This window comes from Pyrus communis, chromosome 3 (assembly GCF_963583255.1).
Source record: "Pyrus communis chromosome 3, drPyrComm1.1, whole genome shotgun sequence".
NCBI lineage: Eukaryota > Viridiplantae > Streptophyta > Magnoliopsida > Rosales > Rosaceae > Pyrus > Pyrus communis.
Window position 1 is genome coordinate 7,396,780 of NC_084805.1, and position 72,089 is coordinate 7,468,868.

General features: G+C 36.7%; 3 protein-coding genes across 3 annotated transcripts; all 3 read left to right on the forward strand.

The window, feature by feature from the left end:
* The first annotated feature begins 11,012 nt into the window (after positions 1-11,012).
* Positions 11,013-14,947, forward strand: LOC137729175 (pseudouridine kinase). The gene is made up of 9 exons (XM_068468024.1): positions 11,013-11,146; positions 11,270-11,398; positions 11,929-12,031; positions 12,215-12,262; positions 12,533-12,630; positions 12,751-12,865; positions 13,057-13,139; positions 13,565-14,117; positions 14,539-14,947. The coding sequence occupies exons 1-9, from the start codon at positions 11,057-11,059 to the stop codon at positions 14,595-14,597; spliced, it is 1,278 nt and encodes a 425-aa protein (XP_068324125.1). The 5' UTR covers positions 11,013-11,056; the 3' UTR covers positions 14,598-14,947.
* Positions 14,948-35,361: 20,414 nt separating this feature from the next.
* Positions 35,362-38,524, forward strand: LOC137729174 (putative pentatricopeptide repeat-containing protein At3g18840). The gene is made up of 2 exons (XM_068468023.1): positions 35,362-37,544; positions 37,923-38,524. Exon 1 carries the CDS (start codon positions 35,401-35,403, stop codon positions 37,435-37,437), a length of 2,037 nt encoding a protein of 678 aa, XP_068324124.1. The 5' UTR covers positions 35,362-35,400; the 3' UTR covers positions 37,438-37,544; positions 37,923-38,524.
* Positions 38,525-46,561: 8,037 nt separating this feature from the next.
* On the forward strand, positions 46,562-49,603 carry LOC137729176 (HVA22-like protein k). Its single transcript, XM_068468026.1, has 8 exons — positions 46,562-46,608; positions 46,694-46,752; positions 46,865-46,962; positions 47,643-47,694; positions 48,245-48,308; positions 48,616-48,711; positions 48,976-49,048; positions 49,236-49,603. The coding sequence occupies exons 1-8, from the start codon at positions 46,591-46,593 to the stop codon at positions 49,328-49,330; spliced, it is 555 nt and encodes a 184-aa protein (XP_068324127.1). The 5' UTR covers positions 46,562-46,590; the 3' UTR covers positions 49,331-49,603.
* The last annotated feature ends 22,486 nt before the right edge of the window (positions 49,604-72,089 follow it).

Genomic DNA, 72,089 nt, shown 5'->3' on the forward strand with positions numbered 1-72,089 from the left:
TGGCACTTTTTAGTACAGATGTCTTCTTATGATGGTATAATCATTATCTAACCTTACTGTACTATACCTATGCTCTGTATCATGCGTGAAATGAGTCCAGACCCGCTCACCATGCACTCGTGTACTTAAGCGCTTTTAGATTTTAATTTATTCACATTTTATACATTATTACACTTTATGGCTTCGTCATCTTCCAGGTGTCGACTAGCACGGCTCTATTCGGGATCCTAGTAGACATTCCGGGTCGGAGTGTGTCAGTTTCCGTGTCGTGTAAGAAACTGCCGGGTCTAATATTATCCAACATAAAATAATGTTTGCTTAGACACAAAATTAACACTTTTGTTAACGCATTTTTCAATACTACTCGGTTAGTGTCACATCCCAGCCTGGGCCCCAACCACACTCCGAGCTCGACTCCACCGTAGCACGATATTATCCTCTTTGGGCCTCTACCACACCCTCACGGTTTTGTTTCTGGGAACTCACACGAGAACTTCTCAGTGGGTCACCCATCATGGGATTGTTCTCGCGCGAACTCACTTAACTTCAAAGTTCTGATGAACTCCGAAGCTATTGAACTCCCAAAATGTCTCGTGCTAAGTAGAGATGGGAATATACACATAACGCTTACATGATCCTCACCTCTGGACGATGTGAGATCTTACGGTTAGAAAGTTTCCTAAAATTATATAATTTTGTGTTTTAAAATAGGATTAATTTGACAAGTAAAACTATTTTCCTCTTTGAAGTTAATTAAGAGGGCAGATTGCAAACGATTGCATATGATTATTTTTTTTTTATATGATTTATTCTAATCGGAAAAAAGTTCACATTTGATCGTCTCCATATTCAAACCCATTTTTACCAACTGGTTCCAAGGCGAATACAGAGGCGGCTTTTGGGGGGCGAAGGGTTCAATTGCACGTGATCTCAAATTTGAAGGTATTCCAAAAAAAAATTTGTCATCTAATATTTATATTTAAAAATACTATATGTTAAAAAATTTATTTTTATTAGCACTTTAAAATTTGATTGTGCACTCCTTATTAATGTAATTTTTTTTTCTAAATATAAAAATTTGAAATGCATAATAAGATATTTGAAGTGTTAATAATAATTCCCTAAAAACGATTGTTTTATTTTATTTTATTATATAACATTATTATTCAAGTGAAACTTTAATGTTTGAGTTTTTTGAAGCTTTTTTTATATTTGGTTGTTTAAGATTGAATTGCTTTTGATTATTTAATGAAGGTTATGTTAATAGTTTTTTTTACAATTATTTAATAACATTTGTTAACTTACAATCAACGAGTCTCAAAATTAGTTTTGATTTAAATTGGGGGTGCACTTTGCTCACCACACTTAAGTGGTGGTGATGCTCACCAGCGTACTTATTACTATTGGATAAGTTTAAATTTTAAAATGTATCTATCCACTCTACAGATCTCGAAATTTAAACTCATCAATAGTGATAAATACGGTAATGAGCATCACCCTCATTTGAAAGTGGTGATTAAAAAAAATCTGTTAAATTATTGCTTTCTAGCATCAATATATATATATATATATATATATATTTTTTTTTTTTTTTTTTTTTTGGAAAAACTATGTGATCCTTTATAAATTTCAGCACCCGAAATCTCTAACCACTTTATTTGAAGGGAAAAATATTCCGAATACCAATATTGGGGAGCTCTTTTCAGCTAATTGTAACATCGCAATAACAAATAAAAACGTTGGCAGGTAGTTGCAGTTAAAGTAACATACCATCATAACATGCATATTAAACTAAAGCTATATAGGACTCTAAGTAGAAAGTTTGCAGTTAAAGTTGGAAATGAAATCATTAAAGTAGGTACGTAAAATATCTGGTTGTATAATTTTTTTCCCCAATTATATTTGTATTTTATGAATCTTTTTTTATTTTAATTTACTGGGGTTTTCACTTTTCATTTTAGCTTTCTTAGCATTTGAATACAGTAACTTTCATTATATAAATATGTATGAGTGATAGATTTTAATTAATTAATAGAGAAAAAAAATAAAAAACTTACACCTTCATTGTTTTTTGGGAATTTTAATGAAACATTCGGGTTTAGGATACTATTTACTACACTTTTATTTGTCATTTTTCAATAAAATCAAAAAAAATTTGAACTTTTCATTTGTTTTATTTTTTTGTTTTTTTTCCCTCTCTTTCACCAAACAAGAATGAAACCGTTTTCATCATCCATCAATATAACAATAACGTTAAGAGTAAACAACATAAGAGCTGATAATATATAACAACAAAACTATAAAACTCAGCTGTCAGAAATGCAGCCCATATGATATTTCTCTTCAAACAAGAGTTATTAACTAGGGCATCTCTTTCCTTCTTAAACAGTAACATACACACACACACACACACACACATATATAAACAACATAAATAACTGATGACATAACAACAACCAGCATAAGAAAACTTAAACTTAGCTGTCAGAGATAGATAAATCAATGTTTACAAAATTCAAGGCCAAATCTCCTTCAGCTTTATTTCTTAAGCAACCTTCTCCGAAAGCAACTTCTTAGTCGAATTGAATGAGCAAAATAAATAAAACATATCAATTCTGGCAGGTTTTGGCAGTTAAGCGTACCACTCATCTAAATCCAAGGGTATTATATTGTCTATAGGGAATTTGGAAAGGCATCGATCGAAGACATGAACGTACAGTAAAAAAAAATTTGTGATTGAAGGCATGAAATTGAAGAAATTTTTGGTCTGACACTTAGATTACGTTATTTAGATCATTAAGATGTGCAGAAATAGACTGCACCAACATGGAGTCTTCTTTGTGTGTTTGAAAATGAACGGATAACATGATTTAACTATCGAACCAAAACAAATTCTCGTAAAACTAGCTACTCCAGATGGTTCTTAGTACTGGTTTGGTACTGAGTTGATTTTATAAAAAATGGGTATAAAACAAAACTGAACTAAAAAAGGTGTTTGATAAACACTTGAAAACATCTTATTTTCATAATTTTGGATTAAAAAATACAAAAAACATAAAACAGCAAAAATGAGTTTATTCTCACAGCACAGCAAAAGTAGTTTTTTTTTAAAACATAGCAATATCAAACCAGCCCTTAAACTAATGTTTGAGAAAGAGTCGAGTTTATTTTCAAAAGATGGGTCCACGTGGTTTTCTTTTCTCTTTAATTTTCTTCGTGTAGAAATTTTCAGTCCGACACTTAGATTACGTTATTCAGTTCATTAAGATGTGCAGAAATAGACTGCATTTGAATCCACCAACATGGAGTCTTCTTTGTGTGAACAGATAACATGATTTAACTCTCGAACCAAAAAAAATTCTCATAAAATTAGCTACTCCAAATAGTTCTTAGTATTGGTTTGGTACTGATGTGATTTTATAGAAAATGGGTATAAAAAATAAAATAAAATAAATAAAAAAAAAACTAAGATCAAAAAGGTGTTTGGTAAACATTTAAAAACAGCTTATTTTCACAGTTTTGGATGAAAAAAAAAATAAATAAATAAAAATAAAAATGTGAAGCAGCAAAAATGAGTTTATTCTCACAATATAGTAGAAGCAGGTTTTTTTTTTTTTTTTTTTTTTTTAAATACAGCAACACTAAACCAGTCTTTAAACTAATGTTGGAGAAATAATCGAGTTTATTTTCAAAAGATGGGTCCACGTGGTTTTCTTTTCTCTTTAATTTTCTTCGTGTTGGGGTCCACGTACATGTTGGTCCAATACACGTGAATTGAATTCACTCTCAAGCGCATTAAACTTTTGCTTTGGGGCTTTAAGGAAGAGAAAGCAATAACCACTTGCTTTGATAACTGCCGACTTGCCTTGCCTGCACTCCGGGATCATTTGATTTGGACTGCCTTAAAATTCAAAGAGAGAAATGCTATTCTCCTTCCTAATAATTAATCTCTTGGAAGGGCCTTATCAATACTCCAAAATGAATGACATCGCGTGAAAGAGATGGCAAAAAAGCAACAACAGAAAAAACAACCTAACCTTATTACGTAGGTCAAGAAAAATATTAAAATTATTAAATAAGGATGCTACAGGTACACGTTTACTTATTTCATTACAAAAGAGATATCTTCAAATGTTTACTAATTTTTTGGGTCCAATTATTCTACAAGGTACGATACAAACCCTAGCTACTTAGTGTAATGTACGAGTTAATTTTTTATAAGAGATCGTTTAAGTCTCTTTCAATTTTTTTTTTAATTATTATTATCACAATCATGTCAACATTTTTCATTGAAAAATAACGTGCTAGCCTGACTAATATATAGTTAACTAGATGCATGCCTGCAACTGATCAGATTTCCCGAGACAATATGCAATATTGATACCTGACATGAGACGTTAGGCCATCTCCAACCAATTCGGTCAAAGGGTTATAAGGTTAAAAATAGTTCGAAATGGCACAAAAATCTTCTCCAATCGAGGGTTAGGCCACAGGGTTTGTGGGCCCCACCGGCCAAAACCACCAAATCAGGCCAGCTGGCTGGCCATTTCCTTCCAGCCAGCCCAATGAGCCTAGCCCACTTTTTTTTTTGGACGAAATTTTTTTTTAAACACCATTTCTCACATATTTTTCATCATTTCATACTATCTTCATTTTATTTCAATTCTTCACATTATATTCTCTTCCAATAATATTTCCTTTAATTTTTTCAATAATTTTCAAATGGCCACTTTTTTCAATAATCTTCCAATATGTTCGAAAATCTTATTTTAATATGGTAGTTTAATTAAATTAACTATATTAATTCAATTAAAATAATAAATTATGTTTGGCCCATGGCCGCCCCTTCGGTTGGAGATGATTTTTTGTCAAAGGGTTATATTTGGCCTTTGGCCCTTTGGCCCCCTGAGTTAGAGATGGTATAAAATATGGTCTGATATTGTTCATTAAAATATAATTTCTTACAGAACTATATGACTAAACATAACCCTTTGACCCCTTTTTGGTTGGAGATGACCTTAGAATTTTGGACTTAACTGTCAATAAAGTTGAAAAACCAGCTCGTTTCATATCCATGCTTAGAATTTTGGCGTATATTTTTCAGTTAAAATTAAATCATGGAAAGGCTGAACTCGTTGGCGACCACAGAGGACAAATCATCTTCCACTGGCTGAACATAAGTGGCATACAAGAGTCTCATAATATGCTTGAAAAAGGTCCCTTGTTTGTGAACCTGATAAAAACATGTGGCGCCTGCTAATTAACAATGTCACCCATTTTCAGTATCTATCATTTCAATCCCTTATGTAATATATTTTCATTGGCATATACGTTCGTTAGGTGTTGCCAACAAATTCTATGCACCCATAGCTTTCATGGAGCTCATGCCATACAAGCCGCATTGATTTTATAATATATATATATATAAGAATCACACATATCATTGGCCTAGAATACGTGCTGCGTAAGGTAATGCTGGCTACAGATATATACATACATACATATATATATATATATATATATATAAATAATTTAGGATTTGAAGACACTCATTTTGTAAGCACTAATTCATAATATATTTTAACGATCCAAACTATCTATATTTTGTAGGCATTCATCTTGCAAAACATTAAAAATATTCATTTGTAGTGAAAAAATAGACGAACACGGTTCTATATAAAGAAAACACCAAATTTAATGTAATTGTGATATAGTTTTGAATTCGAATGAGTTTTGACAGATATGATCTCTAAGATAAGATATAAAAAATATACGTGGTTGAAATACTAATACATTACATAGTAAGTCCAAGAACGATAACCGATGTATGTGCAGCCCAAGAACCAACTCACTGTAGGAACTAGGAATTTTAAGAAATTAACTGAACAAGACATTTGTTTGAAACTGATTGCTGCAACTCTCCACCTCATGTTCTCTCTTGCAATAATTCTTTCCCTGCTTTTCAGAAAATTATATTGCTATGCCGGCTTTTCAAACTAAATTCCAAATTAACCGGGGACAGTGCATCAATCCATGCTTTTATAGATTTTTCAACTCCTCGTGGTTATCAATTGAACTTGGACTCTCCCACGGTATTTTAATTACTCTTTTGGGACCATTACGCCAAGATGCATGTGATGGATCATTTTGACTTATTGGCATCATGGAAGGACTTTTCCTCGGCTAGCTTCTTTTCTTTCTCATATGTTCAAGTGTTTGGAATCTTATAAAATTAGTTTGCAGAGTCCCATGCTCCCATAGGTGTCTGAGGAGAAAACTACAGCAAAGAACTGAGTACCATTTGACCCGTGCGTGTCATATACGGGCATATTAGTAATTTTACAGTGTAGATTAAAAAAAATAAACAGGATAGAACAGTAAAACAGAGGCAAAAGCGTCAGTTCACGGTTAATAAACGGTGACTTTCTACTGAGTTTTAGTCAGAAGTGTGTATATGTGCCTAAATGAGTAGGTGTGGAAATCATGGGTTTTGGGTTGGTTTGGATGAGAATTGGTTTTGGAGTTAATTATTTCAATCTGACTCACCACTGGCAGTGTTTGTGTATGAATTTGGTCAAGTTTAGAACTTGATTAGTCATAAAATTAAACCTCTTAAAAATCAAGTTAAGCCAACTAACAAACTACATAGAAAATTTAAATTGTGTTAGTTGGCTACATCAGTGTATATACTCTCTTACACTCAAACTTGAATTATTCTTAACATAGATTAGAATAGTTTACGTATCATATTGGAAAAGAAAAAACCTAACAAAATGGTATAAATTAATTTTTGTGAGGATGTGCTTTGTTTGGCTTACCTTGGTTTATACGAAACTTTTGTATGAGCTTAGAAAAGTTGAATGACTGTTCTTGAATTTTCAATTGATTTTTAGGTGGAACAAAAGTTGTTTGCGTGGTATCACATTACATTAGTGCACGTATAAAGCTTATTGATCACATATACTATGCATCATCATGTATGTGTTGTTCGTATGTTTGACTAGAGTTTTACTATACATAAGGGGACGTGTGTGAATGTTAAACATTGTCCCATATTGAATAATTAAGAAACTTTACATGCATTTATAAGTAATCGATCTCCTATCATTGCCAATTAATTTTATGACGTGGCTTCAACTTCCTCAAATGTCTAAGTAAATTTGGACGACTTGACAAGATTACACACTTATGTGTACAGATTGGCAAAACAATAGTGAGATTGATTGCAGACTTTTCTTTAAGAATTTTCAGCCCCAAAAACTCTAGTTCTTAATCCAATTGATTTTTTTGTTGACTATAAGATGAGTTTATTTCAAAGATTGTACGTCACCACCATTCTCGTGTTGTCAATTTAATTGCCTAGTGTTGTCAATTTAATTGCCAAGTGTTGTCAATTTAATTGCCAAGTGTACGACGTTGATGCAATGTGTGACCAAATTGAAAGAAGAAGGGAACGGGATCCCCTCCTGAGCGTGAGGACTAGAGCCTGCTAAGCAGCTCATATAGACCTTTAAAATTGGATTCAACAGCTGTAATTATTATAACTTTTAGAAAAATCTTCTGTTTGTAGTCGTTTGATCAAATTTCAAGAGTTCAGATGGGTTGCTTAGCAGACTCTGATCCCCATGCTCAAGAGGGGATCCAGTTCCAAAGAACAAGGACAGGTTTTCATAATAACCAGATTCATGCTTGGGTCTACCTTCCAACCTCTTTAATTCCATGTTGTAAATTTGTAATTTAATTAATAACTGAAAATATTACATTATTTCTCAGTCGGGATTTTTCTAGTTGACAACTTTTTTTCCAAAGTATAAAGTGCACTAAATGGGTAATATGCATGTAATGTCTAGAAGGCAGCCTGGTGGGGGTTTGTATAAGCACTTAGCATCAAATTTTTGTGGATATTTGTAAATGTACTTAATTGATAACTGCTAGTATTATTTACTTTTTATATTATTTTGTTACAAATTAAAAAAAATTGTGAAAAATGAAGGAGGAGTGCCGTTTAGATGTATTTGGACACAGAGAAACAAACAGTTTTTTCTTTTTGTTTGTTTTTTATTTAAAATAAATCCCATTGAACAGCATGTGCCTAATGTTATGACTCTCTTCTTCTTTGCCTAATCTTGATCTTAATATTTTGGTAGGTTTTCATTTGATTTTTCAAATACGACTTGTAGTTCACAACTGTTCAACTTGTGAAGAGAGTTATCCTTTCGTTTAAGCTCCAATGTTGGACTCTCCCTTCCCTCAATGTCATTTGCATAACCAATATTAAAAATAAAAATAAAAATAAAAATAAACACGAGAGTCTTTTAATGACATTCTAACTTGTTCACATTGCCTTTTACTATTTTGATCTCCCTTTTTTTGAATAATCATTTGCTTAAAGTAAAAAAAAAAAACAATGCTTTGCTATTAGTATGATTTAGTGATACTCGGCTCCATTACAAGTAAAAGATCTCAAGTTCCAACTGCATGATTGACGAGTTTGATACTCGTCTCCACTACAAGGAGAAGATCTCAAGTTTCAACTGCATGGTTGACGAGTTTGATACTCAATTATGGTCACTTATGTGGTTTAACATACTCCAAATTGGAAAGATGATATAACCTTAAACGATGTAGGTGGAGCGATTGAATTTGGGGGTGAAAAATGTGAAAGTATAAGCACTCAAGAGTGTGGAGCAACACCAAACTTAGCCTGGACACACGGGTCCAAGCCTGCCAAGCTTGTGGGCTTGAACTAAGAATCCCCCTCAGTGGATTACTGAATCATGCACCTCTGAAAGATCCATGCATATCCCCTCATGAATACAAGTTTGTGAATTTCCAAATAGTTTCGTGGATGCTTAATTGATAATACCAAGTAATGCTTTGGTGACTCGGATACTCTAATGACATACTTGCTTGATTAATCATCCAGTTATATGAGTTGTAACATGAATTAACATACTCCATAGTCCAAGACAGGTTTTAAGATTGATAATAATATATCTGCCCTCAATTCATTGGAATATTAACACATGAATTTATGCGGGTTTCAATTGCAAATATTTTTTGACATTGACGCAACTCCTCACTATGATCCTTAAGTTTCAATTGATCAATATTAACCTTCTTTTTTATCTTACTATTTCTCCAATTGATTTGTTATTTTTGTGAGTTTTCACCATAATCACAATTTTTAGCTTAGCACATGACTTGTGAAACTCACAAAGTGACAACTATTTGCTCTATTAAGAGGATCACTAATTAATATTTAGTGTGTGACTAATTTCATAGAACTAGGACATCTTCACTGCAGCCCGTATGCTTTGGTCGACAACCAAAACAAAATCAGTGCTACTTTTCATTTGCTTAATCATATCTGGTAAACAGGCCACCACGCATTTTTCTTTTTCAACCCTTAATTTTCCTTGTAATAATGCTTGTCAGTGTATATATCGCCATCCTATTGGGATCACCATCAGCTAAATGGAAAGTCAAAATAACTTTAGGTTCTTAATCCCAAATCCAATTGATAATAAGGAGCACCTAAAGACGTGGATATCGGGTGACGATATATGCATGTAATGTTTACAAAGCGGCCGGGTTGGCCGTTGGATAAGAACTTATTTTGGTCGGTTTGGATAAGCACTTAATTGGAAGCAGATTTATGTGTATATTTGTGAATCTCCTTGAATGATAAGTGATAAGTGTTAGAAGTAATAAGATAATACTGACCAAAAACGAAATGTCAAAAAGGAGGAGTGCCGTTTGTTGATGTATTTGGACATATTTCGAAAAGGAGTTCACAAGCAACTTTCTCCTCTTGTTTATTTGTTCTCTAGATGAATCTACAAAACACGTGCCTAACAAATTAATTTAATTACGTTTTACTAACCATTATTTGTTTTAGTAATATTTCTTTTTCGTAATATTAATTGAGATTTCGTTTTTAAATCTTATTAGATGATAAATTATCATAATAACTGGGGCCTTCCACTTTACTCGAATTCAAATCCTCACTCTCCCCTCAATTGAAGTAAAATTGCTTATACTAAAAATATTACTTGGACATTTAGGTCTCCAATCTGTTTGTGGCCTTTTCTTTAGGCTTGATCTAATTGAGCCTGACCCAAATTTACCCTTCGTTATTGTCTAAAGCCCAAATTTGCCAATTACATATTTTCTTTGGTTAATTACCCACTACACTAATCATCAAATCTTTCCATAACTTCTCAAATATGGCACCTTTATTTTCAAGGATAATACTTGCATTGTGGGGATGCACATATTCAATTTGCAAATAACATATAATGATGGAATAAAATTAAAGATCTGAACCGTTCTACTAATTAATCTTAATTTGAAGACCATCTCTACACCGTCAATTTTTTTTATACATTTAAATGACTAAATCACTCCAATTGAAATGATTTTTTTAGGGTGATCTTCAAATGAAGAATAAAAAAAAAATTAAACGGTTCTGGATTATAAAATTTGTACAGTCAAAATATGTTATTCGCAAGAGAAGAATGTCAGTATTATCCTATTTTTAATACAACAAAATAAATTGCACTAAGCAATGAAAGACTAAGGTTAAGCCACAAAATTAGTTGATCATAACAATTAGATACCGAAACTTATCACATTGTAAAACTAAAACTACATCTTTAAAGTTGCGACGAGGGCATCGATTGCCCCTAGCTTAGTGGGCCAACCGTGGTAGAAGAGGGCATCGATTGCCTTTGGCGAGAATCGAACCTAATATCTCTTACTCATAAGTAAAGAAGAATACCACTAGATCGTAGTATTAAGTGGCAGAGTCAAAAACTTAAAAGGGCAAAAAGAACAAATTTTGGGTACTTGGTGTAGCGACTAAATTCTATGGGTTCATAGCAACTCTCGAAAAGAGTCGGGACAACAGAAAACATAGCCCATGCACAAAGCTGGGCCCAAATTGTTTGGGCTTTTAACTAAACTTGAGCTTCTTAAAATGTCAGCCGAAAGAATTGTTATCAGTGGAAGTCCCACTACGGAGTCGCCTGGAGATAACACCTACACAGCAACAATGGAGGAAAGCAGTGCAGTGAGGCGACTGGATTCAATTTCTCGTCACCTTCTATTGCAACCTCCTCAACCTAACCATGGCCTTCAACAGGTAGGATTGAATTCCTTTTTTATTTACTTTTAGTTTTTGGGTTGTATTTTGCTGAATTTGCTGAAAAACTGAAAAAAAAAAACCCCCAAAAGAATGCTGTATTTGATGAATTATAATTGGTAGGCGGTGTTATTAAGTAATGGGAAATCGGAAAGTGAAGGGTCAGAGGCTGTGGTGATAGGAGGCATGGTGTTGGACATTCATGCCACACCTTCCATCCCTTCAAATCCCAGAACCACCACTCCTGGCAAGGTATTTGTTAGTTTAACTTTACTTCCCACAAATTTTTATTTGAATTTATTTTTCATATTAAGTGTTTTCGTTTGTGTGAATTTGAATCGGGTATTGAACATTGTCTTCTTATTTGTGTCTGGTAAACTACATTGGTTGGTATTTGAGATTCCACTTTTATTAAAGAACTTGAAGTAATGAAAAGGATTTTGTGCTGCAAGTCCCTTCCTTTTGAATGTAAAATGACCAGTAGACATGAGTTATGTCGGTTAGCTAGGGCACTGTGGTGAAAATATGGCCTTGTGCTTATAAAATGATCAATGCTCAAGGGGGAAGGGAAGTTTTCATTTGTGTTTGATTGAGTATTTTAACCCTTCGAAATTCTATACCCGAATTCCTAGTTTTCCCAATTGTAGCTTTAAAGGATCAAGTAATTTTTTTCCCCTGCTAACATAGAGACGGTTTCTGGCATGTCTAGAATTTGGAAAGATTAGTGCTTTTACTAGATATACTTATTTGCCAATGCTTACCTGTGGGAATTATCTGTTCAGGTCAGCTATGTAGTAGGAGGGGTAGCAAGGAATGTTGCCGAGTGCATGTCAAAGCTAGGAGCTAAGCCCTTCATGATAAGCGCCTTGGGCCTTGACATGGCAGGTGATCTTCTAACCTTTTTTTTATTTGACATTACAATCATGGTTTTCCAATCTCAGTACAAGACATGTAGGTCTCGTCCTGAACCAGAGGCTGTGACCGTTTCTCTGAACTTTATATTTGCACCATAATCAAGATTTTTGTTCAGCACGTGACTTGTGAAACTGACAGCTTCTATGTTACTAGGAAACTTATTGTTGGAGCACTGGAAGTCTTCTGGGCTATCTATGGAAGGTCATCTATTATGTTTGAAATTTTATCTTTCACCTACACTGACTTTTGATATAGTAATAACTCTAGGTTGCAAAGATTTTTTTTTTTTTTTTTTTTAATATTTTATATAGCCAGTTTGACTTATCTTCCGGTGTGTGTGCGTGTGTGCATGTCTCATAGGGATAAACTACAATCAAGTTTTTGTGCCTTTTTTTCTTCATCTTGAAGTGATAAAAAATATGTTTACAGTTCCTAGTAGTATGTTAATTTGTAATGATGGTTTTGGAGTAGGCATTTTGAGGCACCAAAATGTTGAGACTCCTGTTGTGTGCAACGTACTTGATGTTAATGGGGAGGTGGCCGCTGGTGTTGCGAGTGTAGAAGCTCTCGTAAGTACAATTTCAATTAAATAAGTTGCTTATTTATGACAACGGTCAAATTGGAAAAGTAGAGAAAAGTTTATAAATTCTACAAGAAGCTGTTTTGCTTACATGATGACCATGGCACAGGAAAAGTTTCTGACGCCCGAGTGGATCCAACAGTTTAAATACAGTATACGCTCTGCTCCAGTGTTGATGATTGATGCAAACCTGAATCTTTCTGCTCTAAAAGCTTCTTGCCAATGTAATTCTACCATCTTGTACACACAAAACACACACCCACACATACATACTCATTTGATATACAATATACATACATGTATATATATGTATGCTGTTATCATTGGTTCATTTCTTGGCTCAAAAGTAATTACAAATTTTTTTGTTCTTTTATTCCAAATGTTTATCTTCTCTCTTAATTTGGGTTTCTTTCAGTGGCAGCAGAATCTAAAATTCCAGTGTGGTTTGAGCCTGTATCGGTAACAAAATCTAGAAGAATCAATTCAATTTCCAAGTATGTGAGTGTTATGCTTTTGCACTTACATTCACATTTAGCAATTAATGTTCTTAAATGTTATATCCAGCTCATTTTGGGATTGGTTACTCCCTTTTTCTAGTCCGCAGTGTTATACCGTTTTAGTCTATTTTTCTTGCTGGGAGGTGCGGTATGGAAGAAAGGGTCCTGATCCGCATTTCCCCCTCTCTTCATTTGTACAGGATTTAATCTCAACAAAATTTCAGAGAGATGATCTCATTGTATAAACATGCTGTTTGTAGGGTAATTGGATCCAACCCCCTTGGCATCTTTTATCAAAACATGCATACAGTTATTTAAGGTTAAATAATAAAAACAGATTTTATGCTTGGTCCAAGTGTAATCTTTATATTTCCAGAGTTGCTTTTTTTCCTCATCAACGGCTAACATGCTGATCATTTGGTACAGGTAAGTTTTGCTTCACCCAACGAGGATGAACTTGTTGCCATGGCAAATGCTTTATCCGGTGGAAATGTGTTTTCTCCAATTGAAAGGGATCAATGCTCAACCGAAACTTTGTTCCATATGCTAAAACCCGCGGTCTGGGTTTTGCTAGAGAAAGGTATCAAAATAGTTTTTGTGACCGTTGGTTCAGATGGAGTGTTCTTATGCTCTAAAGGAGGGCCAAGCTTCATGAGAACTGTTTGCAAGGGAAACAAACCAAATGCTTCCAATGCGGAATTGTTTAACACTGTGACTGCAAGTTGTCCATCAAATGCGTTCTCAAATCCTTTAGATTCTGACAAAAGCTCGTTTCTCTTTGCTGTGCAATTTCCTGCACTTCCTGCATCGGTGGTAAGGCTTACAGGAGCTGGCGATTGCTTGGTTGGGGGGACTGTTGCTTCCATTTGTGCAGGTTTAGATGTCATGCAAAGTCTAGCAGTTGGTATTGCAGCTTCCAAAGCTGCAGTTGAGGCAGAGACCAATGTGCCTCGTGTACTTAATCTGGCTGCAATAGCAGGTACGAGTTTGAAGCTGTATTTTGCATACAGAGTAAATAATGTGTGTTTCAAAATGGATTGGCGTTCATATTTTTTCCCATCGCATTCAGTTTACATGTTTGCTGGGAAGCTTAAGACAATAAGGTGGCCTAATTTCAGAATTTCGAGCTACCATGAAATCACCGCAGTTATCCATGTGATGCTTGAGATCTTAGCTACCACATTCACATGACAGACAGATGATATATCTCGTTATAAATAAGTTGGAAAACAAATTTGTGAACCCGTTTCTGAGATTCATCCAAATGATGTCGTGTAATGGGATTTCAGAAAAGAAAAAAAACACATTTAACTTTTGGCAGTTTTGCATGACTGAAAGAGGTTCAATTATTTGATGCGAGGCTGTATATACTGATTGTTATACAATTTGTTTGGATGCAGATGATGCAAAGTTGGTATACTCGGCTGCAAAAGTTGTGTTCCATCAATCAGTGCTTTAAAACCGTGGAATTGTGAATCAAGAGTTGAATTGGTTGAATTTTGCATATCAGATGGAAAATTTCGGTTGAGAACAATGTCAGATGGAAATTTCCACTTGAGAAACAAACGTGAGTCTTTGTTGTCTTGTAATGTCATGCATTTGAGTTTATGAGCTACTGGAGTTGTTTACTGATGAAAAATAATTAATGAAGAAGCAATGCTTATGGTTTGTGTGAGTAATTGGAAATTTCTCTGAACTCAACGTGAAACCAGCCACTTGGTACTACGGTCTAGTAGTATTCCTCTTCACTTGTAAGTGAGAGGTCTTAGGTTCGATTCTCGCCAAAAGCGAAGTTCAACCATATTATTGCTAGCCCATTATATTATTGCTGGTCCATTGTGAGGCTAAGCCTACCCTCTCTCTCTTAGTGTAAAAAATATTGTTCAGTTGTACACTAATAAGACGGTCAGGAGGCGTATAATCTTGTACGATGGGATGTTAGCTGGCTTTCACGTTCCAATGTGGCGCTCAAGAAATTGAGATTTTAGTGTTGCATTTAATTTATAACACCTCAATGATTTTTTCGTTTTATTTTTGTGCAATGCGATACTCTATTTTATAATTTATGAGGAGGGAATTTCAAATCCGACCAAAAAGAGACAAATTGAAGTGGCCTAACTTCTGCATCAAATGTACTCCTAGCCCTTAGCCCTAGGAATGGGTAGCGTCTATGCCAGAAATCATCAAATTTTAGATCAGAAACGATAAGACCACAGAACATAAACAATGCTCAGTGTGCTCATACAAGTCAGTTCTAAATCTTCAGAGAACCACAAAACCAAAGCTGAAATATTAAGAATTCTCTGAGAGAAGACTGAAAAAAAAATATAAAGGAATGGTGCCGTACTAGAATAATATGGGAAACTCACCCCCAGAAAGCAGAAAACTAATAGGACGGAAAAATCATTCTTTGAATTAACATGATAAAAAACAGAACACGATTTAGGTGTTTAAATCACTGAAATTGAGAAAAACAAAGTACAAAACAATTTGAGAAAAACACTGAAATTGAAATGTGTGACGTCTAGAATTATTGTTCGGCTTTCATTGTCAAATCTTGTAAATTGTACCACACATGCTCTAGATAGATTTAAAGTTCAAATGTCACTTTTGGGATCTTTGCTGCTGGAAATTATTGAGAAAATATCTTTTCAATGATTTAAAGAATAATAAGTTTACATGGGCTTGACTCACACACTTGTGCTACCAACTCAGCCGAACTACCATAACAAACTTAGCCTAACTAATCACAGCAACTAACAACATATTACAACAGAATTAACCAAAGCTAAGTTCTATCTTTTACAAGAGAGTTACCCAAGAATACATAAACCCATCACGTTGATTTCCTATCAAGTGAACAACTTGCCCATTCAGCATCTGAAAAGGCATTTATGCTCAGTGGTGTTGAACTTTTAGAAAGCCAAAAACTAGGGGTGGGCGCGGTGCGGTTCGGTGCGGTTTTGAGTGAAACCGCAACCGAAATCGAAACTTTTTGCGGTGCGGTTTTGAAGCCAAAACCGAAATGAAACCAAACCGTTTGGTTTGGTTCAGTGCAGTTTCAAATGGTTTCAGTTTGGTTTTTGAGAAAAAAATGTACAATTTAAAATATACACATATTTATGCATAAGACGGTCTTATTTTCCTTGTATATTAATTAATGAATATGCAGCAAAATTGCACCAAAAACAGCAACAACAATGCAGCAAAAAACAGCGGCAAAACTGCCAAAAAAATGCAGCCAAACTGCATAAAAAACGCAGAAAAACTGCAGCAAAACAACACGAAAAACTGCACCAAAAATGCAGCAAAAAACTGCATTGAAACTGCAGCAAAAAACTGCACAAAAAACAGCAGCTAAACTGCACCAAAACTGCACCAAAAAACTGCACCAAAACTGCACCAAAACTGAACCAAAAAACTGCACAAAACTGCACCAAAAAAACTGCACAAAACTGCACAAAAACGCATCACATCTACTAACATTCAACTTGATCACCAATCACAATACTTTACTACAACCCAATTGAAAAGTTAAGTTTGCCATAATACAACTAAAGTTCAAACTTCAAAGTTTCAAACAAAGTTCAATGTCAAATGCCTTATGGCATTAGTACAACCAAAAAAATAAATGGTTCATGGAATTCAACAAAGTCTTGGTTTTCAACTTACTTTGCATCGTTTCAAGTTTCAAACCTTTGTCTTTCCTTTTCCTTTTGGACACTTATTCTTTGAAGGTTTAGGAGGCCTTTGAGCTTGTGAAGACCTTGCACCTTGTAAACGCATAAGGGGAGACTCTTGTGAATTAGAACCTTGAGATTGCTTTGGAGCTTGTTGTGGTTGTTGATCAAGAGTAAGAGAGGCAATGCTTGAAGTCAATTTGGCCAACTCTACACAATACAAAACAAAAAAAATATAATTGATGTTTAGTTGAAAAAAAAAAAAAACGAAGAAAGTTCTTTTACTTCAAATGATATACTTACCCGATTCAATACTTTCATAGAACTCAATGTGGTCAATTGAAGGTGCATCATCGTCCAAAGTAATAATATTATCACCCATCAACCAATTTTGCATGCATATCAAGGCATCCACCGATTTAGGAGTTAAAGAACTCCTAAAATCCGAAATCACTCGACCACCGATGCTAAAAGCACTCTCCGATGCCACGGTCGAAACTTGAATTGCAAGAATATCTTTTGCAATTACGGCCAAGATAGGATACTTGTTAGCATTTACCTTCTACCATAGGAGAATGTTAAAATACTTTGTAGACTCCTCTTTTGTAATTTGTACCAAGGGATCAAACAAATAAGAATCCACCTCATCTCCCACCACTTTCTCATCACTATCTTCAACAAAATGCATCCATTCATCAATTAGATCATCTTCTGTCATAGCCACATTAGATGAGGTAGAAGAAGGTTGTGATTGTAAATTTTCCGATTTCTTCATGTATTTTCCACCTTCAACATTAGGAACATATTCATATAAAGGGCAAGCAATATATTTTTTATTTCTTCAGTTTTCAATTGTGCCTCAATGTCTGAAAGTTTCTTTCTAAAGAGTTGTGTGACATGCCTCAACTTGAACCTCGGATCTAAAACATGTCCAATCACAATAAGACGGTTCAATTCATGGTATGTGTCAAAATATTTTTCATATTTTGATCTCATACTGGATGTCATTGCCTTCAATAATTGCTCCGATAGTAAACCCACTTGCATGTTGGCTCGGGATTCCAAGTTATTGATGGCGGTCTCCACTTTTATGACATCATGGAGGCGGGTATGAACCGTGGAATGTGTAGAAGCACTCTCCCTAAAAGTCACATCAAAAAACATCCATAAAAACTTGACAAAAACCTCTGCCTTAGACCAATCTTTTTCCGTTGGTGGTCCAACCCTTTTCCTCCCCTTGGTTTAGCAAACAATAATCACACCATCTTCATCTTTTTCATCTTCAACTTCCTTAAAGTAAGCCAATAAGGAACTTGCTTCATCCTCCGCCATTGTAGCAAAGGCCTTCTTAAATTTCAAGGCTACATCCAACATAACAAATATAGAATTTCACCGAGTAGGGCAATCAAGGCAAACCGTTGTTTTGCACGTCAATTTCACCCTATTCACGGCTTACCTAAAAAGCTCCAATCTTTGTGGAGAGCTCCTCACGAACCTCACACAATTTCTTATAGCTAATAAACCATTATTTAGCCTTTTTATCCCATGACTCACAGTTATGTTGGTTATGTGAGCGATGCATCTCACATGTAAATACTTGCCACTTAGAATAGCTTGTGAATTTTCCCACCTATTCATTTTCGTCATAAGTTGATCCAAAGCAACTTTATTTGCGGAAGCATTGTCCACTGTGATTGTCATAACTTTGTTTATCCCCCATTCCAACAAGCAACTTTCAATTAACTTTGCAATTGTGGTTCCATAATGGTTAGGAATAACACAAAAGTTTATGATCCTCTTATGCATATTCCATTCATGATCAATCAAATGTGCAGTAAGAACCATATAATTGGTGTTTGGTGTGCTTGTCCAAGTGTTGGTAGTGAGACAAATTCTATGGGCACTTAGGCATCGTTTGGTATGCAGACGGGACGGGACGGAACGAAATGGGATGGGACGGGACGGGACAGGACGGAAAGGAACGGAGCGAGAGCAAAGATGCCCTTGGATGGAAACAAGGAGGAAGAAGAAGGAGACGAAGAGGTTATAATTTTGCGTTCCACGGATGTGGAACGAGTCGTTCCAGGGCGGTGAGGTGGAACGAAAATTCACCCAAAACTCGTCCCGTGGAACAGCTCGTTCCACCCGTTTTAGGCGCACCAAACGTGGGACGGAACGCCTTGTCCCACTCTATTCCATCCCGTCCCACGTACCAAACGGTACCTAAGGTTTTCTTCAAATAAGCTTTCGATTCATTAGACATGTTGAGAAAAGTTCTGACAAGAGTTCTTCTAGAAGGCACTTTAAACAATGGAATACCAACAACACAAAAAAGCTGAAACCTCATTTTATCAACTGTACTAAATGGCATCTCATCTATGACTACCATCTTGACACATGCTTCTAACACACTCTCTTGTGAAAATCCAACAGCAACCAGATTGTTACCTTTACTTTTATCCCCAACCAAAACTTTTTGCTTTTTACTTCTATCCCCTTGGTAAAATTTACAATATCTTTCAATGTGGTGTCTCATGCTTGTGGTGCCATTAACTCTCGGTTCAGCTGCATAGTCACCTACACTGCTCTGTTTTAGGCAATAATTACATTTTGCTCTCCTAAGTTTTACTTCGGCCAAATATTTCTCCCCCTTTTCATTGATTTTCGACTATTTTTTCATCACATAATATGTTGTAAAATGATCCCAAACCCAGCTACGTTATCTTGAATCAAAGTTACTTACTTTTTCATCTTCGCCCTTAGATTCTTCGCCATCATTTTCAGGGCTTCAATCCGAGTCAATTTATATTGCCTTGTCCTCCGGCTTCTCAAGGGAGTCCCCTATACAAGAGTAACCAATCCCACTATGCTTGCTGGATTCTTCATATCTTGACTGAAATAAAATATGAAATGCTCATTATCTTATATGAATGGAATGCACAGAATCTACAACACACTACACAAGCATTTAGGGTCTAAGGCTTATATCTTTGGCTTTTGGCCTACCACTGGACATGGTCTTAAAGCCACTGTCATTCACATGAGAAGCTTGACCGAAGCAGACCATGGGCTTTCTATAATCCTAAAGTAAAAAGTCACAAATTGACACCGAACCAATAAAACAAAAGAAACAAGATAAAAGACCAACCAAGAAGAATCATACAACAAAAATCCCCAAATGGGAATTTGAGATAAGTATCAGCTCTCTCACTTCAAAGAAGAAAAAAAAAAATCATACATCCTCAGCAAATCAGTTATCATTATCAGACCGTTTAAAAAACTAAGTGTTCCCTCCTCAGATGTTCTATAAGCAGCCAAATCAAGCAAGCTCGAGCAAATAAAAACATAACCAGAAACAATAAGATGTTCACAGAAGACAAAGAACACATCCATGACAAACCAAATAAAAGGACTACATGGTTTCTCATTAATTTTCTTTTGAGTTAAGAAATAATTACTATTCCCCAGCAAACCAAAACATTATAACCTTAATGGAAATTGAAACAAAAACTCGAGGTATCACTGTATTAAAGAACGACAAAGAAAAAAAAGCCTAAATCTGATCCAAATTATAATGTCTAACCAGCACTCTGAATTGAAGATTTTATTTGGAAAATGGAAGCATAAATTCAAAAATTATCTTTCAAGACCCAAACTTCTTTTTGAGACAAATAACTAAGAAATAAATGGGGATATGATATAGATATATTTGATTTAACAAATTTGGCTTATACGAATTGAAAGGGGTTTCAGTTTCTAACTACTCGAATACTCCCAGAACAAATTCAAACACATCAAACCCGAAATAACCTGGTTCGACAAGTAACTCAGATCATAAAATTGACACAAAGCATATTCTATTTCATTTTAAAACACAAAAAGAAATATTGTCTTTCACAACCGACCATGTTTGCAAACGAAAACATTAACAGAGATCTAAAGAACATTACATCAAAATTTTAGCATAATATGCATATGAAAATCCACAAAAAATAATCCATGAGAAAGGAATCACCTGAAAACAAATTAAAAGGTCCAAAACTAATAAAATAGATTGAAACAAAACAAAAAATAAAATGCAAACCATAAGGAGATTATGCAAATGTAATACTAAATACAACGCCCTCAGCTAAATAGTTGCTTAATCTAATATCTCAAAACTAGCTATATATATAGATCAACATAAAAACAGATTAAATTGATGAATGATACAAGTTCTAAGTTCTTACCATATTAGTTGGAACGAAGAGCAGGTGAATGATTTGCCAAGTCTGTTTTGCAGAGCTTTTGATTTGCAGAGATTAGGGCTTGTAAATGAAGGGGATCTGGGGATGCAAGGCAAGCAGTGACTCAGTGAGGTCACAGTTGCAAAGGCAAAGATGTAAGCAGGCAGTCACAAAGGGAGTGATTTGCAAAGTTGAGGTCGCAGTCGCAGTCGCAGTCATAGAGGCAGAGGTAGAGATGCAAGCAGAAGCAGCCAGGTCGCAGAGGAAGAGGCAGAGGCAGCAGCCAGGTTGCAGGGGTAGAGATGCAAGCAGAGGCAACCAGGTCGCAAAGGCAGAGGCAGAAATGCAAGCAGAAGCAGTCAGGATTCAGGAGTCGAAGTGCAAACCCAAAACTGCAAAACCAAACCTATAACCTAGTTGAAGTAATTAAAAGTTTAAAATATAACATTTATTTATTATATGGTGTGGTTTCGGTTTTGGTGCAATTTTGAAAACCCAAAACCGAAACCAAACTGTTTTCTTTGCCATGGTTCAATTTTGAAACCGAAATCGTTTCAAAACCGCAAAACCAAACAGTTCGATGCGGTTCGATTCGATTCGTGTTTCGGTTTTGGTTTTCGGTTCCAAGTGCCCACCCTACCAAAAACCTTTTGAGATGTATGAGGATCCTCTTGACTACTTGGAAGTGAGATTCCCTTGGTTTATGCATGAATTGACATACAAGATAATTGCAAAAGACAAATCAGGTATAGTCTATGTAAGATATTGCAAGCCCACTAACGAATAACCTATATTTTGTAGGATTTGAAAGCAAAGGACTTGAGTGATCCAATTTGGAAGTGTGATCCAATTTGAAAGTACTGAGTGGAGTTGAACAGGGCTTGGCACCATCCATTTTTCCTTTCTTGAGAAGATCCAGAATGTACTTGGTCTGGGATATGAAAATTCCTTTTGAAGACCTCTTGACTTCGACCAAGAAAGTAACGTAGTGGTTCAAGATCTTTAATAGAAAACATAATACTGAGTTGAGAATAGTGTTTTGACAAGCTTGAGTAGAAGGTCCATCCACAATAATGTTATCCACATAGACTAGAACAAAAACCAGTGAGGGATCCCTTTTGACAAACAAAGAGTGATCATTCTGAGAACCTGTAAAACCAAGAGAATGAAGAGCAGTATATAATTTCTCATACCAAGCTTTTGGGAGTTTGCTTCAGACTATAGAAGGATTTATGCAACTAACATACATGACTGGACTTGGTTAAATATTCAAAACCAGATGGTTGCTTCATGAAGACATTTTCTAAGAGATTGCCATGTAAAAAGGCATTACTGACATCTAATTAGGTCAAGAACCAATCATGTTGAAATACCAATGTAACAAAAACCTGATAGTGATTGGTTTAGCAACAAGGCTAAAGGTTTATGTATAGTCGATGAAAACCATTTGCAATTAAACGAGCTTTATACCTATCAATAGTCCCATCAAGTTTCTTTTTAATTCGGAAAACCTACTTGCAGCCTACTAGATTCTCTTGCATTTTCTGCCTCCAATGAGCATGTTTGGAGGCTTGGAGGTAAGTGGATGGTACATAATCCTCATTGAGATGTTGTGTTATACGATGCTTTGTGGTTGTGAATGCTTTAGGTTTAAAAATACCATCTTTTGATCTGGTTTGCATAAGATGGATGTTAGAAGGTTGTATGGGATCTAGTCAAGGTGATGTATGAATATAATTGGATTCTGAGGACATAGGCTGTGGTCTAGAAGATTGTTGTAGGATTGGATGTGATGCAAATGATTGATGTGATGACACAGATTGATTTGGAGAAGTACCATAAGGAAAGATTAATGCAACGGGAATAGAACTGGGAATATAGGCGGGAGGTTGATCATGTACAGAACCTAAGGGACTGAACTACTTAAATGGGAATGTGTATTCATCAAAAACTACATGCCTAGATATGTAGGTCCTTTTGGTTTAAGGATCAAGACATCCATAACCTCTGGGATTCAAGTTGTAACCTATAAAGACACATGATTTGCTCTTAAGTTCTAGCTTTGATGTGGTATAAGGTTTCAATCAGGGAAAGCAATTGTACCCAAACACTCTAAACGTTGAGTAATCTGGTGATTTCCTGAAAAGAGATTCCCAACGAGAACTACTGGACATTGTAGGCATCGTGTTAATCATATATATGGCAATAGAGAAGATTTCTACCCAAGAAACATGAGGAACCCCAGAAGCTGCTAAAAGAGTCCTAGTAGTCTCCACTAAGTATCTATGTTTGCACTCATCACACTCATTTTGTTTTGGTGTTTGAGGGTGCCATGATCTTTCAAAAATTAAGACATTGTATAATTTACAAACTCCCCACCAGAATCAGAACGAATTGCAGCAATCTTATTTCTCAACATATTCTCAACAACAAATTTGAAATGCACAAAAGTAGTAAACGTCTCTAATTTACACTTAAGAGGAAAGAACCAACAATATTTGGTGTAATCATCTAGAAAGATGATATAGTACCTATAACCAATGACAAAGGAAATAGATGACGGCGCTCATACATCCGTATGCAACAATTCTAGAAGTTTACATGTTGTACTGAAAACAGATACAAAAGAAAGCTTGGAGTTTTTTTCTCAATGCACAACTAGAACAGAAAGACTTCACAATACAAGTACTTACAGGAATACATGACTTATAAGTCAGTTTATTTAGAATCTTGAAAGAAGGATGACCTCATCTCTGATGCCAAACCTCTGAAAATGCTTTAGTGGATGCAGCATAGATATGATGATGTCCATTATTAGGTAGAGAAGTAAAGAAATGATAAAATCCATTCCTCACAGGGCCTTTAAAGAGCATCATCTCCGAAAAAAGATCCTTCACATTAAAGTGAAAATGATATAGATGAATTGAACACCAATTATCAAGACTAAACTAATTTGCAGAAATAAAATTTTGATTTAAATAAGGCACATGCAAGGGTAGAAATTGTAGATGAACCAGAATATAGAATAGGCAAACCTTTGCCATCACTAATGAAGACTTGCTCAAGTCCAGAATAGGCCTTCGAATTTTGCAAATTTTCGATGGAATTAGTCATATGTGACTAACACCAGAATCCAATCGCCAAGTAAGTGTTGCAGAAGAATTATTAGCACACATTGCAGAGGGACCATTCTTGTTGCCATATGTAGGATTCATGCGTTGTGGACAATCATAAGCATCTCAAATATCAATTGCAGTCACAACTTCTCCCTATCAAGCATCTCAAATATTAACTTCTTCTTCTTCTTCCCATCAAGCATCTCACATACCAATTGCAATCACACCTTTATGACTTCTTTCTTCTTCTTTTTCTTCTTCTTGTTCTACCCATCAAGCAACTCAAATATCGATTGCAGTCACACCTTTTTGACTACGCCTTCTTCGTTCTAGCTTGCCAAACTCACGATTCGTCAATCTCTCTATCTATCTATCTATCTATCTTTATTTCTCTCTCCCCCTCTTTCTCTATGTATGTATCTAAAGAACCATGAATTTAGTTGCTCTCTTTGATTTATTTTTGCATAAATAATTTGAATAGTATTTTTTTCTTTCCAGCATTGACATTAATAGTGATGAAATCGAGACAAACACTGTAGATTTGTAGTTTAGATATATATATTTCTTAAATTTAGGAAAAATAAATGGAAATGAAGGCTATGGTCCGTCTTTGCCCCCAAGTTCTTAAGAAAATGCCTCAATGGACTGGGGTAGTTGTGTGCACTGGCCTTGACATTTATTGTTTGTAATGCTCTTTCTTAAAGAACTGTCTATTGATTTATAGTTTTCGATATTTGGCTACCAACAATGTCAATTTATAGTATCTCTCTCTATGATCTTTGGATGGGGAAGTTCGTAATTATATTAATTTTTTGAGCATTTGAATAGATTTTCTATCTGCTTGCTGATGAATTCATAATTTAATTTTACATTATATTTTGTTGGGTTTAGGATTGTGTTTACTGGGAAACAAAATGAGTCCAGAGCATATCACCGCCATTGTTAATACTAAGGGCAACCTTCGTCATCACGGTAAAATAAGGTGGATTGAAAAAGTTGGGAAATTTATAGATTCTTCAATTGAAAGTGAAAAGATTATTTAGTCTTCTATCACATTAGAAAAGTTAAGGGGAGTAACGTAATTTCACAAAACAAAATTTTACTGTTTTTAGTGAATAGTTTTTTTTGTTTAAGCCTCATCTACATGTGATTTTAACATCTCTAATTTTAAAAAATTAAAAAATAAAAATAAATCGCTTTCCCTCTTTCCCCGCTCTCACATTCTCTCACTTATTTTCTGTTTATAGTCTAGTGGTATTCCTCTTCACTTGTAAGTGAGAAGTCTTAGGTTCGATTCTCGCCAATGACGTATTCATGTGTTGTATCATATTTCCGTGTCCGTGTCTATATCCAATGCAACGTAGATACCAAGTTGCCTCTTTTAAATTCGCCCCTCCCCTCGGTTATTTCTGGCTCCACTACTGTTAGTAGTTGAGTTACTCCCTATATTACCAATTAGTTTCAGGGAAAATTTATTTGAATTTTGAACCCATCTAACCTCTTTCTACCCCCAACTTCAATTTTAAATGTGAAACGTCTTTATTATTATTGCATAATTATCATCAAGTACAAAATAAAATTAACAAGAAAAATAAGATTTATCTATAAACCCACACCCAACAGTGAAACCCTAACCATCACGTAATTTTTCTCCTTCGTTCTGCTATGGCAAAAATCCCAAGACACTCTCATAGAGAAAAACAAGCTCTTTTTGACGGATAAACGTTAATTTTGAAGTTTTGAATCCTCTAACTAAGGCATGAATTAGTTTACGCAAGAGTTAAATTATTGGTTTATATGTTATATACTAACGTTATGATTGTTGCGGGCGGTATAATTTTCCAAGTCTTTTCTTGTTCATTTTGGACACTATTTACCAAGTCTTCTACTTAATTTACATAACATAATCATGACATTCTGCTTTTTTTTTATTGGATAACAACTGCTACATACTTTGTTTCATTGTTTTCACATTCTTCCCATCTCTTTTCATTTGATTCTTCACTTCACCCACACTCTAACTCTCTTCATTACACCACCACTTTCACTTTCTTCATTGCACCGCCTTCTTTTGGTTAATTTTCTTTGCCAGTTCTTCTAAAATTCAAAAAGATGATAAAAAATTTTATGTATATATATCAACGTTTATATTCCCCTGTTTTCATTTGTCCCTCGATTTAAATTATGTGATTGTACCTTCATCTTGGTTTTAATTTGCAATTTTATTCCCCAAAGAACATTACTTGTTACAAGAAAAGGGAGAAAAGAAAGAAAAGACTTCCTGTCATTTCACCTATAACCCATATATGCTTATAGGTTATAACTTATAAAAGTCTTTATATCATCTAAAACATAAAAAAAAAACTCAAATTCATATGCAACATACATCATCAAGCAAGACAACTAGAGATTATCGAGCAACATTGTAGAGGATGATCAAAACTCCATAAAAAACAACTATTGGAAGGAGAGAACGTCAGAGGAAATAATGCTTTGATTTTGATTTTTTACTTTATTTTTTAAATGAATATAAATATAAGTTAACATCTATATTGAATTGCGTTTATAGGGGTAGTTTAGGTTGTAAAATTAGGTTTAAAGAGATTTTGATTGTTTAATTGAAAATAATATAAATATATGAGTACAAATAAAATTTCTCTTAGTTTTATGATGAAACCCAACTCTGGCAGGTTTCTTCGAATAGGAAAAGAAAAATCACAAAGAAAATCATTGGGTAAATTACACAAAACTACCTCAACTATAGGTCGAACCACTATCTCATACCTCATGTTTTAAAAATTACAATGTCATAACTCATCTTACGAATTTGTTACAATGTCATACCTCCATCAATTTTTCTGTCAATTTCTCTGTTAAATGCTGACGTGGCTTGAGGCAGAGACCACTTCCTAATCCATCTGGATTAAAAAATTTAATTAAATATTAAAAAAATTTAAAAATACAATTATTTAAATATTTTTATAAAAATAATATGGGACCCACCCACCTGCTTCCTATCCCACCTGTCTCCCCCCACCCTTCCTCCCTGCACTCCAAAACCAGACTTCCACCGTGACTCTCCCTCGCTCTCATTTTCCCCACTCGATCGTCTTCTTCACCCACCCACCTTTGCCAAATTCTAGTCAAGTCTTCCCATTTCTGCAACTCCCAAAAAACCCCTAAATGCCCCTCAAATCCTAGACTAATTACTACGTCCTCTAACTCTTTTCTTCTTATCCTATGGGCTCTAAGAATCAGGGTCCGATGAAGCCCACCCCCTTCCCCCATCACCCACCCCATATTTGCTTGAGCATAGTCCCAATCTCCACCATTTACACTCCGATCAATCCATTCCCCTCAATGCTCGCCCTCCCCTACGACCCCCTCCGCTGCCACACCTGCCGCTCCGTCCTCAACCTCTTCTTAACCGTCGATTACGCCGCCAAGATTTGGATCTGCCCTTTCTGCTTCAATCGCAAGCACTTCCTTCCTCACTACACCTTCATCTCCGACGAGAACCTCCCCATCGAAAAACACACCTCGCCTTTGGACTTTATTTTCGTCGTTAACACTTGCATGATCGAGGAAGAGCTCTCGTTTCTCAAGTCCACTCTATCTCAGGCTCTCGGTCTCCATCCCCCATATTTGAAGATGAACGAGCGGGCAAGTGATGGAGGATGGGGTGATGGGGAATTATTGGGTTCAGGGGATTTTTGGGTCGAGTTGCTTAGAAGGAGAAGAAGAAGAAGAAGAAGAAGAAGAAAAAAAAAAAGAAGAAGGATGGGGATTTTTGGGGAAAGGGGATTTTTGGAAGAAGAAGGTGGGTAATGGAGGCTCTGGCTTTAGTGGTGAAGGAAGGTTGGGGGTGAAGGGACACGGGTGGATGGGGAAGAAAGGGGGATGGGTTTGTAGGGGTGGGTCCCCTATTTAAAAAAATTATTAAATGATTTTATTTTTTTAGTTTTTAATATTTAATTAATTTTTTAATAGAAAATGGGCCCCGCCTCAAGCCACGTCAGCATTTAATGGAGGAACTGACAGACAAATTGATGGAAGGTATGACATTGCAATAAATTCGAAGATAAGGTAGGATATTGAAATGTTTTTAAAATGAGGTATGAAACTGTGATTAGCCCAATAGTTGAAGAAGTTTTCTATAATTTACCAAAAATCCTTTGTTTGAACTTTTTGGTTAGGGAAATTTTATTTAAACTCATATAACTTCTTTCTATACCCAACTTAAATTTTAAATGTTAATTGCTTTTTTTACCCTATTCCATAATTACTATTAAGTACAAAATGAAATTAATAATAAAAATCAAATTCATCAATAGACCCACATATTATAATTAAACCCTAGCATCATCCTTTATTTATTTGTTTATTAACATAGTGCAAAACACCCAACCCTATGTCACTTCAAAGTTTCTTATAAACTACATGAAAATGCTCGATTTAAAAAGGACTGAACTGGCTTGCATAACATTCTCTTGGCAAATTCAAGTCTATGGAATGATCTCTTGGATCTCAAATCCATGGATGGGTTGTGGTAGCAGAAAGAAAAAAAATCAACCATGGAAATGCTAGTCCTATACGGCATAACACACCTCAACCGAAATGAAGGCATGCTGGCCGTCACTTGCGAGTGACGTAACCATGTGCATAGTGCGGAAGCAAAATGATAAAGAGAAATACGAATAAATAAAAACCAAACTACTAATAGTACTAGCTAAGATAACATGCTAGTCCAAGTGTAAGTGTAAAATACACAACCAGAGCGTAAATAGCCTAAGTGCAGTCCGACTGGACAAGTACTAATTAAAAAACACCCAAAGGTGATCATACATTTGTGAAATCTGTCAGAACCACCACTGGAATCCTCGTATGCCACTAACGATAACTCCTACTTAGAACCTGGAGGGGCGCAAAATAGAGAGTGTGAGTGGGAAAAAACAAAACTTTTCAAAATCATTTCATTTCTCAAAAGTTCTAACCTCTCATCGTAAAACTTGTATAATTTCTCAAAAAATATAATATATAACAATATATTCCACAACCATGCTCAGAATAGCCAAATTCACAATATGCCACGTCAAATATCTCAGCATAACAATATATGTAAGCCAGGTGATATAAATCAATGCAAATGATATATCAGCCGAAGTCACCTAATGTGACCTGTACGGCTGAATCTATAGCTCATCCATCTAGCCGGAGTCACCTAATGTGACCTGTAAGGCTTAAATCCACATCTCAACCAATATACCTGCACACGAGTCGGAACCACCTAAAGTGGTCTGTACGACATGACTGGGTGTAAATAAATACGCTCAAGTGCTACGATTACGTGAAGACTATGTGAATAATCGCAGATCACCTACAAGTCGGAACCATCTATAGTGGTTTGTAAGACAGGACTGTGCACCTAACTTGGATCGAAGATAAGCGTATGGTGCGAGAGGTGAACATCATGTGAAAGACTGTGCCCTAACTCTAGGCGGGAGCACTAACACCAGGGTGCAGGTTTATGAGCTCTCAACACATCTCACATAAACATCATAATGCAACTCATCATTATCAACACATAAACTCACCTGGAACTTATCTGAGCACCCACAGCGTCAACAACCATATACATAATCAATAATGCACATTTAAAGCATAAGCATATTTGGCATGGCATTTCATTTCATAAAATCATTTATATTCATTTTCTGGGAAAAATCTCAAGTATATAGGTATATACGGAAAACCAAAAACCCACTCACTAGTATGTGGAAGGGTTGTAGCCCCCAAGCCTCGATTAACTGCGCTCGTCTTGAAGATATGTCTCATCTATATGTGAAACAACTATATAAACGTTAATTTAAAGCACATAAACAAAACTAGGTAATAACTTCTCATACATTGCTCAAATGGGGTGTTTGAATATACCAACATGATATACTCAACACCACGAACATCTCCATATTTTTAAATAATTTTTGGACGTCTCACGCGCCGCCACGCCCCGGCCAAGGCACGGCCAGACATGCCCCCACCTGCAGCCACGTGCCGGCACGCCTAACAGATTCCCTAACGGCGTTAGAGAATATTTCGTCAAAATTTAGAATATGCCGTTAAAGTTACCTGACGGCGTCGGAATATTCTGTCAACTTTGACGGAATATTATCCTCCTTCTTCCTTGGTTCGCCGGAGTTTGGCACCAGTCACCGCTGCGATCGCCGGAAATTGGGAAAAACGTCTAAACGTTATAACTCGTTCGTTTCTTCACTAAAATTCATGAAATCTGACCACTTTCAAGCCCTAAAACCGACGGAAACTCGCCGGAAAAACCCACGATATTCCGGCCAAACTTGCAACTCACTGAACTCGAGCTTCCCGACGTCCAAAACACTTCAAAATTCTTCCCCGAGCTTCGTGAAGACGTTTTAAAGCTCCCTATAACCTTAAAACTCCTTGAAAACCTCACGATCACGAGTGCATAAACAGTACTCCAAATCGGGGCTCTTGGTTTCTCGGGAAAACGAAGGCCTCACATCCTGAAATTGGTATGGATTAGTTCCTGGGCTTGCTAGGTGTCCAAAACCAACCTTCAAACCTTCGATTCGTGCGTGGAAAGTTGGCTTCGAAGTTTGTCCGTACAGGTTGTAAAGGAATGGAAGAAATCCGAGAAGGAGGAGAGAGATAGAGGTCAACGGGAGAGATAGAGATGGTGTGAGTGTGTGGTCCAAATGGCAGCCAACCAAAACAAAAGAAAATAAAGCCTAAGCCTAAGTTCCTAATTGGTTCCAAATTATTAGGGACTTAACAAAAATGGTCCACAACCAAAGTAAAACCACATGACATTACACAACGTCCAAGGGCAATTTAGTCTTTTCATGCCATCAATAAAGAAATTCGGGACGGGCTGTCACACGGCATATGCAATTATAGAGGGGCAAAGGATGCCATTTTGAAAAGAAAAAAAACATTCACTTAGAGATGTTATTTTATAAAGGGAATTGGTGTAAAGATGAGTTTACATTTTGAATTGGGTTTGAGATAGGGATGGGCAACAATTATGGCGGGTTGGTAACTACGGTTATTTATCCATAATCGTTTATATTCATACCCGTATAACCGTTGACCTGTTGGGTAATTGTATAAATGGTTATACTCATACCCATAATCGTTTATAAACGGTTAACTATACCCATAAGCGTGTACCCATTTAACCATAACCATTTACCTATTTAACCATAACCATTTACCCGTTTATCCTTTTTTTACCCATTTACCCCTTTCTTCACCCGCCTACATGTTTTTTTTAACAACTTAAAAATTACAAAAGAAAAATTTGTCATAATTTTCGTTATAACCGCGTTATGGGTTTACCAGTATATAGTTATAACAGATATCAATTTAAAGCAGTCTGTACAAAACCTAGGTAGTTCTGGAATCACAAATGCTCGGCTTTCTCCACCCTCTCATGCAATTTCAGATGATGGTATGTATTTGTCCTAAACTCTCTTTCAAACCTTGTCATTAGTCCAGTCCAGATTTTGTTTTAACTTTTTGTGTTATATGACAATCCTTGTACTAAGGCTTCACCTCATAGCTTTCCTTTCTACGGATACATGCCGGGAAGGCTCTATGATCTCAATACAAAATATATAAACAAGGGACTTTTTGATATAAGTGCCTGAGTTTTCAATTCTATAGACTAAACATTTGTTGGTTTTAGAGATTTATTAACCATTTTTCCTACAAATTTGGAGTTTCATCTATCATAACTATCCTTTAGTTGTACCAAAATTACAAATCTTACCACTGCCTAAATTCTTCACGTTAGGAAAAAAGTGCAGAGATATTTAAACAAATTTCCTACAATCTAGCTCCTTTGATTCCCTCTAAAGATAATTATACCAAAAAAAAATGATTATCTACAATTTATAAAGCAATAAATACCTTGCCGTTTGCTTTTTTTTTTTTTCCCCCTTTCAATGAAGAAATAAAATACCATTTAAGATATTTGTAGTAATCCATATATAAATTTTTGTAGTAATTCATATAAGAAAATAACATCGAGAATAATACAAACGTACCAATAAAAAATATGTATGAAAACAAACCTACTAATACCGGACATAAACGTACTAGTATACATCGTTGAAGAGCAAAAGTAAATGTACCAATCTACGATATGTATAATATTAATCGTACCCATATGATTCCAAATGGTACAATCCATAATGTATACAAAAACAATCATAACAAAATCATGAAAAAAACCTATCAATCAACGAGAACAAAACTAAATGTACTGGAAACTAAAACTAAACTTATCAAAATCTAAAACCAAACATACCAATCAACGATATGTACACCTAAAAATAAAAAATAAACGTACTAATCAATACAAAGCCAATATATGATAACCAACAATAAACGTACCATTATCACTAATCAACAATATGTACAAATTGAAATGTATACAAAATAATTATCTAACAAAAAGTATACTAAATAATAAACAAACAAAAAAAATATAAGCGTCCATCATTTCAATTTTAGGATGAAAAAACGTTTTTAACGAAAAAAAAAATTAAAAGAGATAATTGGATACATATGTTCAGCGAAAAAACCAAAATTATCACTTTGAGAAAAACTTGTGTGGGGCTTTGCTTGCCATTGGATTTTGCTGAGTGACACTACAATCCAATCAAAACTTGTCACATAGCAAGTCTTAAATATTATCTTTTATCATTCTTTTATATTTAAAATTCTCATAATTATTTTTCCTACTAATTAATATACATCATGAGATTAATTTGATGTATATTTTTCTTCTCCCCCTCCCTCTTTTTCTTCGCAAATTTTCCCTTTTGGTACTTTTATGTTTTGCCGTAGAAGTCTTCAGTTTCTTCTCTCTCTCACACTTCTACCGTCATGTTAAAAATGGATAATCAACCAAAATAGTTGTACTTCAACCAAAATAAAGTGAAGGATAACCAATAAATTGTGAAAAGATCAACTCGATAGTATGGAGTGAGTCTGCAAGATTGTATTTAGAGTTTGCTACAAAATAGTCTAATCCTTTATAGGAGAAACATAAACACGCAAATTACAACTCAGAGGTATATAAAATAGGACGAGCTGTTGGGCAATGAAATTGTGCTTATAATTGAAAAAAAAATTAATAAACAGTTTTTGCCCCATATTCTTATGAAGAAAGGAAATAAAGAGGGGGAAGAAGACTGCACACGGCAGAGAAAACTGGGGAAGAAAAATAAGAGAGAATGAGAAGAGGAAAAAAAAATGAAAAAAAAGGAACAGACAAATTTTGTTAAACATCAAGCCTGTGTTAGAATATATATATATCACAATTTTATTTCATTATAGATGGAGAAGATGGTTTAATTTTTTTTCCCATTATTCTTGTGAAGGAAGGAAATGCACAGAGTAGGGAAGAAGCCGGCACTTGTCACATCCCGGTCAGGGGCGGATCACTTCCCTGGCCCGCTCCACCACCGTAGCACGATATTGTCCGCTTTGGGCTTACCATTCCCTCACGGTTTTGTTTTTGGGAACTCATGAGCAACTTCCCAGTGGATTACTCATCATGGGATTGCTTTAGCCCCCTTATTGCTTAACTTCGAAGTTCCTATGGAACCCGAAGCCAGTGAACTCCCAAAAGGTCTCGTGCTAGGTAGGGATGGGAATATACATTTAAGGATCACTTCCCTGGGTAATGTGGGATGTCACAATCCACCCTCCTTAAGGGCCCGACGTCCTCGTCGGCACACCACAACCAGGGTTAGGCTCTGATACCAAATTTTCACATCCCGGCCCGGGGCGGATCACTTCCCGAGCCCGCTCCACCACCGTAGCACGATATTGTCTGCTTTGGGCGTACCATTCCCTCCCGGTTTTATTTTTGGGAACTCATGAGCAACTTCCCAGTGGGTCACCCATCATGGGATTGTTCTAGCCCCCTTCTCGCTTAACTTCGGAGTTCCTACGGAACCCGAAGCCAGTGAACTCCCAAAAGGCCTCGTGCTAGGTAGGGATGGGAATATACATTTAAGGATCACTCCCCTGGACGATGTGGGATGTCACAGAATTGGCAGAGAGAAAATTAGAGAAGAAAAAGGGAAGACACAGGAGATCAAAGGAAAATTGAAATCTTAAATTAATCTTATATCAATTAATAGAAAATATAATTATGAAAGTTTTAAATATTAAAGAAAAATAATAAAAGATAATATTTAAGACTTGCCACGTGGCAAGTTTTGATTGGATTGTAGTGCCACTCAGCAAAATCCAATGACAAGTAAAGCCCCACACAAATTTTTCTCCAAAAAAAAGAGTCCACAACTCCTAAAATACATGAATGAAAAAAATGGCCGGATAAAAAAAAATCTCTCAACTAATTAAAAGGACAAATTTAGAAATCAATATGTAAAATTTTAATTTAAAAAAATACAATTATTATTTTTAATTTAAAAAATAAAAAATACTGATATGGCCTAATGTACCATAGCGCCTTGATCTAAATTCTAAAAAGCATGGATGTTTAATAAAAGAAATTCAAAATTTGAGCGTTTAAATCCAATTAACTCTATAAAGGGAACAAGGATGAATTGAAGTCACTGGTAAGCACATACCACGGCAATGGAATACAGTTTGTGATATATATAGTACCCGTTATATATTGAAAATTACAATATATAAACAAAATTGACTTTCGTTACAAAAGTAAAAAACAAAAATTAAGATTAGTTTTTTAAATTTTACATATATTAAATTCAATGGGTAAATGGATACCCGTTATAACCATGATTAACATCTATAACCGATGGTTACCCGTTATAACCACGGGTAATACTTATAACTGTCCATTTAAATTTCACAGAGAAACGGTTATATCCATAACGGTTTGTTCGTTTAAACGATTACCCATAACCGTAATTGTGAACTTTAAATGGACGGGTAACCGTGGTTACCCAAACCCATAGGTATTTTGCTCATCCCTAGTTTGAGATGGTAGTTTAGGGAATAAATTTGAATTTAAAGAAACATTAATTCTTTAATAAAAAAATAATATGAATGAAGAAAGTAAATTAGACGTAGAAAAAGGTAAGTGGATTTAAATAAAATTTTCCATTTTTTGTTAAGGACGTTTGTATACAGAGGGATCTCCGAAAGCAGAAGCAGAGAGAGATAAGGAAGTCGTATATAAAATTATAAATATATAAATGCAGTTTCTAAAAGAAGGTCTTACGTATCACGTCCAAGCCATAAAAGCCAGTTTTGAGCTAACCATTTTCACCTCCAATCAACTCATTCACTTGTACTCTAAGCATGGCCTTATTCGAGAAGCCCAGAAACTGTTCGACGAAATGCCCCAACGAAACGTCTTCTCTTGGAATGCCATAATCTCCGCCCACATCAAGGCACGCAACTTGAACCGGGCACACCAATTATTTGACGCTGCCTCTTACAAGGATTTGGTCACGTATAATTCCATGTTGTCTGGTTATGTAAGCGCCGACGGGTATGAGGATTGTGCGCTTGAGCTGTTTGGCGAAATGAAGTCACGGGATGATCGGATTCGGATTGACGAGATTGGTCTCACGACTATGCTGAACTTGACTGCCAAGTTGGAAATTGGTTATTATGGGAGACAGTTGCATTGTTTTATGGTGAAAACTGCTAATGATTTAAGTGGGTTCGCAGTGAGCTCACTTATCGATATGTATAGTAAATGTGGGTGTTTTCAAGAAGCGCGGCGGGTGTTTAGTGGATATAGAGGGGTGGTTGATTTGGTTTCGAAGAATGCAATGGTGGCGGCTTGTTGTAGAGAAGGCAAATTAGAAATGGCAGATGATCTGTTTTGGACAGAGCCGGAGCTGAATGATGCTGTGTCTTGGAATACACTGATTGCAGGGTATGTGCAGCATGGTTTTGAGCAAGAGGCACTGAAATTGTTTGTCTGTATGGCAGATAATGGATTCAGATGGAATGACCACACTTTTGCTAGTGCTTTGAGTGCTTGCTCTGGTTTGAAGGGCTCCAAACTCGGAAAGGAAATCCATGCATGGGTCTTGAAGAATGGGATGACATCAAATCCGTATATAGTCAGTGGCATTGTTGATGTCTACTCCAAGTGTGGTAATATGTGTTATGCAAAGTCAGTTCATGTAGCAATGGGGTCCGAAAATTCCTTTTCGGTAAGCTCAATGATTACTGGTCATGCTTCTCATGGTAACCTAATAGAAGCACGAAAACTTTTTGATTCATTGACTGAAAAGAACGCTGTTGTTTGGACAGCTTTGTTTTCTGGGTATCTCAAATACCAGAAATGCGAAGCTATATTTGAACTTTTAGGTGAGTTCACGGCAAGGGAATCAATAGTTCCTGATGCTGGGATTCTCATCAGTGTGCTTGGTGCCTGCTCAATACAAGCAGCCCTGGATCCTGGGAAGCAGATCCATGCTTACATTCTAAGGAACGGGATTGAAATCGATAAGAAGCTTTTTAGTGCTTTGGTTGATATGTACTCAAAATCCGGGAGTATTACCTATGCAGAAAAACTTTTTAAAAGTGATTTTGACAGAGATGTAATCCTGTACAATGTGATGTTAGCCGGTTATGCTCACCATGGGCATGAAAATAAAGCTATCCAGATTTTCAATGAAATGTTGGAGAAAGGTATGGGACCTGATGCAATCACCTTTTTAGCGCTGCTATCAGCTTGTCGACACTCTTGCTTGGTGGAATTGGGTGAGCAGCTCTTCTACTTGATGGAAAAAGTGTATAATGTTTTACCCGAAATTGAGCACTATGCTTGCATGATTGATTTGTACGGGAGGGCTAATCAACTTGATAAGGCAATAGCATTCATGAGAAAGATCCCTACAGAATCAGACACCATTTTATGGGGGGCATTCATGAATGCTTGTAGGGTAAACGGGAACGCCGTACTTGCTAGAGAGGCAGAGGAGAGACTATTAAAACTCGAAGGAGACATTGGTGATCGGTATGTACAGTTGGTTAATTTCTATGCAGCAGAAGGAGATTGGGATGAGGTTTGCAGAATAAGGAAGAAGATGAAAGGGAAGGAGGCCAAGAAGACCGCTGGTTGCAGTTGGTTATATGTGGAAAATGGTGTTCATATATTTATCTCTGGTGATAAAGCCCACCCAAGAGCAGAGGCTATAAATTGTACCTTAGCCTTATTGACTGAAGAACTGTATCAGATATCTCGAGCCTCCGCTGGGATCATAATTTGAATGTCATCGTCTCAACACAACTAATTATGATGTTCAGAACATTCAGTCACTAAATCAGATATAGGACTGGTATTTCCATGCCGTCCGCATTCATTCATTTTCAGGAGGTAGGCACATACACACTTGGATATCGTTTACCCTATAGTTATTAGTTATATCTTCTTTTGTAAAAGAAGTACACTCTGTATTCGAGCATATTTATGACATTTATGACAAAGAACACACTCTTTTTTTCTCTTGGCCTGAGACAATCAATCTACTTAATTCCATTCCCCACAATGACTCGTGTGCTACTTAGACCAGTCCTTGGGGCTGCGTTACCATATAACCAGTGTAAGTGGCAAATAATTGATATCTGAAACGAACAACACTTTTTCATTTGAAGTGCAATGCTTACATGCAAAAGAGAATACAAATGTTTTGGATCTTTCACTACTACTTCTTGATTCTGTTTATACCTGTTTCATCTTATGTGTTTTCTGCAGAATAATGCATTTATTGGTCAAGTGCCTGGGTAGAGACTCCAGAGTACCATTAGTGGATGCCAATTTGTGCATATGAATTGAATTCGGCAATGGAGTGACAATGGTATTATTGTTCCTTCATCTTGGTGGAAATGCTTGAAGAGTGTTAACTGAGAGCAATTCTATAACATGGAAAAATCCAATGCGGCAGAAAAATTTACGATGGCGTCATGGGAATAACCCCGTTCACACTCTAAGGAGACACTGACAAGCTATCTTCCTTCTGTAGAAGCTGGGGGCATTCACAACTGATTGGAAGGAGCAGGTAATGCTTTCTTGTGTTGTTTACTTGTTCTCTTTGTAGGCATGATCTTCTGTTCATGAGAATATCAATGCTGTTTATTTTCCAACTGTAAAGTTCCAATCCGCCTTCCCCGTTAATTCAAGAAAGTAAAGAGGTAACACTTTGGACGATACAAGTAAATAATTTATTCTGTAAAACCGTGGAATTGTGAATTTACAAGTTGAATCGGTTAAATTGTTGTCAATCAGATGGAAAATTTCAGTCGAGAAACCTTGTCAATCTTTGTTTCTACCATGTCGTTACATCAGAGCTGTCAAGACCAAGGGGACATCATTTCTTTAACAAATAGTAATTGTAAATACTGATGTATTTAAAGATGATAGCTAGCTCCCATCTCTTCAGTTCACTACAACCAAACTCCGATACTCCTAAACCGCGATGGCTGCTTTCATGGCGTCGTTCGGGAGATGATCCGCGTCATGTTCCAAGAATAACTTAAACAAATTGTAGCTGAAGCCACCCAACAATTTGCCCCCTTGTTTTGTTGAAGACACCAACGTTGCAGGATTCCTCAGCTCCCAAAACAGACTTCTGGCACCACATCGCTGTTGCCGTTGTCCTCAAACTTTCTCTGTAGTGCCGCATTACTGTGCCTCCACAAGAAATCAGTGCACTTCTTGACCTCAGATTTGTTGGAAATATGCTCTGAAAGTCAATCATAGGTTGACATCTTTCAGGAAAACGAAAAATGCAGAAAACGAAAAACGCAGAACATAAATTTAGCATAATTCTGTAGAACATCAAACCACCACTAATATCAAACCGAGACTAATTTGGACTAAAAATAGACTGTTGGCCTGTCCAAGGCCCAACACTCTGAATTATGTATGAAGTTTAATGGGTATTTAATTTATGTAGAAGATTAACAGTGCACGATCCAAAATTTAAAAGTGCTTTATGACGTGGCAATTGTGGGTGGCAAAAACTCTCTTTCACACCAAAGGAATATTGCTTAGTCGAGTTTCACACGGAAAAAAGTACTTTCCAGTCACAAGTTCATAGTTTCAACGGGATAAAAGCTCAAGTATCCAAGTGAAAACTCACCCTCTGATAGCAATCACATTATCCACTTGGATCAAGGAGTATGAACTGAAGGGAGAAAGGCTTACTCTGGAAGAAAGAGGCGGTTCTATAAAAGGCAATAAAAATGAAGAAGAAAATGATACTCAACTCAATAAACAAAAAATTTCAAATCTTTGCAGCCTACTTCCTCATTATATTTATAGCTTTGCTACTTTCTTCGCAACATCAATTTCTTTTACTGAATATTCTTTCCCAAATACATCTTGTACTTGCAAGAACTTGCCCAACTGGCTTTGCCCGAATAGGTTTAAATCGTGCTCGATTGCTTGTATTTATTATTTATCTTCAAGTTATTTACCTTTTAAACATTTAAACATGCCTTTACGTTTCATCAATGTGAATACTTTGTTTTCCAAGCTAATGTGTCTTATTTTCTATCTTTACATTTACATGAGAATTGCCAACTGACTATAGTTCGATCAATATTTGTAGTTCTCCCTTGGTAACAACATAAAGAAAATACAAAGTTCTTGTCACCAAGCATAGAAAAGAACTTAACATATTTAACAGTTCTATGGCACAATCCTTATGATAATGAAGTTGAATTACTTGTGGCGCAAGACAGCAACTTGAAACAAACAACTAATCAATCTGTTAGTCTTAATCAACAGTGGCACGCCTAACAATGACCAACTCATTTAAGAGAGCATGAAGGCCTATTCAAGGCTTGTCAAAAACAATGTTAAACTGACAGAGAGTTCCAACACTCTCGTATAATGAGTTATGTTGCCAAGAAGAATCATGTAGTAGGTGGTACCTGAGTGATTTGTCACTTGGAGGAGGTCGACAGCGACACCTCTGCTAACAAGATAGCACCTTTAAGGCTCTGTATTCTTTCTCCGCATCGTCTCGAGCTTTTCTCGACCATATCCAGTCGAGAACACGTTGAGATTTTCTCACACCTACTCAAGTCTTCTCAAGCGTTTTTCGAAGAAGGACATAGTCATTTGGTGGAGAAAAAGATGTAGAATTATCAGAGAGACGGCCTGAATGCCCACTTCCAAAAATACTGATATTGTTCCCGATTTGGTAATTACCACTTACACAATCCATCATGTGTGGGGTTTTATCACAAAAGGCCTCGGTGTTAGTTAGAGCGGGCTTAGGATATTTAAACTATTACTTATCTTTTACCACAACTAATGTGGGATTTAACATGCCCCCTCACATGGGATTCAATTAGTGGGTCACACGTGGGAGATTCACACATCAGCAACCATGTGGAGCCAAGGGGACCCACCCACCACGTGGCAGTACGAACGAGCCCGCTCCCAGGCTCCGATACCATGTAAAACTATCAGAGAGACGGGTTGAAGGCTCACCTCCAACAACACCAATATTGTCTCCAACTTGGTAATTACCACCTGCACAATCCATCATGTGTAGGGTTTTATTACAAAAGGTCTCGGTGTTAATCAAAGTGAGGTTAGAATATTTAAACCATTACTTATCTTTTACTACAACCAATGTTGGATTCAACAAAAGACAAATATAAAAATTGAAGATGGCGATGAAGTTAGACTTGTAAATGGGTCGGGTTTATTGGGTTTGGGACGGGTTCAACCCGACCCGTTAAGTTAACGGGTCATCCGAACCTAACCTATTAAGCTAACGGGTCACCCGAACCCAACCCGTTAACAATTATTATTATTATTATTATTTTTGCATAGAGTTTATTTTTGGTTGTTAAGACTTGACTGAAATTACTAAAACATCATCAACTAACGGGTCTAATGGGTTGACCCAAAGTGACCCGTTATTTAACGAGTTGTTAACGGGTTCACCCGTTAAGGACCCGACCCGTTAAGCATCCACCCAAATACTAATATTAACGGGTGTGGTTAACGGGTCGAGATGAAGTTAGTTGTATTTGGACTAGAGCGAGCGAGTGAGAGAGAGAATTGGAAATAGTTGGAGATGGCGGCAATGAAGCTCTATGTATTTCTCTAAAGCTTTAATGTGGCACTAGTGGTTTAATAGAGATTGATAACGTGCTTATTTCTTAATAGTGATACATTATATAATTTATGGTGGTGATTTTAAAAATTGATCTAACTAGCATTACTTTGGATAAAAAGGAGGAATGTAGTTCTTTGGGTTGGTTTTTCCACGGAGGAGAGAGAATTGAAACCTCAAAGTTATTTTTTAGTCTTTTTACATGTTAAAGAAAGCAAAAATTTAGCAAGAGAAATGCCAAGAAGAGTCTCTTAAATGTGAGACTCTCTGGTACCTTATATTTTTCGCATATTCTTCATGACCATATTATAAAACAATGTGTCAAAAGTATAAAGTGACTTAGACCATCTCCAAAAGGAATGCCAAATCCTAAGTGGAATGTCATGTAATAATATTTGAAGGCAGATATAAATTCCAACCGATATGCCAATCCTATGTGGATTTGACATACCTGTTGTGTGATGCCATATTTTGACATATGAGAAAATCTAATGTCAAACTACTTTTTAAACATTTTCTTGTGTGGGTCCTTGTAAAGTACCAAAGATAACTTATGACAATTAGTTTTTTTTTTTTTTTTTTAATAAACGATATTATCTACACTAAGGGGTAGAAGAGTGTGCTAAGTGTGACATCCCACATCGCCCAGGGGAGTGATCCTTATATGTATATTCTCATCCCTACCTAGCACTAGGCCTTTTGGGAGCTTACTAACTTTGGGTTCCGTAGGAACTCTGAAGTTAAGCGAGAAGGGGGATAGAGCAATTCCATAATGGGTGATCCATTGGGAAGTTGCTCATGAGTTCCCAAAAACAAAACCGTGAGGGAATGGTAAGCCCAAAGCGGACAATATCGTGCTACGGTGGTGGAGCGGGCCCGGGAAGTGATTTGCCCCGGGCTGGGATGTGACAATTTGGTATCAGAGCCTAACCCTGGTCGCGTGTGTGCCGACGAGGACGCCGGGCCCCTAAGGGGGGTGGATTGTGACATGCCACATCACCTAGGGAAGTGATCCTTATATGTATATTCTCATCCCTACCTAGCACGAGGCTTTTTGGGAGCTCATTGGCTTCGGGTTCCGTAGGAACTTCGAAGTTAAGCGAGAAGGGGGCTAGAGCAATCCCATGATGGTTGATCCACTAGGAAGTTGCTCATGAGTTCCCAAAAACAAAACCGTGAGGGAATGGTAAACTCAAAGCGGACAATATCGTGTTACGGTGGTGGAGCAGGCCCGGGAAGTGATTTGCCCCAGGCTGGGATGTGACAATTTAACTAACATACCCCGACCCAGAAAGTCCACTTGGATCCTGAATCGAGTTGTGCTGGCCGACACCTGGAAGGTGACGAAGCCATAGAATGTGATAGTGTATAAAAAGTGAATAAATTTGAATCTAAAAGTGTCTAAGTACCAAAGTGCGCTACGAGTGGGAGCGAACCCATTTCACACGCGATGTCAGAGCATAAGTAAGGTACAGTAGTGTGGGTAAGAATCATACCTTTAAAAGTAGCCACCAATACTAAGATTAGCTATATATCCTCGTCGATATGAACTCAGCAGTTAAAACTTGAAGGGGTACAAAACAGAAAGTGTGAGTAAGTAGTAAAACCAAGCTTCCCAAAACTATTACCTTTCCAACAGTAATAACTCCTCACTGTAATTCCCTTATCGTTTTCTATAGGACAGTACAACATATATACATATATCCAAACCATACTCAGAAATGACCAAAACCACGGTTTGCCATCAACTCCACCATACATTAATAAGTAGGCCAAATGAATTTAATCAATACAAAGTGATATATCAGTCAGAGTCATCTAAAATGACATGTACAACTTATCCATATCTTATCAATCATGGCTAGCATATAAGTCGGAGTCACCTATAGTGACTTGTACGACTTATCCATATCTCATCAATCCTGGCTAGCATATAAGTCGGAGTCACCTATAGTGACCTGTACGACTTATCCATATCTCATCAGTCATGGCTAGCAAATAGCTCAATAAGTATACCTGCACATGAGTAGGAACCACCTAAAGTGGTCTGTACGACAAGACTGGGTGTAAATAAATACGCTCAAGTGATACGATCACGTGAAGACTGTGCGAATAATCGCGGGTTACCTACGAGTTGGAACCACCTAAAGTGGTCTGTACGACAGGACTGTGCACCTACCTTGGATCGAAGGTGAGCGTAAGGTGCGAGAGGTGAACATCACGTGAAGGACTGTGCCCTGGCCACGGAGCGAGAGCACTAACACCGGGGTGCAGGTTTATGAGCTCTCAATGCATCTCAATATAACATGTGCAACTCATGGCAACTAGTACGACAGTATCAAAGTTGCCTAACACATAACTGTAGTCATGCTATAACTCAATCGATTCAACTAATACCATAAACTCACCTGAACTTACATGGGTGTCTTGAGTTCACCTTTGCACTTGAAAGCATTCCCAATAATTATATGCAAGTAATATACATATGGATATACCATGATGCAATCTAATACTCAACCATGTCGTAGCATTTTCAATTATAAACAATACGGTGTGAAGTGTACAATCAATAACGCCCTACTCCCAAACTACTTATTTTCAGGGATAATTATCCATGACAACCCAATTAACACTAATTTAACTAACTAATTCATAAAACTAAAACTTGCGTTTACTAATTTCCTTCGCATTACTCAATTTCCCAAGCAAGGCTTTTGTCTCAAATATTTTATGGCTGCATCTAATGTCTCGTTAAACTGCCTACGTACCCTAAACAGGGATCAAGCCATTCGTAATTCATATAGGTACTTCAAGCATTCACAATAATTATATGAAGGTAATATACCTAATCAATTTAAAAGTGTCGATAGAACTCTCAACAATATGTACGATAAAAAGGAAAATATCCACTCACCTGGAGTCCACGCTATGATTCTCTAGCGCACACATCGAAGCGTCCTGAATGATTGGTCCCTGTGACCAATTATCAAATCACATCTCAGAACTTTTATCCGAAGAATACGTAATTCACATAAAACACAACCTCAACGACATTCTAAAATAGTTTGAGACCCATTGACCACAAGTCAACAATCGATCAAAGATCGACGGTAGGGTTTACAACCCTGTATAACTTGACCCGGAAGATCCGCATATCATATTTCCAATCCGAAACTCCCAACGATCCACAATATGTTTCTAGAATAACATATTAAAATTTCATTACAATCCAACGGTCAGATCTCTGCCAATTGCCTAAAACAAGTGGTCGTGAACATTTATTTTACTAACTTACAAATCCAATTCAGGAAGATCCGTAAGTCGGATTCCCGATCCATAAATTCCTATGATCTTTAAATATTACGTATTATAATGTATCCAATTTTGGTGACGATCCAACGGTCGGATCATCGATTCACATTTTTATCAAGTAACATATCGTAACGAATTTAGGTTCCAACGATCAACCTACGTCATTCAAATGAAAAAACTGAATTCAAGACATTCGACATAGCCTAAAAATAGCATTGGTGGCCCACTGGCCACACGCCGCGGATGGCGGTCGGCCGTCCCGACTCGCCGGAAAATCCAACTATTTCCAAAAATTCTCAAACTTCACAGAAATGAAGATCCCAGTGAGTGGAGCAACTTTCATACCTGCCACGAAGTCCAAAAGTGGACGGAAGATGGTCAATTTTGCCCACAAAGCCTGGGGGTGCCTAAAACTTCCCGATGTCGATTCGTCGTCTATGGTGGTCCAACGGGGTCAAGGTTGGTTGGGTTTTGCTCCTGGGATGATGGGCTACAAAGCCCAAGTGGTGGCATCAGCCATCGCTTTGCCGGAAAATCGAAAAGGGTGGCCGGAGCACTATTGATTTTCGTCAACTTTCGTGGCCTCAAACCGCCACATACCATGGTTAATCAAGGTGGTTCTTGGGTGGATTTTGTAGAGGGGAATGAGAGCTTCAAGATGGTGGTGGTGGCATCGAAAAACTCCACCGGAGTTGGCTGAAATCAGCCTTGGAAAATGGGGACTCGAGGTGGGTGCGGGTGGACGGGAAGCCACTTCCTTTTCCCTTTTTTTTTTTTCCTTTCTTTCCTCCATTTCTGATTGGGCTTCCCCCACAAACTGGGGATTTAATTTAAATAAACACTAAACCTTGAATAACCAATTTCGAACGTCCGTAACTATACCGTTATAATCCGGACTCGCAAACGGCTTTCGCCTATACGTTCGTATCAATGAGTACTACGAGGATATGCTAAAGAATAATTCCCACATCTCTCAAGTCGATGGTCAACGGAAGTCAAAGTCCTTACCTCTAGGGCAATTTCGTATATTCACGCTTTTAAAATAAAATAAAAACGTAAAATTTGGAACGGATTGTCACACTAAGTCTCACAATGAGGTAGCAATAATATGATTTAAAATGTCTTTTAGTGAGAATCGAACCTAAGACCTCTCACTTACAAATAAATAGGAATATTACTAAATCGTAGTCCTAAATGGTTGAAAATTAGTTTTTATGTATTTGTTTTGAAGAGCGGTTATGAATTGGAGCAAAAGAAAATTTGAAATTGCCTCATAAACCTTCAGTTTTATAATTGACATGTTTTTATTAACATCTCCATTGGAGATGCTGAGGCTTAGACCTACTATAACCTTTGGAGTGAAACTCAAATTTTAGAGTCTAAAACTACCCCAACTTCCTCCAACCCTTGGACCAAATATGAGTTTTAACACATAACTCATTTTTTGACCAAATTTGGCTCAAAATTCCCCCTGGGTTAGTGGGCTGGCCTACCATATATGTTTTTTTTTTTTTTTAGCAAGTTTTATATTTCTAAATTCATTGAATCTAATGGTTAAGATCTAATATGATCAAATCCAATGGTAAAAAAAAATAAAAACTTAATGGTCCAAATTTAAATCCAAAGGTTAAAATAATTATAAAAATTTTTTTCTTCATGTTTTTCATATTCTTTCATAGTGTTCCACGAGTTTTATGGTATCGGTTTGGTGATTTTTTTGAATATTTATTCAGAATCTAGATATTTTTAAGTTAAAATGTTGGTAAAATTAAATAAGGAAAGTCTACATAATTTTTGTTTAAAAAAAATTACTTTAAAGAGGATAATTTCATTCTCTAATAATTTTTAAGTTAAAACTTAAAATTTTCAGGTTAAAGGGTGGTATTCCATGCTAAGTCACTTCCCAGGGGTTTCTCATTTAAGAAAACAAGGGCAAAAGTCTTTATTCCAAAAATCTCGTATTTCACTGTAAACATGGCTCTGCCAAGCGAGGTGAGCGATCTCTCTCTCTCTGTCTTCTGCGTATTTGATCTTTCCTTCAACATTTAAAATCTAAAATCGTCTCTGGTTCGTCTAGGTCGGATTGCGGGTACTGCTTTATCCCTTTGGTTCCAACGTCCTTGTCCGGACCGCTTGGTAAGTAAACTTCTCTTTTGGGGGCTTTTTTCTATCTTAATTAGTTTCTAGGTTTTAGGGTTTATGTTTTTTTTCTTTTTCACTGTTTCTGTAATGGGTCGTTTTTGTGCAGCTGCTCTGTGGGGATTGCTTTACCTGTTTACTCGACGTTTAAAGCTATTGAGAAGAAGGATCAAGAGGAGCAACAAAGAATGCTTCTTTATTGGGCAGGTTCGAAATCGATTTCACCAATTTTATATTCTTCCAGAATCCAAATACATTATCTGTCATTTTTTTGTGTACTACTTTATCGTTGTTTGCATATGCTTGAGAAATTAGACACTCACTAATGAATTGTTGATCGGTTCTCGATGAATTGACTGAAGGTACGATTTTATGTTACAAATTGTTAATGGGTTTTCGATGAATTGTGTGTAGGTCTGATTTTAGTTATACCTTTTATGAGATCAGTATTGCAAATGCAAAGAATTTCCAGGAAAATGGTTTACTCTCTTAACCTAAGAAAGCCATCGAAAAGAAATTTTGGGGGAAACAAAACAGTTGGGTGACCTTCTTACTAGTTGTTATCTGGACGATATAAAAGGGTACAAAGCAAGTAAATGATATGCTGAAGAACGCTACATTCCATGTTCAGTGCCTTTAGATACCTAACTTTGGGAAACTTAAGGTACTAGGTTGGCATGGAGATACAGGACGACTAGAGAGGGTTTTATTTATGTGTGTATATGTTAAAATGGTCTGATCTGCAAGCTTCTTGTTTAGGTATTTGGATCTTTTTCCCAGTTGTAGCTGCTGGCGGCCATCCAGTGTAGTAGTTCAAAGTTTATTTACATTCTCCAGGGTTTGTTTTATTCATTTTTTTAATGGTGATTTTTTCTTGCTACTTGCAGCTTATGGATCTTTCAGTGTTGCAGAAGTATTTTCAGACAAAATTCTCTCCTGGTAAAGTTTTTCTACATAACATGATATTGGATCTGCATATATATGCATATAATTTATTTGCTGAAAGTTTTAACATAGATCTGTCTCTGTATATATATTCTATTCACATGCATGGTGGTTAGATTTTCCCTGGTTCTAAGTATTTGAAGTAGGTACTTTTAGGATTTCATTGGTAATTTAATATGAAAAAGGTTATGAAAATAGGAAATAATATTTAAGTTGATTTTCATTGTCTTCTATTAATTAGGCGGCGTCATAACTCTTTTGATGACAGACCTTAATTTGAAATGGAAATGAGATTGCCTACCTCTTATTTTTACCTTATTATCCCTTCTCTTCTCCCTCTCCTTCCTCTATTCAATTGTATCGTGGAAACAAGCATAGTTCATTGTTGCATTTGTTTTCATATTTCTGGATTTGTAAATGCGTTTAACAATGTGAAAACTGCTGCTAATTAGCAAGTGGTAATATCAAGTTTAAAAAGTTCTTTGACTGCTTTCCTGAATGTATTATTCAAATCTAATGATGGTTTTTATCCACACTTCATTAGGTTTCCGCTCTACTACCATATGAAGTTTGCATTTCTTGTTTGGTTACAACTTCCAGCCTCAAATGTAAGTATGGCTAAATTGCAGTTGGTTTCTAGTGCAAGTTTGCATTTCTTGTCTGATAGTATTGTCGGTTTTAGTTTGAGAAAACTTCCATTATTTACTTTTCTGATGAACTCGATGTTTTTTTTTTTATTAGATACCAGTTGTTTTTTCAATTTTTTTTCCAAAAGGAAAAACAATTTCAGAAGGTGAAGGCAAAGTTCATTGCATATGTTCAGTTATTCTTATCTTGTGAAGGCTGACCAGAAATACTACAAATAGCACACTTTAAGCTCTTAAATAGCTTGGCTAACAGCTTGTTGTGTAACAGGGAGCAAGGCATTTGTACATGAACCATCTGCGTCCATTCTTTCGGAGACATCAAGTCCGACTTGATCAAGCTGTGGATTTTATTTATGGCCAAATGGTAATTACTCATCATGAATCTTTGACGTTCTTATGGAAGAATTGTTGTGTTAACCATGTTTGATTGTATTTTCCTGAAAACACTGATTTATTGTAAAATTGTTCTCGGCATTATGATGCCACTCCATAACTATTGAGATTATGATGCCACTCCATAACCATTGAGATCTCAGTTATACAATAATATGATGACTCTACTTTTGACAACTTCCAAGCCTTGTATGAGTTGCGCATTATTGAGGTCTGATAGATTCTTAATTTGCAGACTAAATTCATCAGTTCACACCAAGGAGAATTACAGTTTGCAAAGGCACTTTTCATGAAGATTGTGGCTTCAGGTATGAATGGAATCTATTTGTAGTTTGCCGCTATCTCAAGACTAGATATTAGTGACTCTTTTCTATGATTTTTAGATGAAAAAACACGGTTTAGTTAGGTTAGGGTTAAACATCGATACAATCAATTTACTCCTAACATAAAATATGTGGTAGCTTGTAACCTACATATACTTTCTTTATGGAGCAGTTCGGGGCATCGTCCCAGGGCAAGGGCAATCAAATCGTGCGATCGAAGGCCCTGCGAAAGAGAGTCAAGACACTGAGTCAGATATAGATGAGTAGATCAGTAAAGCGTTCTCCACAGGGAGCAACATGTTTGATAGATTTGGTAGTTAATGCGTGAAGACACTTTTTTTTTTTTCTTTTCTCCTTTTCGGGTCGTAAATGACCTTGTACATAATAGACATAATTTCTCTTGCTAGTTGCTTGTGGAACCCTAGTTCTCGTACAAGAAGTGAGACCTTTGACTACTATTCTTGGCATGACTTGTACTTTTTTTTTTTCACCATGCCTTAACTTCCAGTTTTTTATTTCATTAAAATTTCATTGGACAAATTGTTCCATGATTATGATTTCCGGCAGTTGTAAAACTCGTTAGTGCGTTATTATTCTAATGATTATCTACCTTAGTAGTCTCTCTTTTAGGTTCAAATCTCCTATCTTTTTTTTTTTTTTTTTTTTTTTTTTTTTTTTTTTTTTTTTTTTTTAAATTTTAATTTTTGTGATACAAGCAAGATATTGAGCAACTGGAGAATTCAACTTGGGACTTTGGGTACAGCGGTGGATATTGTTAGGCTTAAATGCCAAAATGATTCCTGTATTATAGTCATATGGTCAATTTAGTTTCCGTATTTTCGATTTGGCTAATTTAGTCATCGTGTTTATTTCTCTTAGTCAATTAAGACATTTCATTCAATCTATGTTAAAAAATTATAAGATGTTGGGACATGTTCCAATACATATTGTGATTATGTAAATCTTAAGTACAGGTAGATTAGGAATCTTTTGGGATTTAAAAGATCTTACCTAATAGACTTTGTATTATTTGGAGAGTAAGTTTCTCTCCTTATGCACTAGGATTGGGGGAATTAACACACAATTCCTCAAGTCTATTCTCCACTTTCTTTCTCACCATGTCGCATTCCTCAGTTAAATATAGACCACAACATGTTATCAACACGCTCTTCAGGCTGCGCTAAAAAGAATTTATTCGTCTTCAATTAGGAGAGTATTACGTTTCAATTATTTTTAATTGATTAAATTTTGATTTTATGGAATTCATATGCTTTTATTGATTCAATTTATTTTTCTTGTGTTGAATGTGATCCAAGCTTTGAAGATGGAAAGTCGAAATTGAAACTCCTACAAACCCGTTCACAATATTTGTCACGCAATCTAGGTTCTTCTAAAACAACGTTGTTTATCTCGATATTTTTTCAATCTTGATTGCATGAACCTTCGCCATAATGCATGACCCAACTTTATGATTTATGAATTTTAGATTCTACATAAATTGTTTATGCATTATATCCATAATATTGCCACTATGTGAATTGAATATGTGTGAATAAGCAAGAAAAAGAAAGAAGAAAACCCTAGAACTCGATTAGGGCTTGGAAACATGGATATATATGTTTCAGATTTGGGCCTAATTTATGGAAGCCTAGTGCTTGAGCACTGAGTTCGGGCTGGACCTGTGTCTACACCATGGCTTGAAGCCCACGGTTGTGCCAAGTCGCCAAGCCCAGTTGGGCCAAGCAGCTCCTGGCCCCATCGCACGGAACGACATTGTTTATGACGTCTTCTTCCCGTAACCCCCTGCACCTCGACGGGACTGCGCCCGCATCCGCACCCATCACCAAATCTCGATGATTGCAGGACCGTGGTGATGTAGAAGTTCTCCACCACCGTCGATCTCGACGATGGAGATCGATTTTCCAGGTTGAAACACTTCGCTGGATTTCTTTAGTCACCCATCGCGATTCATGGAGCCTTTCCAGCCGTGTTCTGCCATCTCGTTTTTCGAGATTCTACGGCAACGAGCATGGATCGACGGCCTCGACCTCTATGATCCATGCTCGCTGCCGTCCCTTATGACGCCGTCGGCCTCCATTGTTTCCAGACGAAGACCCTCACCCATCGCAGATGGGCTCGGATCTCACGCCTCAGAGGCCTTGGGCCTGTACTTCTCTCGGACTACACCCAGCAAACGGCCCAGTGTTGGGGTTAGGACCTCGTGACCCGTTTTGTTGCCAGCTGTATCACTAGCCAGCCTATCAGCCTATTCCGGGCTTTGAGCTCATTCTTTTATTTTTTTGGGCTTTCAGCCTTTTCTTTTATTTTTCCAGTTGGACTTGCAGTCCAATTCGTGTGAAAAAAAAAAAAAAAAGTTTTCTTTTTGGGTCTATTTACTTTAGCCCATGAAAAACTCTCATTTAATAGGAGTTGTTTTTTACTTTTTCTCTTTTAACCCATATTTTGGCCTGAGTTCTGTTAACTCAATTTTTTTTTCTTGCTGACCCGCCACCAAGTTGATTAAAATAATAATTTTTGGACTTGAAGCTCTATACCCTTTTTAGGATTGTTTCCCTAAACTTTCACACAAAATGTCCTAAAGCTACCAACTATTAATATATTTGTTTTCTTTTTATATATTATGTCTTGTATATATTGCGTTTGTTTGCAAGTTTTATGAACCTGAAGTTCATATTTCCGAACTCGAAGTTTCAAAAAAGTGTCATAGAAACCTAAAGTTTCTTATCGCGCAACACTCATGTTAAGACTCGAAGTTCTCCATGCTTAAATCTGTTTCAAACAAACCATGTCTTAGAAACTGAATGTTCTAACTTTGATGTTTATGGAAATTTTATTTCCTAAAACACCAATCATATTCTTGTTTCCGCCATTCAACGTATTGTCAAACCATAACAAGTTCGATTTCACTGATTTGGAAGTTTCGAAAAAAAACTACTTTATATGGATACAAGACTTGACACCCCACTTGACTACGACTAGTTGCGAAATCATTGTAGCCAATTATGCAGGGCCGGTCCTAAGTTTTTGGGTGCCCAGTGCAAAAGCTCAAAGTGTGCCCTTTCTTAATACGGAAACATATGTTAAAAAAAAAATTGTTTAACAAGGACTGGAACCCAGTCAAAGTTGGAGGGCTAGGCCCTCACGTCCCATTCGTAATTTTCGATCATTGTAGTGTGAAGAAAATTTTCTAGAGAGTTTGTCCTTAGGATATGTGATATTAGTTTCTCGAATTGTCCTTAGGATAGGTGATATTAGTTTCTCGAATTGGTCTATTTTCTACAAGTAAGGCTCTCATTCCTGCATTAAGACTATCCCAAACTCTTGGATCATAAATGTTTAAATGGAAAATAGGTTTAGGAGATTCAATATTTTCCTCTACACCAATATGATCATTATCAACAATTAAATCCACATCACCACCATTTTCATGGTCATGAGACTCGTCATTAACATCTTTCTCCACATAACCACCAGTTTCATGATCATGAGACTCCCCAACAACATATTGTGACTCTTCACCAACATTAGTTTCTCTCAAATTTTCAACCGACTCATTCTTTGTAGAAAATTATTAAGAGATCCTCTTAAACTTTCCGTAATTTCATTATACTTTGCCTTTTTTTTTTCTTTCCCTTTTCATATTACCAGAGAGTTGTTTCCTTAAAAAAATGGCTTCAAAATTTTGTTTGTAAAAATTACCTACACATGATATAACAAAAATTTCCTATCAAAATTATCATTCCAACACATATTATATATTATAAAAACCCTAACATCTATTATATATTATAAATACACTAACACATAGTCTAACATATTAGAAAATTTGATAAAATTGAACCTAAAAATTGGGTTTGAAATGAAATGAAATAATTCAATTAATCAAGAATTCAATTCATCAACAATAAGTTAACAACAATTCTATACATCAATTATCATATAATTCTATGCCACTTGCGAAATTTTATATTAAATTATGAATTAATAATTCAAATTTTAAAAATTAGTTTACCTCAAAACTTAAAAGGGTTGGTGAATGCACTGAATGAGAAGGTCATGTTGGCTTGCCAGCTTGGAAGCTGCAACGCACAGCTTGCAGTGAGTGAGTTTTGAGAGAAATTGCTGCACTTGCAGCCAATGGATGGAAGAAAAGGACAGAGACGGCAGGCAGGGCAGTGGGGAAGTCGGAACAAAGGGAGGTGGGGAATCGGGAAAAAAGAGGTTATGTTAGGAACTTAGGGTTAATTAGGGACAAGCGGTCCCTCTTATGTTTTTATTTTTTTATTTTTTTTATGACCTAAAACTTAGGCTGTTCAACTTAAGATATGGGTTATGTGTAGAAAAACCGGGCCGTTCAATTTGGGCTCTAGATAATTTTTTTTTATTTTTTATTTTATATACCTAGTTGTGTGGATTTTTAACTTTGGTGCCCTTCTCAATCTTGGGCCCTGGACAGTTGCCCTGGTGGCAATGGGCCTAGGCCGAGCCTGCAGTTATGGTGTGGAAGAGCTGAATACGCCTCCGCCATGATCTTCAGTTGAAGACTAATGCTTGAAGTATATCAAATGGAAGTACCTCACTACCAAGGACTCCATTCAAATCATTCAAAGATGAATTCTTACCCGAAGAAAGACATGATTGAAACCTTTTACGTCCATGAAAGGATATAATTCTGAAGTTTATATCCGATCGAATTTTGACTGAAAGAAAATCTTTCCTTTTATATCTAAATTGCTCATGAAGTAGCAGTATAGAGAGCGAAAGTTTATCAAATTCTTGGATCTGATTACTACCACACTTGTGAGAGAAAGGCACCCTAGTAATTCAGCTGGGAGGTACCGAACGGTTAAACCCATTTTCGACTGGAGTCTACCGAATGGTGGTGCCCTACTTCGGTCTATTCGATTGGGATGCACCAACATGCATGCTCTGCTTCTGCAGAGATGCACCAAAGGGCATGCTCTGCTTTGGCAGAGGTTCACTAAACGGTATTGCTCTACTTTGGCAGAGGCTTACCGAACAAACCCCTCCAGTTTCAGCTGGAACTTACTGAACCCAAGTCTGGGTTTGTCTCTCCTTCACAATCTAATTTCGAGTTTGTTTTACAACATATCATAAAATTAGGGCCTGCCAAGATGTGGTATCTGATGCGTAAATAGTTAATCACACAAATTAACCTTCTTGTTGTCAAATTGTAGTAAGGATGCAAGTAGGGATCGTTCTGGACCGGGGATTAGGAGGGCTTGCTAAAACCCCTAAACTGACTTAAAAACATAAAAACAAAGTTAAAAACGTTCACAAAGACTCAAAGGACTCGAAACAAGTTCAAAAGACTCAAAACTACCTAAAAACACTAACTAGGCAGTTTCTGACTCCAAACACAATTTTGGACGAATTTAAGATTATAGGTTGATTCAAAACACTTTAAAACACAAACTAAACAGATTCTAACCACTATAGAACAAGAAAGTAAAGAGGGGTTTTGATTTGACGAAAATTGAAATAACAAAACAAGTTATAAAACTAGGCAGATTGTAAAACGAATTTTTGGAAACAAGATTATGGATGGATTAGTTAGAGGTCCATTCTCCACACATGACACATTTGTATATGAATCGATTTTCCAATTGCTTTTCACTAACTATGATGCTCAACACCCCAAGTTAACCGTGAACAACACTTTTTTAACTTTCAAGTTTTCCTTAAGTTATTGAATTGGATGAGAATGCGCATACAACAACTCAAAACATTCTCTAAAAGTCCCTTACGTGAAAAGCACAATAAAACCCTTACGTGAAAAGCACAATAAAGGTACAATCAAAGATCATTAAGTTTCATGAAAACTATAAGTATTGACGAGGCAATTGTTACTATGAAAAGCATGAAACTCTTGCCAAGAATTCAATTAATGCGGTTGTGACTAGCAACCTTCACTACTCATGTTTATAAACTTGTGACGATTAGGTGAAACTTGTTTATAAACTAGAATCGAGTTCATGCATGAAAACTAAGTATGCATCCTTAATCAACATACAAGAACAAGTTTTGACTAAAACAGATAATTGAATTGCAATCACAACTTAACGAATCACAATTGGAAGAAATCAATTCACATCTCAAACATGTTCATGGCATCAAACTTTCCCCTAACTAATTAGGGGTTTAGCCACTCATGATTACAACAAACTCGGAAAGTAATAACAAAGTAAACAGTGAAAACAAGAACGAAGTACACCTAAGAACGCTCTAATCTGCGAGCATGAAACGTTCAAGACCTCATTCCTCTCCTAATTGCTGCGGCACATGAGGTTATTGTGAGTTTAGGGGGTTATGGATGATGTAGAATGATGGATTTAGGTTTGGGATGGATGTAGGGGACGGCAAGGGTTGGTTTTGGGCAGAAAATATGGAGAATGGTGAAGTATGGATGTGTTAGAGGGAAGGGATGAATTTCTGGCGTGAATGGTGAATGAATGAATAATTTGTGGCTGCAACAAGGAGGTTTATTAATAGGATTTCAGGAATTAAAACCCTAGGTTATTTAGGTAATCAAAATTTAAGTCAAAAGCTTTTAGAAATAGGAAATCAAATCAGAAATTTAAAGGAACCTACCTAAAAGCTGCGGCAATGCATAAAACACAAAAGGAATGTGTTTTAATGCAAGGAAATAGGAAAGAACTATCTCCCTTGCACGGCAAGGAAGAGGAAAGGTCAAGGGAGGTGCGGCTAAGGCTTTTAAGACAAGGATTGTGACATAATCTTGCAGATTTTGGGAGAGAAAAGAAGTTAAACTCATGGCAAGAAAGGGAAAGGATTTTAAGGCCAGAAATTTGGAGAGAAAAGGAAGGTAAGGTGCGGCACAATTTAGGGCATGTCTAGGGCTTCTAGAACATGTGATTTAGGCAACCAACATTATTTGGAAACTTGCACAATTGGAAACCTTTCAAGAATAGAAACTCCCCATAATGGAAACTGGTTTCCAATTCTTGATTCCTCCTTCTTCCTTCGATTCTAGGCTCACTTGGTCTTCAATTTCGTCCAACACTTTGGCTCCAAGCATAAGCTATCCATCCTTAGCCCAAAAGTGCTCTAAAAGGCTCCAAAATGCACTTCTTTGCTCCTTTAGCCCCTAGAACCTGAAAACATACGAAAATGGCTTAAAAGACTTAAAGCACTAAGAAATAACAACGTAAATGCACAAGAACAAGCCAACTAAGTCGCCTAAATATGCTCCTATCAATATCACGCCCGCAGCATGATCCTTGGTAAAAACCTAAAACTTCAAGAATAAGCGATAGTATTCCCGAACCTCAATCATGAAGAATCTAATTCTGTTTTGACGAAATAAATCATTCGTTCTACACTTGTATGTGCCCCTACCAATATTGTTGAGGAGTACCATCCCCGTAGTCAATCCGTGAGACTAATTTTACTTCACCTAACACATTTGAAATAGCGAAATTTGACATGGAAGGCCTATTGGCCAAACCCCCTGGTATACTTGGTTTACTTTGTAACAATTTATTTTACGAATATAAGATTGGTGTTTGGATGTCACTATTATTCTCAAATAAGAGTTAATTACCGAAAATTACCACATGTGACTAATACAATTAACTCATGCTTAGGTATGTTTTGTGGGAAGTTAGTTGTATGGTTCTATACTAAATTCATACCTAATCACCTTTTGACAACCCCTTCAGGCTTATCCAACTTGATTTTGGGGCATGGCACTACCCTATATTGTCCAAGGGTACTAATTTTATCATAAGGGGAAGCCTTATACTCACTTTGTTCTGGAAGAACACTTTTTTTTTAGCTTTAAGGATATTCAAGAGAATTATTACCATATTGAAACCAATGTAGAAAATGGTGTGAAATTCCTTTGCACTTCCTACGAATATAGCCAGAAGCGTATTCTAGAGAATATGGAACGCCTAATGAGTGGATTACACACATTTAGGGCCACTGTGTAGCCGGCCAGAAGCCCGAGATTTCAAAGGAATTTTCACTATGGATGTATGATTGGGATATCTAGGATGATCCGTGATGTGCCATTTTGGTCATCCTCTTAACAGAAGTAAAGACATTATACCTGGAAGCGTACCATGCCTTAGCACCCTCCATCTTTTCTACAAAGGATTCAAGGGGATATTTATGGACTGATTCAACCACCATGCTGACCATTTAGATACTTTATGGTATTGGTTAATGCTTCTACAAGTTGATCACACGTGTGGTTGTGGTCCACAAGCTGCCTTCTCCACACTGGTGGCTCAGATTGATAAGCTCATGGTTCATCACCCTGATTATATGATCAAATCTATTTGATTGGATAAGTTGGATAATTTACATCAAAAACTTTCAATGGATATTCCATGACGGTTGGGTTTTGAAGTTGAACATCAAGTACCATATATTCATGCCTAGAATTCATTAAACGCCTTCAAATGATTACGCAATCGTTGATCATACGTACCAAGTTTCCAATCTCTGCTGGGCCATGCAATATTACAAATAGCCATATTGGTCCGCTTAAGGCCAGTTACGACCCAACCTTATAAAGCACGTGTCAATTGATTACCAGATACGAACCCGACATATCGCATCTACGAGTCTTTGGTTGTGCAGTCTATGTGCCGTTTACGCTGCCCTTCCGTACAAAAAAAAAATGGGTCCTCAAAGAAGGATGGAAATCTATGTCCGTTATGATTCTCCTTCTAATATTCGTTACTTAGAACCTTTGACAAGCGATCTCTTTACTGCTCGTTTTACGGATTGTCACTTTTATAAGACAGTCTTCCCGCTGTTAAGGGGAGATAAGAGCGTCAACGTTCCTAAAGAATGACGCAAATTATCATGGACATCCCTACTATGTCTCATCTTAATCCCAATCTATATTAGAGTATAACCAGACACTTCCTTTGATCTAGCAAAAGTGATGAGATCACATATACCAGCTGCAAATATGCCTACAAAGATGAATGTACCAAATGTACGACGGACCTTTGTCCCCAAAAGCAGTAGTGCCACTACTATGGCCAACCCTCATACATTGGTGGATATCCAATCAATCTTTCCTACACCAAAAGTGTGGCAGATCACTCAGTTTGAAGGATTCACTTCCTCGAAATTTAAGAAACATGGCACGAACGAATCTTCCCCTCAATCGATGTCTCAATCCTTTCCATCTCATGAGATTAAATCCGAATTATTCCCGAGACCTGAAGTTCTTGGTCCAGTATACTAGTTTGGATGAGATATGAAATTGGAATGAGATTATCATAGATGATGTTTCAGTTATAAAGTAACTACCAACATAAATGAAAAACGACGATAACCAACCACGTTCCATTGATTAGTGTCAACGTAGAACTGATTTGTCAAGTAGAAGAATCAATCCATGATGAATGAGATGAACTAAATAGTGCGATATGACGACTTGTGGTGCAATGCTTTTCTCACACGCCATGTGATTGATTGCAACATGATAAACGTGGTTGTAGTATCTCTGGGATCCTGATATGAAACCTACATGGAGTTTCTAAAAGACTTAGATGTACTAATTCAAATAGTTCTAAACCACAAGAACACCTTTTTGGTTTTGATGGCCTTCACTTTGCGAATCTAGAACTATCCGGGCAGATTTGGTATACCCGTCTAAGTGAATATTTGATCAGTTGGGGATATATGTCCTTACGTGTACAAAATTCGAAATTGCTAGAGTTGAGAAAACTGACTCGCACCTAAAGTCAGATTTTAAGTTAAATGATCTTGGGAAAACTCGACATTACCTCGACTTAAAGTTTCAAGCTAATTCTAATGGTATTCTGGTCCACCAGTCAAACTAGACCCAGAAGGTGTTACGTCCGAGTATACCCTGATTGTCTGTACGCCAGATGCAAATGAGACTTTTACAAAGGATATGGAGCGTAAAGTTCCATATTGGAACATGAGGCAACCATATCGAAGTATAATTGGCGTTTGTTGTACTTAGCTCAATGCACTAGATCAAACATCTTATGTGCTGATAATCTTTTGGCATAAAGCAACACTGCGCCTACATGCCACCACCAAATTTGGTGTTAAAGACGTTTTTCTGTTACTACGAATTTGGGTTTATCTATCCCTATGTATCTCAAAATAGATCACACCCCCTTGATCTTCGTAATGATGCCTACCTTGTGGGATTCGCTGAATTAGATTATCTATTTGACCACACAAGGTACGTTCCCGAATGGTTATTTCTTTACCATTAAGGAACACCGCAATATCTTGGAGGTCTGTGATATAGACCTTTAGTTGCAGAACCCTTGAATCGTTCCAAGACTCATTGTATCTCAACACATGGGAGATATGGTTGACAATTCTTGTTGAGCATATTCGAACTCCCTACAATTTTCATCTATCGTTTAGTCCCAACAACGATCCATGAAGACAACTTCGTATATATCGACCAGATCAGATGCATCTAACAAGTCAACACCAAGCATATTATGTCTACATCAGCATGAGCATCAAAAGATTGAAGTCAAGCAGTCCAATCCCAGACAACCTTGTCGACCTCTACACATAATCAATGTCGAAGTCTACCTTCCAGAAGCTTGTTCGAGGAATTGGTATGCATAACTTTCTCATTTGCAATGCTTGTAGTTTCATTTGGAAGTTATGTTAAACTCAGGAGGAGTATTCAGATGTATACTCACTTGACCTTAATGTACTATTTTCCCCTACGCTTAGGAGTATTTTTTCCCATCGGATTTTTGCTACTTGACTAGGTTTTGACGAGGCACCCATCTTGAGTTGATCATACCCTTGAGAGCACTCTACATGCGTCCTAAAAACGTATAGTCTTGACTTAATGCAACTTCTCACTTTTGTCCTTTGAATATGAGCTTTTGTCCCACCCTGTGTTTTGCCATAGCGAGGTTTTGTGAGTTTTACCACCCATGCATTCTTCCATTTGTTTTGAGCTCGTTACTTGTGCCAACTAGATGAGACAACTTCATCAAACTGCTTCTACATTTGCCTGAAGATCTGATGCGCCATCTACTTGAATTTTGCACACTCAATGAGGAGTGTTGTGACATATGTTCTAATATATATTGTGATTGCGTAAATCCTAAGTAGAAATAGATCAGGAATCCTTTGAGATCTAGAAGATCTTTCCTGATAGACTTTTTATTAATTGGAGAGCAAGTTTCTCTCCTCCTTATTACTATAAATAAAAGTACAAAGATTGGAGAATTAACACACAATTACTCAAGTCTATTCTCCACTCTCTTTCTCACCATGCCGCACACCCCAGTTAAATATAGGCCACAACATAAGAGATATAATTACTCTCTCTCTTTATAGAAAAATGCAAATCAATGAGAAATAAAACATATAAGAGATAAAACTTTCAATCTAAAAACTGAGTAAGGTTGTGACATAGAAAAGAGAGGGGCTAATGTTAGGGAGGAGGTCCGGGAGTTGGGAGGAGACTAATTTTTCTTTTAATTTTTAATTTTATTTCATTTTTAAATATTTTAAATCAAATAAATAATTTTATAAATAAGTTTATAATAAGTTTATATATTTTTTTTTACAGAAATTAGATGGAAATGTTTTTAATTAGCTAATGGAGATAAACACATGGACTAAATTGACACACCCCGACCCGGAATGTTCACCTGGACTCCAAATTGAGCTGTGCTGGCCGACACCCGGAGAGTGACGAAGCCATAAAGTGTAGGTATGTGGAAAATGTGAATAAATTTAAACCTAAAAGTGCCTAAGTATATGAGTGCGCTTGTGAGCTAAAATAAACTCATTTCACACGTGATGTTAGAGCATAAGTAAAGTACAATATAGTGGATTGAGAATTATACCTTTGAAGGAAATCTCTAATACCAAGATTTGCCACAAATTCTCGTCAATACGAAAGCTCAGCTACTAAAACCTTGAGGGGCGAAAACAATGGTGAGTGGGCCTAAAAACAAAGCCTTGTAAAAACCTTTTCAAAAACATAATAACCCCACGCCATAAAACAAATATAGTTTCCAAAATATACATACTACTTATAGTAAGAAAGTATTTACCGTAGCCTGCAAAATCTAAAAAATTCAATATGACACAATATTTCGTAAGTAAGCACATGACATTAGGGCTGAAAAAAAAATCCCGAACCAAAATTCCTAAAATTTTCGATATGTAATCCCAAACCAAACCGATATTTTCGGTACGAGATTTGATTTTGCATCTCAATTTTTTTTAGTATTCCCATACCGAACTGAAATTAAATATTATATATATATATATTTTTTTATTATTATTATTATTATTATAAGAGAATTATTTTAACCGTTCATTGTTTTTGATTTAATCTATGCCATTCATATGTTTTTAGGTCAGAATCCCATTTCACAGTTCACTTTCGTTCCATTGTTTGTATTAAGCAGCCGAGCCCTAATCTCGTCTCTGATCTCTCCCTCACCGAGCCGGCGACCCCTCATCTCACCTCTCTCTCTGTGTGACGAATTTTGACCAGCCACCGGCCCACCACCACACCTGACTTTCCAGCCTTCCTTCACCACACAACCGCCTCTGTGCCACTGCTCTCTCTTGTGATCTCTCTCTCTAGGGCGATTTTCTCTCACAGACAAAACTCTCGATCTAGCACCCAGTTCGAGTCTCTGTCACCCCAAATTAGGTAATTAATTTAATTTAGTGTTTTGAAATCTAATTTTTGTCTTTCTTTTGAAATTTAATTTAGGGTTTGGAATTAATTTTGTTTGCAGAGTTCACTACTTCACTTCTTCCTCGGCATTTTCTTCCACAACCCACGGTTCACCTTAGGCATCCTCTTCCTTCTTCTCCTTCTTCCTCTTCCTCCACCTCAGGTAAAAAAGTTCGTAACTTTCGTGTTTCTTACTCATAAATTTAAGACTGTTTGGATGTATATGTCATTCTGTTTGAATTAATGTTTGGGATTTAAGATTGTTTGGTTGAACTTTGAACTCATAGGTAATCGGGATTTTGGCTGGAAGAAGATCAATGATGTTGTAGCGTTTGGAAATTAATGTTGTTGTGTGTGGATGTTAATGTTGTTGTAGTGGTATTGAGTAAAGTTTCGAATGTTTATTATGTTTCTGATGGACATCAACTTGCAATGCAGCACTTTTAAAACCAAATTTTATTTTTGTGATATATAATGGTTCAGTTAAAACGTGTGGTTGCTATGAAAATTCATATGTTAATGGAATCAATATGCATTTATGGCCGGTCTCTGTGTTTATAGAGAGAGATGCGGGAATGAAAAGTGGAGAGGAAGGAAAGTCTGAGGGAGAGAGAGAAAGCTGAGAGAGAGAAAGAGTTTGCCAAGTGTCAAGTGAGTTTATGTGAGTGTGGGCTCCACGGGCCAGAAAATTTATAAAATATTTAAAATATCCATTCAGAAAATATTAAAATAATAAAATACCCAAAATTCAAATTTCATAAAACACCCTCAAGTTTCGTAGTTTTGTAAAATCTTAAGCATAACTCCGATTCCAATTCTGCTTATGCCTACGCGTTCGTTGATAGGAGCATATTCATGCGACTTAATTAGCTTGTTCTCGTGCATTTATGTTGTGTTTCCTTAGCTATTTTAGCGTTTAAAGTCACTTTTGTGCATTTTCAGATTATAAAGCCAAAGTGTGCAAGAAGATGCAAATTGGAGTCTTTTGGAGCAAAAGAGGAATGAATGAGTTGAAGACTTGAAGAAACGATGAATTCCTACTCCAACGATGAATTCCTACTCAAACGAGGATTCCTACTCAAACAAGGTTTCCTACTTGAAGTAGGAAAGTTAACCCTAGGTTTCCCGTTTTGGTAACCTTTCCTAATCTTAAACGTCCGTATTTTCTAGCCACTTTGAAGGCCTTGTAGGCACTTTAGGACACAAAACAAAGGCCCTAGCCCCCTTAAACCTCTTTGTCGTGCCTTTCCCCTAATTCCCTTCCCTTGCTGTGCAAGGGGGGGTAGTTTTGTCCCATTTTATGCACCTAAACCCTAACCCTAAACCCTAGCTGCACCTATTAATCAATTCCCTTTTAATTTCTGATTTTATTTCCTAATTCTAGCAGCCTTTGAATTAATTTTAGTTAATAAAAATTAGCTAGGGTTTTATTTTCTGAAACCATACATATTTCAAACCCTAGCCGCACCCTATTCTCTGATTCACAATTTTCATTCATTCATCATCCCATCTCAGCCGCACCCTTTAATTCACCCTAGAACCTTATTATTCATTCTCTATTTTTTTCACCCTAAGCCTTCTAATTCCCATCTCAGCCGCACCCTTTAATTGACCCTAGAATCTGATTCATTCATTCTTCCATAATTCAGCCACAAAACCTTGTTGCCGCAGCCACCCTTCCACTCTCTCCCTTTTGCCGCAGCCACCATCACCTAAATCCCTTCAATCCGCAGCCTTCCTCCACCATTCCAGCCACCATCCACACCTCCATACATCATCCCACCACCTTGCCGCACCACCATCTCCCCATAAACCCATCCCTAAACCAGAAAATCATCCAAACTCACCATAAACCTTCTCTGCCGCAGCAAGAAGAAAGGAGAAAGAGGAATTTGAAACGTGCAAAAATTCAAGTGGACTCTTTGGGCGTTTTAGGTGTAATCAATCTTTTGTTCTTTATGTTTAATTTCAATTTTATTTCTCTTTCTGTGAACATGAGAGGCTAAATCCCTAGTTAGCTAGGGGGTGATTCGAAACCATGTTTATGCTTGGAATATAAATTGATTACCTTTGGTTGGAATTTCATGAGTTGTGGATTCAATTCGTTTAACTACTTGATTGATAACTTATTTGTGTATGTTTATTGAGAGTGCACGCTTAGTTTTCATGCATGAATATGATGCTAGAATATAAGTGAGTTTCACCTAATAGTTACAAACTTATATTCACAAGTAGTGGAGGTTGCTTATAAACAATCGCGTTAAACGAATTCTTGGCACTAGTTTCATGCTCATCATAGTAACGAATGCCTCGTCAACACTTATAGTTTTCATGTTGCTTAATGATCTTTGATTGTATCTTTATTGTGCTTTTCACGTAAAGGACTTTTGGAGACTGTTTTGAATTGTGTATGCGATGTCCCATCTAATTCATTAACTTAAGGAGAACTTGAAGGTTAATTTAAGCGGACCTAATTAACCCGGGGTGTTGAGTCTCATGATTCATCGAAAGACCAACTGAAAATCATCTTGTATGCAAGTGTGACATGTGTGGAGAAAAACCTTCTAGCTAGCATTCCATCCATATTTTCATCAAATTCATCTTTACAATCTGTTTTAATTACAATCTGTGCATTTTATTTAATTTCGTCAAAAACTAAATCCCCCTTTACTTTAGTGTCCAATTTAGTTAGAAAGTGTCTTAGTTTGTGTTTCTAAGTGTTTTGATTCAAGTTATTACCCAAATTCGTCCAAATTAGTGAAAGTGTTCAAAACTGCCTAGAAAGTGTTTTTAAGGCAGTTTTGAGTGTTTTGGGGGCTGTTTTGAGTCTTTTGGTTTGTTTTAGTGTTTTATTGTTTAGTTTTGCATTCTTTGAGTCTAGTTTAGTGTTTTTACCTTTGTTTTATGTTTTTGAGTCAGTTTTCAAGTGATTTAGCAATCCCTCCTAATCCCCGGTCTAGAACGATCCCTACTTATTCATATACTACAATTGTCAAAAGAGGGTTTTAATTTGTGTGCTTATATAATTCGCATCATTCGTACCTTCGAGGACTTCGGGGATACACTAAAATCAACATTCTCTATTGTAACGGCATTTTTGTGAATTCACTTTTAAAATTAATAAAATTGTAGAATTAGGGACGGGTAGTAACATATATTGACCTAATAACTAAAACACAGAGACCATTTTAACATTTAAGCCTTTTTTTAAAAAAAAGAAAATTAATAAAAAAGTTTCAAAACTTTAAATTTTAACTAAAAACATTCTAATAACTTTATTTATTGATTAAGATAAAATAAATAGATAAATATTAAATATCAATCAAATTATTGATGCGTGTATTGTCCACAATGAGCAGAAAACACAACAAAAAGAATTAGACAGCTCTGCTAATTTTAAGGCATTGAGTATGCAGCAAGCCTACCACCTAAACTCCTCAAGACACTAGATAGCCTTAGATGTAAGCATTAGCTTATTAGCTAAGGACCCGGCTTCTCTACCCTCCCACTTCTCATACACTCCTATCCTCTCTTATTTTGTGCGGTCACGGTTAGGCCACGTTAAGATTTTATATTGATTTTTTTTATATAGAGATAATAAGACAAAAGGCAATAGTAATATAAAATGTTGACGTGGCTTAACCGTAACCGCACAAATAGGAGGTGATGGAAGTGTATGGGAAGTGGGAGGGCAAAGAAGCTAGGTCAATTAGTTAAATGGGCGTCTCTCTACTATGCAAATTTTATTTTATTTTATTTTATTTTATTTTTCCCCCTTCTCTCTCATATGTCCTATTCAATCACTAAGTTCATGCTAGGGGTGGGCACGGTACGGTTCTATGCTGTTTCACCCCTAAATCGGAACCGGAATTGGAAAATATCAACAGTTCGGTTAGGTGCGATTCTGCTTAAATTTATTACTAGAACCTTACGGTTCAGTCTACACTGGTTCTGATTCAGTTCTTGCCGGTTTACGGTTCCAAATACTAAATTATTTGAACACCTAATCATCATGCATTCAAATACATCTCCTAAAACTCTTCAACCAAAAAAAAAAAAAAAAATCTTCTAAAACTGATTATATAAAGTTGCATACAACACAACAATAGCAAGCAAAAAGAAATATTCAAAGTGAGGACTGGTAACATTACATTATGTGATCTTTCAGGTATCTTGAACATAAATTGAACATGATTTCTTTCCCACCAGCCTCCTCAGGTGGGAAAAGAGGAAGTTTTACATTAAGATCTGAGTATAAAAGCGCATACATAGGACAAAAGGTTGGCTCCAGCACAACCTTATCAAATATCAGAAAGATAACATCCTGCAATTCAAATTGAACCCTCAAGCTCATCAGCAGGAAAGTAATAGCTTAGTATGGAGTAATAAGTTTTCAAAGATATTTAGTTAATACAAACCCTTAAAATATCTGGAATGGTAATTCCAGAATCAATCAGTTGGCCCTTGAGAATGTCAAACTTCTCCGGGGTCAATTTGTTCAGTATACTACACAAAAATTAGAACATTTTCATAAGATAATCAAATAGAACAAGCAGTTGCACAAAAAAAAAAAAAAATTCTAGCATTTATTAAATTGCAGCCTTTTACAACTTGGTAAAACTAATTTTTCAACCTATTATACCATGACATGTATGTATATATAATTTATTTATTTATTATTAATAAAATGGTTTGGTTCGGTTCTGGCCGATTCTTGATCATTCAAAACCGGAATCGGAACTGGTTTGAACGGTTCGGTTCAGTTTTTTACTCAAAGTTGACTTTTCCGTTCAACACGGTTCTTTTAGATTTTTTTTCATACGGTTTGATGCGATTTTGCAGTTTGACGGTTTTTATGCCCACCCCTAGTTCATGCTCTTTTATTTTCTATTTTTCTTTTCAGATTCTTTATCTTGTTAGAAAAATGAAAAACCTCTATTAATGCATCTTGGAGTTCATACTTAGAACCTTACTTTCTACTCTCCAAAATAGTTATTGGATAATATCACTATTTCTAGAAAGAGATGAAAGTACAATTTTTAGGGTTTGACTAGTCGATAGTAGCATCATTTTTAGAAATAGCATCACCATTTCTTAAAATAGTGGCACCAATTTTAAATATAGTGTCGTCGTTTCTAGAAATAATGACAACTATTTCTAGAAGTAGTGTGTTACATCCCGGCTCGGGCCCCCACCACATCCCGGGCTCGACTCTACCATAGCATGATATTATCCGTTTTGGGCCCCGACCACACCCTCACGGTTTTGTTTCTGAGAACTCACAAGAGAACTTCCCAGTAGGTCACCCATCATGGGATTGCTCTCACACAGTACTCGCTTAACTTCAGAGTTCCAATGAACTCCGAAGCCAATGAGCTCCTAAAAGGCCTCGTGCTAGGTAGAGATGGGAATATACATATAAGGCTTACATGATCCACTCTCCTAGGCGATGTGGGATGTTACAATCCACCCCCCTTAGGGGCCCGATGTCCTTATCGGCACACTTCCGGTCATGAATTGGCTTTGATACCAAATTGTCACATCCCGGCCCGGGCTTCCACCACATCTTGGGCTCGACTCCGCCGTAGCATGATATTGTCCACTTTGGGCCCCGATCACGCCCTCACGATTTTATTTCTAAGAACTCACATGAGAAATTCCTAGTGGATCACCCATCATGGGATTGCTCTCGCACACTACTCGTTTAACTTCGGAGTTCCGATGAACTCCGAAGCCAGTGATGTGACAGTCCCTCCCGAATTATTTATACTGTAGGTATGAAATGATGATTTTGCCCCTAGACGTTAATTTGTGTTGTAGGGTGTATGGTTTGTTTTGTTTTTGGTTGGTGGGCTTCCATCTGGACCACACACCCACACACACACACCCGTGACTTCCTTCTTTCCCTTCTCTCTCGGACTTTCTTCCACTTTCCTTCCATTTCCTTTGCAAGTGTACGGACGAACTTCAAACCAACTTTCCACGCACGGATCGAAGGTTTAAAGGTTAGTTTTGGACTCTTTGCAAGCCCAGGAATGTTGGAAATGTGCCCTAAAACCAATCATATGATGATACTTTACGGACATTTCACAAAGTTAAACTAATGTAGTTTAAATGTAAAGGGAAAAGGTTATTGTTTGAGCCGTCTCATATAAATGTTATATGCTTAAACGATAAGTCCAAGGAATATGTGATTGGAAGAATGCGATCTAAAGAAGTTAGATTCATGAGACCATTCTTTCGTTGACACATCCTAAACGTTCCTGATCATAGAATTGTCAATTGGGCATTGACAGTTCGTTAAGATCAGTACGTGCTATGTCTTCTCTCAGGGAGAGTGACTAGTCTCGAGTCATTGGTGTGTGTGACATCAAGACAAGTACGTAGGTGCTCAATAGAGAATGAGTTCACTGAACACGATCAACGAAGAGTTCTCATATTCATGTCACATGAGAACTCATGGTTGGGATAATGCAAATTAGTCTTTTGACCTGAGGCATCACAGTTGTCTTGTGGTTAGGTCCTTAATCTTTGATTATGTCAAAGTCACTCCATCAGGAGGGTGTCCACGGCATCGTTGGGGTTAAGCCACTTAGCCATGGAGGCAAGTGAATGCGCAACAAGGGATCTCTAACCTTCAAACTGTTTGAGGGAGAATACTCTATGATATGATTAAGAATCTTTGGCCAAAGTATGAATGAGATTTAGGAATGTGTTCCAAATCACATTCAAGGTAATCATATAAGCACAAGACTCACATTGGATAGTAGACATGAATAAACTATCAAACCAAACAATATGGTCAAGAGTATTGTATTAGAGAAAGACCGTATTGCATTTGTAATCCTAAAACTGAATAGGTTCTCCACCTCTTCTGATTAGCTTGGGTAACCATGACATGCTGCTAGGCGTTAACCATGGTTTGTGGAAGCCCTAAAAGTGTATTATCACTAACGGGAGAATTGAAAGTAAGTTTCAATTCACAATCGATTTGAAAGAGTTTGAATCGCCCACTGCCTCGCTAAAAGGAACCTAATGGATCGTACACCGTGTAAGGTAGAGATTGAAGATTCAACGGAGATGAGTAAGAATAATTAAATGGTTTAATTATTTATGGCAAGGATTAATTAATATGATTATTAATCAAACGAATAAGTTCGTTAAAGACCTCAGTTTTGGACCTTAAGGCCCAATGGGCTTCGAACGTCAAGTCCATTGACTTAAGTTGTATGACAACTTAATGAATAATGATTCACAAAGGCCCAAATAGCCCAATAAATCCCCTTAGGGCGGCCATTTAGAGGAGGGTAGTGAACTTGGCTTAATTGCAAGTTTGCCACTCCATTGTGAGGTGGTATAAAGACATCTTTATAGCCATTTCATCCTTAGGGTTTTCTTAGGAGTAAAGATGAGAACACAAACCTCCCTTTGCTCTCAAAGAGGCCGGCCAATCTAGAGGGGAAAACCTAGCAATCTTACTTCCTCTAGGTCACTCATTTCTTCTTCAATATGCCTTGGTGTGGAGACTTAGAGGTTCTCAATTTTGGGAACTTGGAGAAACCTTTTCATCCATCCAAATCCATGGATCTAAGATGCAAGGAATGAAGGCCCTCTCTTTGGGTGATTAGCCTTTGCTTATGCAAAGAGGAATCTACAAAGGTATTGATTTCTCAACTCACTTTGTTTTGAGTTGAGTCTTGGTTCACCTATCTACTAGGCTTTGAAGTTCATGGGTTAAGTTTTGTTTTTGAGTGCATATAAACATGATTCCGCCTTTTAATTGTTAATTGCATGTTGTTGATGTTGCTCAAATGAACTTGTTTTTCACAAATCTTCCTTCAAGGAACTCATCCATACCATTTTTAGGACGTGAAACCTTCGAAAACCCGAGAACCTTGGAACCTCGATTTGGTGCACTGTTCATGTACACGTGATCATGAGGTGTTTAGAAGTTTTTAAGGTTTTAGGGAGCTTTAGGGCATCTTCACGAAGCTTGGGGAGTAATTTTGAAGTGTTTTGGACGTCAAGAAGCTCGAGTTCATCGAGTTGCAGGTTTGGCCGGATTATCGAGGTTTCTCCAGCGAGATTCCGTTGGTTTTAGGTTCCCAAAGTGGTAAGGTTTTATTCTACTCGTTGTAAGCTTCATTTTAGTACAAATTTCATGGAATTTGGTTGAGAAATTAAGAAGATATTAAGGTTTGAAGTTTTTCCAGTTTTCAGCGAGAATTCGAGTTGCAGACGGCGGCGAACGGCGGCAATCAGCGAGGTTCACTGGAGAAGGAGGAGAATATTTCGTCAAAGTTAACGGAATATTTTAACAGCGTCAGGTAACAACCGTTAACATCTGTTAAGGTTTTAACAAAATATTCCCTAACGCCGTTAGGGTTTCACACACGTGCCAGACACATGCCCGCTCGTGGCCGACGCGTCTAGCCGTGCCTTGGCCGGCGCGTGGGAGGTCAGAAAATTATTTTTAAAATATGGGGATGTTTGTGAGGCTAAGTAGAGCCTATTGGTATATTCAAACACCCATTTGAGCAATGTATGAGAAGTTATTATCTAAGGTTGGTTATGTGCATTAATTTGACGTTTATATAGTTGTTTTGCATATAAGTGAGGACTATCGTCGTATTATTACGTTTTAATGGTTTTATAATTGACATGTCATGTCGAATATCGTCGTATTATTATTGTGGTTGTGTTGGTTATGCTTTGGCACCGTGGACGCTCAGGTAAATCAGGTGAGTATGTTGTTAGTGATAGATGTGGTGTTGATGAGTTTGAGTTATAGCTTGTATTCCTGCACCTCGTTGATTGTGCTCCGCCAGAGCAGGGCCTAGCCTTCACGTGATTGTTCACTTCCCGCACCATACGCTTACCTTGGATCCAAGGTAGGTGCCAGCCTGTCGTACAGACCACTATAGGTAGTTCCGACTCTTAGGTGACCCGCAATACATCGCACAACCTTCACGTAATCGTAGCACTGAGCGTATTTATATACACCAGCCTGTCATACAGACCACTATAGGTGGTTCCGACTCATGTGCAGGATAGTGGTTGAGGAGCTATAGTGTCAGCCATATAGGTCACTGTAGGTGACTCCGACTGACGTATTGATATTACTGGCAATATTATGATTTGTTTTATCTTACCTGCTTGATGCTTATACTATTTGTTTGGATATTCTGTCGCGGCATATTCTGGCATGGCATATTTGAGCTTTATTGTTTTAGCATGATTTGATATACGAGTACGTATAATATTTTCTGGAAAGTATATGGGTTTTACAGAAAGGGCTTATTACTTGATATTGAAATTTTTTGAAAAACAAACTTTGTTTTCGCCCACTCACGTTTTCTGTTTTGTGCCCCTCCAGGTTTTAGGTAGCAAGGACGTGGGTGACGAAAGAGGCATTGAGGCATTTCTGACAGAGCACCCTCCATGTAGGACTTTCTAATTAATGCTTGTGTAGTGTTTGTTTATTCTGGACTACACCTAGGATACTTGAACTTTTACTTTGCATTTTTCCTTCTATGTTTGTCACTAGTACTCAATGATCTTTTTATTGTAAATTATCTCGTCGACTTTATTTTTCTCGTATTTTCACTCTTTTACTTCCGCATTGCGCACTTGGCTACGTCACCCTCACGTGACAGCCAGAACGCCTCAATTTTTGGATCGGGGTGTGTCAAGTGAGCTCCCAAAAGGCCTCGTGCTAGGTAGAGATGGGAATATACATATAAGGCTTACAGGATCCACTCTCCTATGCGATGTAGATGTTACATAATGTCACCTATTTCTAAAAATAGTGTCATTAATTCTAGAAATAATGTCACTGTTTCTAAAAATAGTGTTACTACTCATTAAAAAACAAAAAAACAGTTGACTAACATAATAAGAAAATAGCTTGAATTTTCATTAGTTTTCTAGAAATTTATTATTTTTAAGAAATACCATTTCTTATTAATAAAATTTATCAAGTATTTTTATTAAAAATGTTTTAATAATAACAAAAATAAATAAAAAAGAAAAGGAATGAGAAGGGAGGAAGGAGTGACATGAGAGAGAGAGAGAGAGACGATAATGATGGTTGAAACTTGAAAGAGGAGATAGAGATTATGGTAACGGTGAAAGAGAAGAGAGATGATGGTAATGTGTGAAGAGAGAGATGATGGTAATAAGTGAAGAGAGGGAGAGATACAAGTGACGGAGGGTGGGAAAGAGAAAGGGTGATGGCGGGTTCTGCGCGTCAGTTTTCTTTAGTTATTTTTTTATTTTATTAAA

Bases quoted from the DNA above. Each gene is read 5' to 3' on its own strand.
- LOC137729175 (XM_068468024.1), top strand. From the start codon at position 11,057: ATGGAGGAAAGCAGTGCAGTGAGGCGACTGGATTCAATTTCTCGTCAC. The intron at 12,866-13,056 runs GTAATTCTACCA...GGTTTCTTTCAG, and splicing joins TCTAAAAGCTTCTTGCCAAT to TGGCAGCAGAATCTAAAATT. The intron at 13,140-13,564 runs GTGAGTGTTATG...CATTTGGTACAG, and splicing joins TCAATTCAATTTCCAAGTAT to GTAAGTTTTGCTTCACCCAA.
- LOC137729174 (XM_068468023.1), top strand. From the start codon at position 35,401: ATGCAGTTTCTAAAAGAAGGTCTTACGTATCACGTCCAAGCCATAAAA.
- LOC137729176 (XM_068468026.1), top strand. The intron at 46,753-46,864 runs GTAAGTAAACTT...GTTTTTGTGCAG, and splicing joins GTCCTTGTCCGGACCGCTTG to CTGCTCTGTGGGGATTGCTT. The intron at 46,963-47,642 runs GTTCGAAATCGA...TGCTACTTGCAG, and splicing joins AATGCTTCTTTATTGGGCAG to CTTATGGATCTTTCAGTGTT.